This window comes from Phyllobates terribilis, unplaced genomic scaffold (genome assembly GCF_046119375.1).
Source record: "Phyllobates terribilis strain yellow unplaced genomic scaffold, ASM4611937v1 Scaffold_370__1_contigs__length_1879735, whole genome shotgun sequence".
Classification (NCBI taxonomy): Eukaryota; Metazoa; Chordata; class Amphibia; order Anura; family Dendrobatidae; genus Phyllobates; species Phyllobates terribilis.
This window is the reverse complement of record NW_027363130.1, coordinates 1,707,642-1,779,730: the sequence shown is the minus strand read 5'-3', so window position 1 is coordinate 1,779,730 and position 72,089 is coordinate 1,707,642. Positions and strand designations below refer to the sequence as shown.

General features: G+C 46.7%; 1 protein-coding gene across 2 annotated transcripts; it reads left to right on the top strand.

Moving 5' to 3' along the window:
- The first annotated feature begins 21,138 nt into the window (after window positions 1-21,138).
- On the top strand, window positions 21,139-37,025 carry LOC141223145 (uncharacterized). 2 transcript variants are annotated; one of them, XR_012290807.1, is made up of 2 exons: window positions 21,139-21,366; window positions 23,835-24,695. XR_012290807.1 is itself a non-coding variant. In XM_073666767.1 (2 exons), exons 1-2 carry the CDS (start codon window positions 21,300-21,302, stop codon window positions 32,996-32,998), a joined length of 1,356 nt encoding a protein of 451 aa, XP_073522868.1. In that variant the 5' UTR covers window positions 21,144-21,299; the 3' UTR covers window positions 32,999-37,025. The 2 variants fall into 2 exon arrangements, 1 of the variants encoding a protein (XP_073522868.1); XM_073666767.1 differs by lacking the exon at window positions 23,835-24,695 and adding an exon at window positions 31,710-37,025 and having other exon boundaries at window positions 21,144-21,366.
- Window positions 37,026-72,089: the final 35,064 nt, after the last annotated feature.

Sequence of the window (72,089 nt, the reverse complement as noted above, 5' to 3'; positions counted from 1 at the left end):
CACCGACCACGACCGATGGATCCTGTAACTAAGGCTCCGATCACATCTACAAGACGTCACCGACCACTAACGAAGGATCCTGTAACTAAGACTCCGATCACATCTACAAGACGTCACCAACCACGAGCGATGGATCCTGTAGCTAAGGCTCCGATCACATCTACAAGACGTCACCGACCACGACCGATGGATCCTGTAACTAAGGATCCGATCACATCTACAAGACGTCCATGACCGATTGATCCTGTAACTAAGGCTCCGATCACATCTACAAGACGTCACTGACCACGACCGATGGATCCTGTAACTAAGGCTCCGATCACATCTACAAGACGTCATCAACCACGAGCGATGGATCCTGTAACTAATGCTTCGATCACATCTACAAGACGTCATCAACCACGAGCGATGGATCCTGTAACTAAGGCTCCGATCACATCTACAAGACGTCACCGACCACGACCGATGGATCCTGTAACTAAGGCTCCGATAACATCTACAAGACGTAACCGACCACGACCGATGGATCCTGTAACTAAGGCTCCGATCACATCTACAAGACGTCACCGACCACGACCGATGGATCCTGTAACTAAGGCTCCGATCACATCTACAAGACGTCACCGACCACTACCGATGGATCCTGTAACTAAGGCTCCGATCACATCTACAAGACGTCCCCGACCATGACCGATGGATCCTGTAACTAACGCTCTGATCACATCTACAAGACGTCACCGACCACGACCGATGGATCCTGTAACTAAGGCTCTGATCCATCTACAAGACGTCACCGACCACGACCGATGGATCCAGTAACTAAGGCTCCGATCGCATCTACAAGACATCACCGACCACGACCGATGGATCCAGTAACTAAGGCTCCGATCACATCTACAAGACATCACCGACCACGACCGATGGATCCTGTAACTAAGGCTCCGATCACATCTACAAGACGTCACCGACCACTGATGGATCCGGTCTCTAGGCCTCTGGTCTCCCCCTGGAATCCCCTCAGTGCTGACGTCACACAGATCCTGTTCTGTCTCCAGGAATATAATCTGCGGGGAATGTTCTCTGCTCTGTATATAATGTCTCCTGGGCGCAGTTCTCTGTATAATGGCTGATAACAGAGAGAACAGAGATCCAAGAGAAGTATGAAGTGTCTGCTGCACTGAGGGGGAGGAGCTGTGGTGACGTCATCATTATCACAGGTCCTTCACTTCTCTCCTGAGCTCCGCCCCCTGATCACATGGCGGTGATGTCACCACAGGTCCTCTAGCTCTCAATGCAGATCTCCGTCCTGGTTGTGTGCAGCTCTTGCTCTCTGTTATCAGCCGGCAGGACGAGATCCCTCCAGGTGATCCAGTGCTCATCCCTCCTTCTCCTGAATGACCCCGAGGATGGACGAGGACGAGACCACCAGAAGATTATTACACTTCACCCTGGAGATCATCTCCCTGCTGAGCGGAGAGGTAACTCCTCTACATTTCTATCAGCTTTATTGTGTTATGTAACTACTCCAACATCTATCTGATATGAGAGCATCATGATGTGGGGGCAGAGACCCTGATTCCAGTGATCGGTCACTTACTGGGCTGTACTCTGCAGTTCTGATTAAATCCCTGTTTTTTCTGCTGTAGCTCTAGTAGTGCTCTGAGCTCTGTATAGCTCCACCCACAGCCCTGATTGGCCGCTCTCTGTACACTGTGCATAGGCAGAAAGCTGCCAGTCAGTGGCAATAACTTGGTGACAGATTCCATTTAACCTCTTGATGACATTCACCGTACATGCAGCACCTGATGCAAGCAATCCAGAGTATTAGATCAGCGATCCGGGCAGGAAAAGTTGATGTCCCGTCCAGAGACAAGGTAAACAACAACAAAGAAAGGAAAAAATAATTAATTAAATACACATATTTACATAAAAATAAATAAAGTACACTTTTGGTATCGCTGTGTCCGGAACGACCCGATCTATAAAACTGTCCCACTAGTTAACCCCTTCAGTGAACACGGTAAAAAAAAAAAAAAAAACCTAAGCAAAAAACAATGCTTTATCACCATAGCGCCAAACAAAAAAGGTAATAACACGCGATCAAAAAGGCGAATGTAAATAAAAATGGTATCGCTGAAAACACCATCTTTTCCCGCAAAAACACAAGCCGCGATACAGCTCCATCAGCCGAAAAATAAAAAAGTTATAGCTCTAAGAATAAAGCGATGCAAAAAAAAATTGTTTTCTATAAAATAGCTTTTATTGTGTAAAAGCGCCAAAACATAGAAAAATGCTATAAATGTGGTACCGCTGTAAACATACTGACCCGAAGAATAAAGCTGCCTTATCAATTTTACCACACGCGGAACAGAATAAAAAAAAAAACATAAATTTTTTTTTTGTAAGTTCTGTTTTTGTTTATTCTGCCTCCCAAAAATTGGAATAGAAAGTGATCAAAAAATGTCACGTGCCTGAAAATGGCACCAATAAAAACGTCAACTCATCCCGCAAAAAAACAAGCTGTCACATGACTGTCGGCCAAAATATGGATAAATTATAGCTCTTAAAATATGGCGATGCAAAAACTAGATTTTACAAAAATGCGTCTTTTAGTGTGTGACAGCTGTCAATCATAAAAACCCGGTATGATTCTGGTATCGCTGTAATCGCACCGACCCGAAGAATAAAGTCACTTAATCACTTATACCGCACGAGGAACGGCGTAAAAAATAAACTCTAGGGTTAGGATTAGGCTAGGGTTAGGCTAGGGTTAGGGCTGGGGTTAGGGTTGTGATGGGGTTGGGATTTTTTTCAAAATTAAAAAAAAAAAGATGACGATATGGCGACTAGTGTCGAGCGTCAGTGCTCGCTACTTGAGTTTGCATCGGGTGCTCGGGTATGCATTGAGTATCGCGGGTGCTCGAGTCTCCACCCCATATGCATTGTGGCCAAAAAAAACTCGCGGGGATTGCCTGTCATGCACGAGCGATCCCCGCATGTTTTTTTTTGGGTGTCTAATAACCATGAAACATGCGAGCGGGGACCCGAGCACCCGCGATACATGGTGCATACCCGAGTACCTGATGCAAAATCATGTAGCGAGCACTAATGACAACTTATTCAATATGATGACCTAATATTATCAAATTCTGTGTCGTACCTCTGGGTTCAAAATGTTCACTATACCCCTTAATAAAATCCTTGAGGGGTCTAGTTTCCAAAATGGTGTCACTTGTGGGGGGTTTCCACTGTTTAGGCACATCAGGGGCTCTCCAAACGCAACATGGCGTCATAGAATCATAGAATCATAGAATGGTAGAGTTGGAGGGGACCTCCTGGGTCATCTGGTCCAACCCCCTGCTCAAAGCAGGATTCACTAAATAATAATAATTAGCGTCCGCTAATTATTCAAGCAAATTTTACATTCAAAAAGTCAAATGGCGCTCCTTCCCTTCCGAGCCCTGCCGTGCGCCCAAACATTGGTTTTTCCTCACATATGGGGTATCGGTGTGCTCAGGGGAAATTGCACAACAAATTTTGGGGTCCATTTTTTCCTGTTACCCCTGCGAAAATAAAAAAAATTGGGTCTAAAGTAACATTTTTGTGAAAAAAGTTAAATGTTAATTTTTTTCTTCCACATTCCAAAAATTCCTGTGAAGCACCTGAAGGGTTAATAAACTTCTTGAATGTGGTTTTGAGCACCTTGAGGGGTGCAGTTTTTAGAATGGTGTCACTTTTGGGTATTTTCTGTCATAAAGGCCCCTCAAAGTGACTTCAAATGTGATGTGGTCCCTAAAAAAATGGTTTTGTAAATTTTGTTGTAAAAATGAGAAATCGCTGGTCAACTTTTAACCCTTATAGCTCCCTAATAAAAAAAAAAATTTGCTTCCAAAATTGTGCTGATGTAAAGTAGACATGTGGGAAATGTTATTTATTAACTCTTTTGTGTGACATATCGCTCTGATTTAAGGGCATAAAAATTCAAATTTTGAAAATTGCAAAATTTTCGCCAAATTTCCATTTTTTTCACAAATAAACGCAAGTGATATCGAAGAAATTTTACCACTATCATGAAGTACAATATGTCAGGAAAAAACAGTCTCAGAATCAGGGGGAGCTGTTGAAGCGTTCCAGAGTAATTACCTCATAAAGTGACAGTGGTCAGAATTGTAAAAATTGGCCCGGTCATTAACGTGCAAACCACCCTCGGGGGTAAAGGGGGTTAATATTAATGATATAACTTAATATTCAGAAGAATTAAAGGGGTATTCCCATCTCCAAGATCCTATCCCTATGGGATACCGGATATATAGTGTGTTTCATATAAATGCTGTGTTTTTTTGTGTAAACTGCATTTTATATAAATTGTGAGACCTGCTGACAGGCAGCACAAAAAGGGTTAATCTTCCTCTAACAGGCTTGATCATGTGACCCAGCTCTGTTTAATACGCAGAAGCTTCTGGAAAAACACCTCTGGGCAGTCAGCCAATGACTGCAGCTCTAACAGTCACATGGGAGTGGGAGGAGTTAAATCCTGTGAGGTAGTTAAGGATTGAAGAGGCAGTTGGTGGTCAGACATTTTGGGAAGAGGAAGCCATTTTGTAGGTGAAGGAGTTACCTACCTTCTCCCTGACTGCTGCGCTTAAAAAGGGGACAGACACAATAAGGGGAGCTGATAGTCTTCATATTAGGAAGAATTACCTCAGGGCAGAAACAGAGCACAGCGCTGAGGAAGAAATATTCAGATTTGATGAAACCAGGTTTCCAGGATCTGCCTGTCTGCAGGTGCACAACAATATTCAACCATGAGTGTCATCCTGTACCTCAGCTCCCTACCGCTTGTGAATAAGGCTATGTGCCCACGATGCAGAAATGAAGCAGAAATTTTCCTGACCATTTCTGCATCTCCTTGCCAGAAAAATGCATGCGGATTCTATGTGCGTTTTTGACGCTTTTTTATGCGTTTTTTAAGCATTTTTGAAGCCAAATAAAGTTAGTGGGAAAAAAAAGGCCAATAATGTAATTTCCTAGTCAAACCCCTATTCACCATTTTTGAAGTATTCAGGATGCCACAAGAACTGCAGCCCCTGTAATTAATATAAAAAATATATATATACACATACATACTCTATGCAGATATGTACGCGTCTGTATACATGGGCACACCCCTCACACACACACACACTCCTCACCCAGTATCCAATTACGGCTCTTTCACACGTCAGAATCTCCGGTACGAATGGTGATGACTTTTTCCACACATACCGGAAACACACACAGACCCATTTCAATGTATGCTTGGTCACGCATACGCTGTACAATAATCTTACATTTCAATGTATTTAAAAAAAAAAAATGGGTGGGTTCACGTGTATTTTTAATAACTGGCAGAGGGAAAGCTGACGGCTGATATAGTCTGTGAAGTAGCCAAGGATCATGGCCTCTTCCCTTGCTATTAATATCAGGCCGCAGCAGTTAGCTTAGCCTTTACTGTCCATTCTACAGGGGGACCCAAAAAAAAAAAAAATGACATAGTGTCCCCCTATAAATTGGAGCCAGCAAAGGCTAGGCAGACAGCTGCGACCTGATATTAATAGCCTAGAAAGGGGCCAAGGTTATAGGCCCCCTCCCAGGCTATAATATCAGCCCTCAGCTGATATTAGCAAATGCCTCTAATTAGAAATGTAGTATAGTATTTTTGATTCGCCACTTACCTCATGTGCAGAGCATCGCAGGACCTTAGGTATCCATGGTTACGTCCACTGATAAAATCACAGTTAGTTGGCTAGCTGCTAGTGGTCATAACCATGGATACCTGAGGTCCTGCTATGCCTGCACATGGGGTAAGAGAGCTAGCGAACCAAAAATACTATACTACATTTCTAATTGAAGGTATTTGCTAATATTATTATTATTATTACACCTACTACATATTGGGATAGGATCTTGGAGATGGGAGTACCCCTTTAACTGAAAAAAAAAACTAAAGAAATTAACTGGAATATAAATGAGTGTACATGCAGCATGCAAGAGCGTGTTCACACATGGCCCAAATAGGGTCACTGTGTAATTTTGATCAAAATTAAAGTCAAACTAATAAGAACTGAAAAAATTGGCCTAATCAGAAAGGTGAAAACAGTCTCGTGGGTGAAAGTGTTAATAGGAACCTGTAATTAGGTTTTGGGTTAGAAAGCCACAACTATTTCATTATCTCTCTGGGGTTTTGTGTTTTACCACTTTTCTCCATACACAGGATTACACAATAGTGAGGAAGACACCGGGGGAGGGTGTGACTCCCATCATCCATCTCCAGGAGTCAGGAGGGCGGAGCCCGGACCCCATCACAGAGCCTCCCCCGCACCCCCCGATACATGAGAGGAAGAAGAAGAAGATCCTAGAGCTCAGCAACAAGATGATTGAGCTGCTGAGCGGAGAGGTGACTGCTGGGACATTATACAGGACAGCACTGGAGGATTCTGGGTGATGAGCGGAGAGGTGACTGCTGGGACATTATACAGGACAGCACTGGAGGATTCTGGGTGACGACCGGAGAGGTGACTGCTGGGACATTAATGACTCGCCCCCTGGGCCGTGGGGCACTCGGATCCGGGCAATAGGAAACGATGGGGGTAGTAGTGGCAGCCCTGTTCCGTGGCTCAGGGTGGTCAGGCCAGTGGTAGTCTGCTATGCACTATTGATAATGTCCGACTACGCCACCCGTGGATTGCGGTTATTAGGAACCGCCGCTGCATGCAGACCGCTGGGGCTGATGAGGTGTGCAGCTAGGGATGGTGTGACTCCCCACGGGAAGAGTGCGGCCCCAGGGCAGTGTGGTGGATGGTGGGAGTGATGGTAGTGAGAGTTCCAGTGCCGGTAGTGCTGGAGGAGCAAGGAGCACACAGACAACAGGTTGCAGTCCAGGGTCTTTACTAAACAGGTAAACTGACCCACAAACAGTCCCAGCTAGGAGGGGACCTGGATGTCTGAGAGCAACGGGGAAATTGGCCCTGGTAAGGGTGAGGGTGTAGGCCTACCGTGCTTTCTGCGCTCCTTCTGGCTATCTCCTCCTTATAGGGTAACAGCCCACGTTTCCGAGCTTTCCGTGTTTTCTCGCCTGTATGGCCTGCGACGTGGGTTCCTTTCTGCTCCCAGCCTTGTACGGCTTTACTGGTCCCTTCGGTTGTGGCAGGGCCTCCAGGCTTCTTAGGCCAAGGAATGTACAGTCCCTTGCAGACTGGTTATCTGCTGGAGAATGTGGAATCCTCCCAGCCTCAGACACCAAAGTCTGGTAAAGTTAAGTCTTTTCTCTGCCAAGACAGGCTCTCATCGCCTCTTGTCTCTGGCTTGTGGCTCTCCTCCTGCCACACTTCCTCTTAGGTGCAATCAACTTTCTGTCCCTGCTCCACTCTGGGACACGTCTCAGTGCTGAGACAGGTCATCCAGTTCTCTCTAACCCTGCCCCCAGTACCAGCTTTTATAGGGGCAGCCAGCTCCCCCTACTGGCCTGAGACAGGAGGCATTGCATGCTAATGTTCCCCTGACCAGAGAACCTCCCCCTTGCTCTCAGACACAGCTTTAATACATTTTGTGGCATCCAGGCCAGGGTGACACATTCCCCCCTAGTGAAATTTAGTACTCCGGGACTAAACAGTAAACAAAGACAATATGCATAACTATAAAACATTAATAGACAGATGATGCACAAATTGAGTTCTTAAGGTCACAATGTGGTCTGTGACCGGGCGTCCATATCACCAACACAACGGGGAGCCTTAACCAGGTGGGGGTCTGTCCTACCCCAAGTCCTTTACAGTCTTAGTTCATTCCTGGGTTAGGCTCTGAACGCAGTCCATACAAAGTCCCGGTTATAAAAAGTCCATAACCTTTGAGTCCTTACGGTAACTGCAAGAAACTGAAACACGCTATTAATAATCACGCAGGTAACTTGGCAAACAATTCAACATTTGGTAACAGGGTTATTTACAATCTTAGTGCGCTCTATATTCTCCAGTGAGCGGGTATCTGCCCCTTTGTGCTCCTGGTTGACCTACGTAGCCCACTGTCTGGTGGTGGACCAACCTGGCTTTCCCTACTAGCATTAGGGGTACAGGTGCCAGCTGGGTGTACAGGTAGGGCAGGCAGCTGTCTGCGGATTCTTTGGCTTACCGCAGGCATGGCAGGCTCACTGTCAGCAGAGGGTTGACTCTCCTGGGCTGCTGGTACAGGCTCTTCTGCCTCTGGAACCGCTTGCTCCTCTTCACCTTCCGGCTCTGGTGTTGGTTGTTGCTGTGCCGGTTGCAGGAAATGCAGGACGGCTACCACTATGGCATCATTTATGCGAGTCCAGGACTGAGGGAACTCTCCGAGAACGGTGCTGATCATTTCTTCCTTGTCCTCTGCAGGTTCAAGGTCACTCTGATCTTCTTCTGCACTACAGAGTTGCTCGGGGCACCTTTTGAGGTGGTCTCTGGAGACGACACTAGTGGTTTCTCCTCCGTCCTTGGTGATTACGCACACCTTTGGGTTGTCGTGGTCAGACTGCAGTACAGTGTAGGGTTCCCTTTCCCACTGGTCGTCCAACTTATGTAGCCTTCTTTTTCGCTTTAGGACTTGCTCACCAGGTTCTAGGGGACCAGCAGGGGCGTGTTGATTGAAAAGTCTTTCTTGCCTCTCTCTCACCTGGGCCAGGCTCTTCTCCACACTCTCCTGTACCTTCTTGTACTGCAGTTGCCTTTCCGTATCCCAGTCCGCATCCGGGGCGGTGTCCTCAGGTATTAGGACTCCCATCTCCAGGTCTACGGGCAGCTTACCTGGTCTAGCTCGCATCAGGTAAGCCGGGGTGCAGTTTGTAGCATTCACCGGGATATTGTTGTACATGTCTATCAGGTCCGGCAGTTTTTCTGGCCACAGGCTGCGTTCCTCCAGGGGCAACGTCTTCAGGAGATCAATGACTATATTGTTCATTTTCTCACACATCGCGTTGGTTTGGGGGTGGTAAGGCGTTGTACGAATCTTCTTACAGCCATAGAGGTTGCAGAACTCCTGGAAGATTTCAGCTTCGAACGCTGGACCCTGATCTGGCCTCTGTTTGGGCTGTCAAGTCCTTTACCGGGACCACCACTAGAAAACGGGAATAGTGGTCCACGATTGTCAGGGCGTAGATGTATCCGGACCGGCTTGGAGCCAATTTGACATGGTCCAGAGCTACCAGCTCAAGAGGCTGCGTGGTGACGATGGGCCTCAAGGGTGTCTTCTGGCTGGCACGGTCCTTCCTCCTTAGGTGACAAGGGCCACAGTCTCTGCACCATTTTTCTACAGCTCCTCTCATGCCGATCCAAAAGAATCTTCCTCTTAGTAGGAACTCCAGTTTCTTCCAACCGAAGTGTCCCGCTCTGTCATGGTAAGCCCCCAGGACCATAGCTGCATCCCTCCTTGGGACCACGACTTGCCAGGTCAGCTCATGCGTCCGGTGGTTGACAATCCTTCTGCACAACTTGCCTTCGTAGAGGAACAGCTTGCTCTTCTCCTTCCATAGCTGCTTGACTTCCTCTGGGGCATCTGGATCTAAGCGGGCGTCTTCCCGGGTCAGCAGATCTTTCACCAGGCGGACTGCAGGGTCACTATCTTGGGTCTCGGCCCAGCTGTGGTGAGGTAGGGGATTCATCATCACAGTTGTTAGATCCTCCTCCTTCACGCGGTGAGAGTGTTGAGCGGCTCCATATCGGTGAAACGCGGGGAGTTCTACCTCCTCCAGCTCTTCTGGGTCTTCGTCACCTTCAGGTAAGTGAGGCATCCTCGACAGGGCGTCTGCGTTGGCATTGGTTTTGCCTGCCCGGTACTTGATCACGAAGTCATAGTTGGAGAGACGGGCCATCCACCGCTGTTCCAGGGCACCCAGTCTTGCATTGTCCAGGTGTGTCAACGGATTGTTGTCCGTGTACACGGTGAACTTTGCGGAGGCCAGGTAATGCTTGAAGCGTTCCGTCACGGACCACACCACTGCCAAGAATTCTAGCTTGAAGGAGCTGTAATTCTCCGGGTTCCTCTCAGTGGGTCTCAGCTTCCGGCAGGCGTACGCGATCACCCGTTCTCTGCCCCGTTGGTTTTGGGACAGTACGGCTCCCAGTCCCACATTACTGGCATCTGTGTGGAGAATGAAAGGCTGGCCATAATCAGGGTAGGCCAGGATCTCGTCCCCTGTGAGAGCCATCTTTAGCTGGCGGAAGGACTCCTCTTCCGGTTTATCCCACTTGAAGGGCGGCTTTTGGCTCCTGGACTTAGACTGTCCGATCAGGAGGTCCTGCATAGGAGCTGCCATCTTAGTGAACCCGGGGATGAACCTTCGGTAGTAGCCTACCAACCCGAGAAACTGTCTCACCCCTTTGATGTTCGAGGGGCTTGGCCAGCTCTTGATTGCCGTGACCTTGTCAGGGTCGGGGGCCACTCCTTCCGCGCTTACCACGTGCCCTAGGTACTGGACCTTTGGTTTCAGCAGGTGACACTTCGATGGTTTCACCTTCAGGCCATAGCCTGCCAGGGCTTCGAACACCTCGGCCAGGTGCTTTAGGTGGTCCTCGTAGGTCTTTGAATAGACGATCACGTCGTCCAGGTAAAGGAGGACCGTCTCGAAGTTTCGGTGCCCTAGACAGCATTCCATCAGCCTCTGGAAGGTCCCTGGTGCGTTGCAGAGTCCGAAGGGCATACAGTTGAACTCACTGAGTCCCATCGGGGTGGTGAAGGCGGTCTTCTCCTTGTCAGCCTCTGCCACAGGAACCTGCCAGTACCCGCTAGTAAGGTCCAAAGTAGAAAAGAAGTTAGCTGATTTTAGTGCGGCTAAAGACTCCTCTATTCTAGGCAGCGGATATGCGTCTTTGTGGGTGATACGGTTGATTTGTCTATAGTCGACGCACATTCTCATGGTGCCGTATTTCTTTTTGACCAGAACCAAGGGGGCTGCCCAGGGGCTACAGCTGTCTCTAATAACCCCAGCTTCTTTCATCTCTCTTAGCATGCCCTTGGCGTTCTGATAATGTGCAGGGGGTACAGGTCTGTGCCTCTCTTTTATTGGTGGGTGGCTCCCTGTGGGGATGTGGTGTTCTATCTCTTTTACTCTGCCGAAGTCTAGCAGGTGCTTACTAAAGACTCTCTCGTACTCCTGTACCACCCGGTAGACTCCTTGTTTTTGGTGCAGGGGAGTGGAGTCAGCACCCACATGGAGTTTCTGGCACCAGTCCTCCTTTTGTTTCTGGGAGCCATTACCCTCCGCCTGTGGAGATGGAGGCAAGGCTTCCACGGCCCTGATAGCTTGGTGTTCGACAACAAACAGTTTGGCGAGTGTAGCGTACCTGGGTAAGTGTACTTCCCTCTCCCCAATGTTGAGGATGCGAACGGGCACCCTCCCATGACGGACATCAACCACCCCCCGGGCTGTCAAAATGGTGGGCCTGCTGTCTGAGTACACGGGTTCTACCATTGCTTGGTAGTCTCTACCTCTCAACCCGATTGCAGTCCGACACCAGATCATCATTTCACTTTTGGGAGGCATGGAAATGGGGAATGGGTCACTCAGTCTTACGCTACCGATCTCACCACCAGACAGTTCTACCTGCTGCCGTCTCATCAGGGCTTTTATCTCCTTGTTGAGGACTCTCTGTTGGCTGGAACTAGCATTCACCGCCACCTGTTGTAGAATTACAATTACCTCTGAAAGACAATTTTCAATTACATTAGTACCCACAGTTATTTTAGGGTGACTTTCACGACGGTCAATGTCCACAATAATCACTCCCTGTGCCGGCAGTTCAACTTTAGCAATTTTAATGGTCATCTCCTTGAACCCCATCTGCGGCACGGGTAAGCCATTACTGGCGATGATGCTCAAGTTACTGTCTGGATACCGTGTGATATCAGCATCAGTCCAATACTGCTTAAAAAGTACATAAGGGATAGTGGTTACTTGCGACCCAGTATCCAGCAAGGCGCTCATGGGGATACCGTCCAGCACCACGGGTAAAACCGGGCGCCCCCCAACATACTTATCACGCCAATTATAAGGGCCTAGTGATCTTATGCCTGGGGGTTGGCCCTCTGCCCCAGGTTGGACCCGTTTAAATTACAGTACCTGGAAATGTGTCCGGGCTGGTTGCATCGACGGCAAATGGGCTGTCCATCCTCTGCGTAGCGGTCTGTGGGCCTCCCTCGGAACGACGGGATCCTCCTCTGTCGACGCCACGGGACATCCTCCGGACTTGAAGCCAGCTCGATGGGTCTTGACGGGTCCACTTGCAACGCCTGGACGGTCCTGGTCAACGCCGCGACGCTCCTGGTCAGCTCCTGGACTTGGTGGTGCAGGTCTTTCGACAGGGCTTGGTTCAGGGCCTGTGCATCAGCCCCCACGGGGTCCATAGAGGAGGGTGCCGCCTCCTGGTGGTAGGTGAGAGCAGGGCGCCGGGGGTTTATAGCGCCACTGGTTGCAGATTCACGGAGCACCCTTATGGCCCTGTCCTTAAATTGGGCAAAGGTCAGGTCGGGGTTCTGAAAGAACATGAGGCGCAGTTGGGCCCTGTGGGCACTAGACAGCAGTCCTTCTATGAATTGTTCTGTTAGCAGCTTATCCGTTTCCTGCACACTGCCAGGGTCAGTTTGTTGAATAGCCCTCAAGGCTTCCTGCAGATTTAGGGCATAGTCTCTGATGCTGTCCTGTGCCCGCTGCTTACATCCATAGAACCTCATTTTAATCTCAGCGGAGGTACGTGTGTCAAAGGTACCCCGCAGCCGGGCCAGAATACCCTTCACAGTCCTTTTCTCCTCAGTGGGCCATGATTTTACCTCCCTTTGGGCTGCGCCAGTTAACTGCCCTGTTAATATGCTGACCTTCTGTTCCTCTGTCAGGGGGTAAACGTGGAACAAACTGTATAGCTTTTCCTTGAAGTCAGTTAGGGCATGGGGCTCCCCTGAGTATTTGGGCAGCCAGGCCGCTCCAGGGATGTAGGGCAGGGAAAAGGGCATCACCGCTGCTGCAGCTGCGTTGGTGGTAGTGGGGGCCTCTGTGTCTGACATCTTCCTCCCCCCTAGTTAAGCGTGGCCTACCTTCCGACGATCCTCTTCTGTAGGCCACGGCTCCGCTGCTGCTGCTATGGACGAGGACCTGGCATCGCGTCCTGATGACGTCAGCGTCGCTCTCTCTCCCTTCCAGGACCTTGCGCAGCGTCGGTGCGTGGGGCGGAGCTTCGGATCTCGCGCGGTTTTGATGTCCACGCCCCTCTTCTTCCCGCGCGGCGTCCTGAAGATGGCGTCCGATGGCGGGAAGCAGCTGCGGATGGCGGGAAGACGGCAGAAGATGGCGGGAAACGGTCCAAGATGGCGTCTGATGGCGGGAATCGGCTCCGGATGGCGGGAAACGACTCCGGACGGCGGGAAACTTCGCCACAGGTAAGTTACAAAAGTCTTTTTCAGGCACGCAGTACCCGGTGGTTGCGGGCACGAAATCCTGCCGACTACGCGAAAGCTGACTCGCCCCCTGGGCCGTGGGGCACTCGGATCCGGGCAATAGGAAACGATGGTGGTAGTTGTGGCAACCCGGTTCCGTGGCTCAGGGTGGTCAGGCCAGTGGTAGTCTGCTATGCACTATTGATAATGTCCGACTACGCCACCCGTGGATTGCGGTTATTAGGAACCGCCGCTGCATGCAGACAGCTGGGGCTGATGAGGTGTGCAGCTAGGGATGGTGTGACTCCCCACGGGAAGAGTGCGGCCCCAGGGCAGTGTGGTGGATGGTGGGAGTGATGGTAGTGAGAGTTCCAGTGCCGGTAGTGCTGGAGGAGCAAGGAGCACACAGACAACAGGTTGCAGTCCAGGGTCTTTACTAAACAGGTAAACTGACCCACAAACAGTCCCAGCTAGGAGGGGACCTGGATGTCTGAGAGCAACGGGGAAATTGTCCCTGGTCAGGGTGAGGGTGTAGGCCTACCGTGCTTTCTGCGCTCCTTCTGGCTATCTCCTCCTTATAGGGTAACAGCCCACGTTTCCGAGCTTTCCGTGTTTTCTCGCCTGTATGGCCTGCGACGTGGGTTCCTTTCTGCTCCCAGCCTTGTACGGCTTTACTGGTCCCTTCGGTTGTGGCAGGGCCTCCAGGCTTCTTAGGCCAAGGAATGTACAGTCCCTTGCAGACTGGTTATCTGCTGGAGAATGTGGAATCCTCCCAGCCTCAGACACCAAAGTCTGGTAAAGTTAAGTCTTTTCTCTGCCAAGACAGGCTCTCATCGCCTCTTGTCTCTGGCTTGTGGCTCTCCTGCTGCCACACTTCCTCTTAGGTGCAATCAACTTTCTGTCCCTGCTCCACTCTGGGACACGTCTCAGTGCTGAGACAGGTCATCCAGTTCTCTCTAACCCTGCCCCCAGTACCAGCTTTTATAGGGGCAGCCAGCTCCCCCTACTGGCCTGAGACAGGAGGCATTGCATGCTAATGTTCCCCTGACGAGAGAACCTCCCCCTTGCTCTCAGACACAGCTTTAATACATTTTGTGGCATCCAGGCCAGGGTGACACATTATACAGAACAGCACTGGAGGATTCTGGGTGATGACCGGAGAGGTGACTGCTGGGACATTATACAGGACGGCACTGGAGGATTCTGGGTGATGACCGGAGAGGTGACTGCTGGGACATTATACAGGACAGCACTGGAGGATTCTGGGTGATGATCGGAGAGGTGACTGCTGGGACATTATACAGGACAGCACTGGAGGATTCTGGATGGTGACCGGAGAGGTGACTGCTGGGACATTATACTGGACGGCACTGGAGGATTCTGGGTGATGAGCGGAGAGGTGACTACTGGGACATTATACAGGACAGCACTGGAGGATTCTGGGGGTTGACCGGAGAGGTGACTGCTGGGACATTATACAGGACAGTACTGGAGGATTCTGGGTGATGAGCGGAGAGGTGACTGCTGGGACATTATACAGGACAGCACTGGAGGATTCTGGATGATGACTGGAGAGGTGACTGCTGGGACATTATACAGGACAGCACTGGAGGATTCTGGGTGATGAGCGGAGAGGTGACTGCTGGGACATTATACAGGACAGCACTGGAGGATTCTGGGTGATGACCGGAGAGGTGACTGCTGGGACATTATACAGGATGGCACTGGAGGATTCTGGGTGATGAGCAGAGAGGTGACTGCTGGGACATTATACAGGACAGCACTGGAGGATTCTGGGGGTTGACCGGAGAGGTGACTGCTGGGACATTATACAGGACAGCACTGGAGGATTCTGGGTGATGAGCGGAGAGGTGACTGCTGGGACATTATACAGGACGGCACTGGAGGATTCTGGGTGATGAGCGGAGAGGTGACTGCTGGGACATTATACAGGACGGCACTGGAGGATTCTGGGTGATGACCGGAGAGGTGACTGCTGGGACATTATACAGGATGGCACTGGAGGATTCTGGGTGATGAGCGGAGAGGTGACTGCTGGGACATTATACAGGACAGCCATGGAGGATTCTGGGTGATGAGCGGAGAGGTGACTGCTGGGACATTATACAGGACAGCACTGGAGGATTCTGGGTGATGACGGTGTCGTTGTTGTCAGGTTCCTATAAGGTGTCAGGACGTCGCTGTCTATCTCTCCATGGAGGAGTGGGAGTATCTAGAAGGACACCAGGATCGGTACCAGGAGGTGATGATGGAGGAGCTCCGGCCTCTGACATCACCAGGTGAGAGGAGACTCTTGTTGGCTCCGGGGGATGTGATGACGTCTCTCGGCCTCCTCCTATAATAGATGATTTTTCTCCAGACTTCCTCTGGTTTTCTCTACATTTTCTCACAGCTTTCATTCCCTGATTCTTCTCTTCTGATCTGTGAGTCGCGGTTTCTCCGCTGTCGTCTTCATCAGTCTTGAGTCTTCGTCCTCGGCGGCTTCTTTCAGAATCTTTCACCTTCCTTCACATTTTGTCTGCAGATTTCCCAATGGAATTTTTCATAAAGTCCCACATTCAATATAACAGCGGATCGTCCTTTGCTTTCCTTATGAGGAGGTCAGAGTTCTCGTTAAGTTCTTTCAGAGCTCGTTGCTCTGATATCATTAGATTATGATATTTCTGTCCTTGAAATTTTGTGTTCCTTTTTAATGTAAGTAGTTGATCTTCAATCATTTCCTAGAAAACATCCAAGACTGGTGGACGAGACTTGACCGGATAGTAATAGAGATTTTTTTTTTATAACAAACGATTGAAAGTAACTGTCTGTTGTGTTGAATCGCTGGAGTTTTATGATCAAGAAGTGAACTCTGTTCATCAAAAGTTCCAGTTCTATTGGGAACATCATCATGAGAAACTTCTTGTAACGAGTTCTCCATGTTCTCATTCTGTTCATTGACCATGAAATGACAACGCAAAGTGAAAGTTCTCACAAATTTATTCACATCTAATAAAGTTCTATGAACGTCAAACTCAATTGTCGGGGAGAAGGTTAAGCCTTTGGATAGAACTGTAACTTCAGCCTCTGTTAATTACTGTCACTAAAGAGATGAAGCGTTTTCTTCAAAGGCCTAAAAATATATCTTTATTATTAACAAATAAAAAAAACATATAGAGGAATACCATATGTATTCATATACAAATACAATATATACAAAAAGTGAGGTACAAGTTCAGGAAGAACAATAGTGGTATACCTGGATATAACGCTTGGTGTACTGCACTGCTACATCTAAGGCCCAGACCAAAGGTGAAATTATCCTATTAAGTAAATACGAAATATGGGTCCAATTATATGTTAGAGAGTATACTAATGCGTAAAGGTCCATAGCATACATCACATAAGTAATATATAATATCAGTTATTTATATCATTATAATGAAAAAGTTTCTGACTAGAGAAACACTATCACAAGTAAGCATTATACCTCATAGACATAAAGGATATAGTAATAAACATATAAAGTGATAGGTTCAGTCAGTATGCTGGGCAAAGGTGATACAAATAAGCATCAACAGACCAAGTGCAATAGGACACAATAGATAGACATAATGGTAATGTTACCAGCAGTGCAGGAAACCAGGGACCCAACCAGCAAAGGCTAAACAGACAGCTGCCGGCTGATATTAATAGCCTGGGAATTGGATATTGTCCCCCTCCCAGTGCAAGAACACCAGCACTCAGCTGCCCAAGAATTGGCGCATCCATAAGATGCACCATTTCTGGCGCCTAGCCTCGGCTCTTTCCACTTGCCCTGGTGCGGTGGCGAGTGGGGTAATACTATTGGGGTTGATGTTAGCTTTGTAATGTTTGCTGACTTCGAGCCCAGGGGTTAGTAATGGGGAGGCGTCTATAAGACACCCCCATTACTAACCCCGTAAGTTTAGTTAAAAAAGCACACACACAAAGCAAAGTCCTTTAATTAAAATGAACACTCCCAGACCCCCTTTTACCCTTTATAAAGATCAAATTAAAATACAAAATAATCCTCACCTGTCCGCAGATAATCCTTATGTGATGCTGTCCAACAACAATCCCCAGCCGTGCTACATCTGGATTGTTTGATGTGACTGCTCAGCAAGCCAGTAGCGTGAGAATGCTCCTGCAGTGTCTAGCGCTGCTCTGACTCAGGTCACCGGAGTTCATAGCCGATGAGCTCTGGTCACCTTACTGACGTCACTGCTCGCTGCACTGACCAGTGTGTCCTGGCTGGCGTGCTGAGCCATCGCTCAACACACCATACAGATGTAGCAGAGCTGGAGTTCGTCACGGGACATCATCAGTATGGATTATCTGCTGACAGTTGAGGATGACTTTGTTTTTTTATTATTTTTCTTTGGATATTATTAAATGGGTAAAAGGGTCGGGAAGTGTTTTGTTCAAATAAAGGACTTTGCTCTGTGTGTGTGTTTTTTACTTAAACTGATGGGGGTTAGTAATGTGGGTGTCTTGTAGACGCCTCTCCATTACTAACCTTGGGCTTGATTGAGATCAGCTGACATTACAAAGCTGACATCAACCCCAATATTATTACCCCATTTGCCACTGCACCAGGGAAAGTGGGAAGAGCCGAGGCTAATGGATGCGCCATTTTTTGGGCGGCTGCAGGCTGATGTTATTAGTTTGGGAGGGGGTACAATATGCATGGCCCCTTCCTAGGCTATTAATACCAGCCTGCAGCTGTCTGCCTAGCCTTTTCTGGTTATTAAAAATAGAAGGGGCCCCCCACATCATTTTTTTGGGAGGGGGTCACCCCTTGTTAATAACCAGTAAAGGCTACGCAGATGTTAATATTAATCCCCTGGGAAGATCTATGTATATTAATGTTTATTACCCGCTTCCCAGACTATAAGCATCAGCTGTCCGCTTTCCCCCTTTGCTTTTTTTACTTTAAATTCTTTAATTATTAGCTAAATCCATGTACAGCAGCTCCACACGCCCTGCACTGACGATATATCTCACTGACTCATTTCTATCTTTCTACATCTATAAAAAATGTTTTATTAGTTAGAAAATTAGCCTGAAATGTCAGAGAATGACCGTCTGTAAAAGCTGATGTTATAAACGCGTTTGATACGGATGTCATACAGATGCGAGACAGGTGAGAGAAGTCGCATCGTACTCACAAGACAATCATCCTACTGTTCAGGAAGATCCGACCAATTTTATTTCAGCCGATGAGTGCGATCCCTTAAATGCGACATGTTAGTAACGGCTGATTGACATCAAACTGGCCATAGATATAAGTATTGGGGAGCCAGACTGCAGACTTAAAATGCAAAAGGGGGAGAAAGGAGGAAACTTAAAATTGGTTTTGTAAATTTTGTTTGAAAAATAAGAAATTGCTGATTAAACTTTTACCAAAAAAAATAAATCTGATGTGAAGTAGACATGTGGTAAATGTTAGTTATACCATACAAAATAGTTAATACATATCTGGTTTAAAGGCATAAAAATTAAAAGTCCAACATTTTTTTTGTAAAATTTTCGATATTTTCATAAATAAACGCAAAAAAAATGCCAAATCCTAAATTTACCACTAACATGAAGCACAATGTGTCACGAAAAAACAGTTTCAGAATCAGCGGGATCCGATGAAGCTCCAGAGTTATTACCTCCATAAAGTGACAGTGCTCAGAATTGTAAAACATTGGCCCGGTCAGGAAGGTGAAAACAGACGCGAGAGTGACGGGGTTAAAGGGATGTTTGTTCAGAAGAATATGTATTATGGAGCTTTTCTGTGGAGTCAGACCAGACAATCTCTCCTTGGCTCCCCGTGTGCATCAGTAAGCGCCCATGACCCCGGTGCCGGCTCTCTAGTTGTCCTTTCTACACATTGATAGGTGCTAACCGCTGTGTACCGGGTGCTCCCCACAACACCGTCCTTCCGGGTTCTGTGACTTCATCCGTCAGGCGTACATGTGCCCTTTTTTCCTCCTTCAGAGACAAACGCAGATCTTTTTGCGCACTTGCTGCCTATTTTAGTGTTTATATCGAGGCGGATGTTGAGAGTTATCTCCATTTAAAGAAGAATAAGAAAGCGGTAACCCGTCTTTTAATAGAACGGAAGGTTCTCTCCTCTTAGTGATCCCAGAGGATCCTGTCCAGGAGGGAGGCCGTGTCCTCATGGTGACATCATGAGATCTCAAAATACAATCACTGGTAAATGGTAACCGTCCTTCCCCCAATCTCCATAACGGTGAATTAGGAGAGAAGAAACCAATGGATGGAAATGTGGAGCTTTCTCCAGCTCCTCTGTGGTTCCATCCCTGGAAACGAAACTTGGAGAAGTTGTGTTTCTTAGTACGGCTGCTCCATCTGACTGACGAGGGTCTTCTCTGTCCCTCTCCTCAGGGTCCTCATCCTCCGAGTGCAGAGCAGAGAGCATTAGGCTTTGGCCTCGCTGATTATCACTTCATACTTGAGGCCACAATGTGCTGGGACCTCTGTACCGGTGGTGAGGACCACAACAATGTAATTTATTCCCTGATACATAACCATAGAATTACTAGTTCTGAGAGACGAGTCTCATATATAGACAGATACACGGCAGGTCATGTATTCAGTCTGTGTGTCTCCACAGATGGATCCAGGAGGAGAAATCCACCAGAGAGATGTTCCCGTCCTCTGTATTCACAGGACTGTCCAGAGGAGAATCACAACATCCCGGAGGATCATCAGGTAGATGACACTGAAGTCCCCACAACATCGGACCATGAAGTGATGGGACCTGAGCTCATCTTACATTTTTATTTTTAGGGTGAAGATCTGGTTGATATTAAGGTTGAGGTTATACATGGAGCACAAGAGGCGATCGCAATATGGGCCGATCAGCAGGGTGAGGAGGGAGACTGTCATGTCTGTTCTGTGGTCACCTACTACTACTCCCATAATTTCATCATAACATGTGTGGTAGATCGCTCACACGGAGGTAGACACAGGTACACTGTTTCTTTAAAAACTTCTCGTTGGTTTATTGAAATGCAGCATAAACCAACACTGAGTCCATAAAAGAAATCACGGCCCTTTGGCCAAAAAGTTCTCGTTGGTTTATTAAAATGCAGCATAAACCAACACTGAGTCCATAAAAGAAATCACGGCCCTTTGGCCAAAACAGGAAACAAAGCAAAATGGTAACACAAAAGCACAGTCTTTGTGATAGCAGGGATCCACCTGCTGAGAGTTCAGCAACTCCACTTGGTTCAAGAAAAACAAACACAAGATCCTCTCTGGAGCTAGCTTCTCCAGACACTGAACACTGAATGCCTCAGTAGGACTTGTATTTAAATCAAAGACCACACTCTGAGATGGAGATATGGTGAATGACCTCCCACCCTTCACAATGATCATTCACAAAAAACACTCCCTTTTAACATGGAAGTTTAACCTCTTTAAGCAAATAGCATGTTGGAGCAAATTTCATGGTTTCAATTCACAGAAGCTAATAGCCTCCATGAAATATATCTTCCCTCTATCACTTTACCAGTGACTTTGCCACACATGACACAATCTATTCCGTCACTGTGTGTTTCCTACAGATGGATTCAGGAGGAGAAATCCACCAGAGAGATATCCACGTCCTCTGTATTCCCAGGACTGTCCAGAGGAGAATCACAATGTCACGGTGAGTCATCAGGTAGACTGTGCTGAGCCCTGTACCGGATCTGTATATAGGGGACATTTCTGATTGAGGTCATAGATGTCACAGATTTTCGTGGTTTCTTGTATTGTGCTGATTGTTACATCTGATATATCAGGAGGAAGATCCAACTAGGAATAAAGTGAAGGACGAGACAGAAGAAGAAGCGATGACGGGGGGGGATCAGCCGTGTGTGAGTGACGGGAAGGAGGAGATTCCAGTAGATGTTTCCACAGGTATGTAATAATGACCGGCGTGTGATCATGATGATGACCGGCGTGTGATGATGATGATGACCGGTGTGTGATATTGTATGAAGTCTCCGGTGCAGTGAAGCTTTATCTGCTGTCCTCATCACAGCAGAAGCGTCCGGTGATGGCGCGGCTGCTCCTGTAGAGTCCGGCTGTGCACTGATGAATAACGGGGCCGCCTTCACACCTCTTCTTTATGATTAGGAATCACGTATTAGTTTTCCTTCACCTTCTATAATATTCCTTCCATCCTTTACGTCCATATTTTCCTTACACAAGTCCCTGCTTCCATATAAATGACTGAGCCTGTGTTCCAGGTTATGAATCTCCCTGTCCTATGGATCTCGGTGATGTAGCAGCCACTGCCTGGTGCTGACGAGTGACGACACATGTCACATGTAGAGTCGTCCTACCTGTCGCCTCTGTTTGCCTCCCACTGCCTCCTACACTGAGGCCGGCGTTCTGGTCCCTCCTCATCCAGGCCGACCGCCCGGTGGCATGAAGACCCCTATGGTAAGTCAGTAAGTGCCATGCTATGGAGGTGTGGGTCAGACATACTGCTGTCGTCCCTCTGCCACTATGGAGGCCATCTTGGATGTCGGAGGACCAGAACACAGGTCTTAGTCAGAGACAAGCGGAGGACACCAGGTAGGTGACAGTACATGACAGTTGTTTAGTCCTCTGTGCCGGGTGGGGAATTGCTTCATCATAAAAGGGATTAGGAGCTCATATCTACAAACAGCTGCGATGGCCGCATCTAGAGTTGTCGTTATCTGACATCATGTTGGTTTTTGAGATCTAGTTCAACCAACGTATAAACATGGAGACTAAATACTACCCAGAGGGGGCGCCCTTTACCATGCACGGATTATATCCCCTGTCAGCGTCTCATTTATGGTGAATCTTGTAATATGGAGAGGTTCACTATATGGAGAATAGTATTGGGCCACACGCATTAATCACTGCAGTCTGGCTTCTCCTTCAGGCCCTGTTGTCCCCCCGGTGTATAACATCCAGCCCTGTCCCACCCCCCAGTATATAACATGTGGCTCCTCGGTATGTATTGGTTACAATTTCAACTACTGGGTGTATAGATCCTGGGGGGCATACTCAGGGGGTGATATGTGCAGGAGAGGCCAGATGTTATACAGGGGTTATATTCACAATAACCAGGGTGTACTTTATTATAAGAGCACATTGTGATTTTGGGAACGTCCCTTTAGAAGAATCTTCACTCTCGGTCTCTCCAGACAAACAAGATGTCGTCTAGGAATCGTCCCCCCATCTGAGCCTCTAACGTGAATAAATAATTCTCTTTCCAACAGTGAAATACATAAATTACCAAAAGAAGGTAAGAAGATGTCCTCATCCAGGTTCCGAAAGTTTTACGTTTTTTTGTTTTTGTTTTTTACCAATAAATTGGATGAAATTCTTTTTCCGACAAGAATTGTTACCAAAGAAAGAAACTGCTGCTCAGATTCCCGGCCGTTCCTCCGACATTTATGAATGACATGATAACTGGGTGTCACCGTTCTCCATACATGTGTCCCCACACTTCTCACACTCAGCGCTGATTGGACAATGTAGGGGAACAATGGTAACGCCCAGTTGTCAGTATTTCCTTACATTTATAGGGTGAATAGCAGGAGAACTGCGCAGCTTAGTGACCAATAACATTATGACTCCGGAAATGAGAGGAGGAAAAATAAAAAAATCAATAAAATAATGTATCTGTAAGGCCGATAATGGGGGAAATGATTTACAGATAAAATGACCAAACTGTTAGAACCTTGCTCTTAGGTTTTTTCCTTTGCTGGTCACATGACCTTGTTGGTCTATTTAATCCTGCTCCGCCCTTCTGGCTTTGCTGGACTTCATTGTATATCTACTTTCTAGCTAGCCTGTGCTCTGTGTCTTGCTCTGTTAGTTTGCTTGGTCTACGGACCTCTATGTTCTATATATTTTGTTTGTTTGTCTGTCTGCTACTATTTCTGTTAGGAGGTGTCCCATATTCCTCCCAGTCCTTAGTACTTGTAGGGATTCCTTCCCCACATCTATAGGTCTCCGTACAGACTAGCTTAGGACTTTAGCAGGTCTGATCGCAGGATCAGGTCCCCTGTTACATCGTAGGGATTAAGCTGAGTTCTATTGCAGGGACAGATCTCCTCTCTTTCCTTAGCTCTGGTAGCAGAACATATCACAAACAACTTACAATCCTAGAATGTTCTGGTTGGAGGGGATCACCTCCAGGGTCCCCGTATCCAGCCCCCTGCTCAATGCAGGACTCACCATCTCAGACAGATGTCTGTCCGGCCTCTGTTGGATTGTTTCTTCCATTCTTGATGGTTTATTTCTCATTACTGACCTCGCTGTATGAGGAGCTTTTTTGTGGGGGATGAGTTGTTTTTCTCATCTTGTTACTTTATCATCTTTATTCTGCTGTTATTTTTTAGAATTTTTCTCTCTTCATGAGCTGCACAAGTTGAGTGATAAAACGACCGTCCACCCTGAGACTGAGAAGCGACTATACGGTTATCATATATAGACTCCCTTCCTTGTGTCCTCCATCTGCCTCCTGTAACGGTGAACCGATGGAGGAAACCTGGCCGTTCCTAATAATAAGGCGCTTACACACAGTCTCCATACAGCCGGTCCCAGAGGTTTCCCGGCTTCCATCTTTTCACCACTGTACAGTGATCTGGACTTACAGCACAGACACCGGGGCTGCTCCACATAGTAGTGCTGGCTGGTAGAGCGAGCTGGCAGAAGAAGGTCGACATGTCAGATCTGACCCAAAGATGGCAGGTGCTAGACAATCAAGAAGCGGGACGAGGTCAGAATCAGGAAGACGAGTAACAATGGTCCTGTAGATGGAGGCCTAAGTCATCCCGGGGTATTATGGAAGCCAGACAAGGTTACCAAAAACAAACAGGAGCAATGAAAGCAGGTGCAGAATACATCTGTAACTGGTGACGCCCCGCAGACTGCTGGGAGATTAATAGGATGTGGCGCTGCCCCATAGGTCACAACACAGGAAGGCAGGGGAGGGTGGGGTAGACGTACTACTGCACTCCCCATACCACTGCACTGGCCGTCCTGGAAGCCGGGGGAAGAGACCACCGATCTGAGCTGAGGGGGCAGCGGAGGGCAGAGGACCCCATAGGGGACTGTACAGGGAAATGTGTAGTGTTCAGTCCCGGGGTGGAGGGTCGCTGTAACTGCGGTAATACAACTGATCCAAGCCAATAACAATATATTTATTTCATTTTCTTTTAGGACTTTTCTACAATAAATACTTTGTTTCTTTTCAGACATTTTTGTGTTGCCAAATCCTGGCGGCCATAAACCATAAGCGATGTATTGTTACATGGTGACAGTATTCCTCATTGTTCCCATATAATAGACACAACGTCCTGATCAGTCTTTATTACACAAGAATAAGAGGAATAAACTTCATGAATTGTAAGAATAGACGAGATGGAAATGGGAAACTTTGTCCCCGGAGTCTCCACAGAAATCTGCGTATTTCTTCTTCCGTCTCAGGATTCTCGGTTCCGGGGTAAAATCTCTATTCAGTTAGGAAACATTGTTCCATCACTGAGATCGGAGGTGACGGCCGCTCCTGATAAGATTCTGTGTAGGGGGAGGGGAGAGGAGGGCGGGGCTAGAGGCCGAGCTCCTCCCATCTACATGGACTCTGACCAGTAGTGACCGTCCTCTCCTATCTCAGTAATGGGACGCGTACACCCGGCGTCAGAGGCTCAATGCAGTGAGGAGGAGAAGCCGCGCGCATGCGGTAGGTTTGTCATGTTCTCAAGCCCCCAAAGCCGTGATGACATGCTAAGTGGGACGACTACTCTGGGGTCACGAGCGCCTCATCGACAAGTCAAAGGCCTCATTTACATATCATAAACTTTAGAAATACAATACTTTTTCTAAAGATCTGTTTGTGTGTTTAATGTAATAGAGATGTTAGACGGAGAGTTTATATCTGCAGACACAGCTGCTGCGGGTTCTGGGGGCACAGGGAACGGACAGTTTCCCTTTAAACATAATTTTTAAGGACATATATTTAGTGTTTTGGGCAGGGGCGGATGTATCACATGTGCAGTAGGTTCAGCTGCATATAGACCAAGTAATGTAGGGAGGCTCCAGGGGATATGGAGGCTCTGTGGTGTAGGGAGGCTCCAGGGGATAAGGAGGCTCTGTGGTGTAGGGAGGCTCCAGGGGATAAGGAGGATCCATGGTGTAGGGAGGCTCCAGGGCATAAGCAGGCTCTGTGGTGTAGGGAGGCTGCAGGGGATAAGGAGGATCCATGGTGTAGGGAGGCTCCAGGGGATGATAAGGATCCGTGGCGTAGGGAGGCTCCAGGGGATAAGGAGGATCCGTGGTGTACGGAGGCTCCAGGGGATAAGGAGGATCCGTGGTGTAGGGAGGCTCCAGGGGATAAGGAGGATCCGTGGTGTAGGGAGGCTCCAGGGGATAAGGATGATTCGTGGTGTAGGGAGGCTCCAGGGGATAAGGATGATTCGTGGTCTAGGGAGGCTCCAGGGGATAAGGAGGATGCATGGTGTAGGGAGGCTCCAGGGGATAAGGAGGATCCGCAGTGTAGGGAGGCTCCAGGGGATGATGAGGATCCTTGGTGTAGGCAGGCTCCAGGGGATGATGAGGATCCTTGGTGTAGGCAGGCTCCAGGGGATGATGAGGATCCGTGGTGTAGGGAGGCTCCAGGGGATGATGAGGATCCGTGGTGTAGGGAGGCTCCAGGGGATAAGGAGGATCCATGGTGTAGGGAGGCTCCAGGGGATAAGCAGGCTCTGTGGTGTAGGAAGGCTCCAGGGGATAAGCAGGCTCTGTGGTGTAGGGAGGCTCCAGGGGATAAGGAGGATCCGTGGTGTAGGGAGGCTCCAGGGAATGATGAGGATCCGTGGCGTAGGGAGGCTCCAGGGGATAAGGAGGATCCGTGGTGTAGGGAGGCTCCAGGGGATAAGGAGGATCCGTGGTGTAGGGAGGCTCCAGGGGATAAGGAGGATCCGTGGTGTAGGGAGGCTCCAGGGGATAAGCATGATTCGTGGTGTAGGGAGGCTCCAGGGGATAAGGATGATTCGTGGTCTAGGGAGGCTCCAGGGGATAAGGAGGATCCATGGTGTAGGGAGGCTCCAGGGGATAAGGAGGATCCGTGGTGTAGGGAGGCTCCAGGGGATGATGAGGATCCTTGGTGTAGGGAGGCTGCAGGGGATGATGAGGATCCGTGGTGTAGGGAGGCTCCAGGGGATAAGGAGGATCCGTGGTGTAGGGAGGCTCCAGGGGATAAGGAGGATCCGTGGTGTAGGGAGGCTCCAGGGGATAAGGATGATTCGTGGTGTAGGGAGGCTCCAGGGGATAAGGATGATTCGTGGTCTAGGGAGGCTCCAGGGGATAAGGAGGATCCATGGTGTAGGGAGGCTCCAGGGGATAAGGAGGATCCGTAGTGTAGGGAGGCTCCAGGGGATGATGAGGATCCTTGGTGTAGGGAGGCTCCAGGGGATGATGAGGATCCGTGGTGTAGGGAGGCTCCAGGGGATGATGAGGATCCGTGGTGTAGGGAGGCTCCAGGGGATAAGGAGGATCCGTGGTGTAGAGAGGCTCCAGGGGATAAGGAGGATCCATGGTGTGGGGAGGCTCCAGGGGATAAACAGGCTCTGTGGTGTAGGGAGGCTCCGGGGGATAAGCAGGCTCTGTGGTGTAGGGAGGCTCCAGGGGATAAGGAGGATCCGTGGTGTAGGGAGGCTCCAGGGGATAAGGAGGATCCGTGGTGTAGAGAGGCTCCAGGGGATAAGGAGGATCCATGGTGTAGGGAGGCTCCAGGGGATAAACAGGCTCTGTGGTGTAGGGAGGCTCCAGGGGATAAGGAGGATCTGTGGTGTAGGGAGGCTCCAGGGGATAAGGATGATCCGTGGTGTAGGGAGGCTCCAGGGGATAAATAGGCTCTGTGGTGTAGGGAGGCTCCAGGGGATAAGGAGGATCCGTGGGGTAGGGAGGCTCCAGGGGATAAGGAGGATCCGTGGTGTAGGGAGGCTCCAGGGGATAAACAGGCTCTGTGGTTTAGGGAGGCTCCAGGGGGTAAGGAGGATCCGTGGGGTAGGGAGGCTCCAGGGGATAAGGAGGATCCGTAGTGTAGGGAGGCTCCAGGGGATAAACAGGCTCTGTGGTGTAGGGAGGCTCCAGGGGGTAAGGAGGATCCATGGTGTAGGGAGGCTCCATGGGATAAGGAGGCTCTGTGGTGTAGGGAGGCTCCAGGGGATAAGGAGGATCCGTGGTGTAGGGAGGCTCCATGGGATAAGGAGGCTCTGTGGTGTAGGGAGGCTCCAGGGGATAAGGAGGCTCTGTAGTGTAGGGAGGCTCCAGGGGATAAGCAGGCTCTGTGGTGTAGGGAGGCTCCAGGGAATAAGCAGGCTCTATGGTGTAGGGAGGCTCCGGGGGATAAGCAGGCTCTGTGGTGTAGGGAGGCTCCAGGGGATAATCAGACTCCGTGGTGTAGGGAGGCTCCAGAGGATAAGGAGGATCCGTGGTGTAGGGAAGCTCCAGGGGATAAGGAGGATCCGTGGTGTAGGGAGGCTCCAGGGGATAAGCAGGCTCTGTGGTGTAGGGAGGCTCCAGGGGATAAGCAGGCTCTGTGGTGTAGGGAGGCTCCAGGGGATAAGCAGACTCCGTGGTGTAGGGAGGCTCCAGAGGATGAGGAGGATCCATGGTGTAGGGAGGCTCCAGGGGATAAGCAGGGTCCGTGGTGTAGTGAGGCTCCAGGGAATAAGCAGGCTCTGTGGTGTAGGGAGGCTCCAGGGGGTAAGGAGGATCCATGGTGTAGGGAGGCTTCAGGGGATGATGAGGATCCATGGTGTAGGGAGGCTCCAGGGGATGATGAGGATCCGTGGTGTAGGGAGGTTCCAGGGGATGATGAGGATCCATGGTGTAGGGATGCTCCAGGGGATGATGAGGATCCGTGGTGTAGGGAGGCTCCAGCGGATAAGGAGGATCCGTGGTGTAGGGAGGCTCCAGGGGATAAGGAGGCTCCGTGGTGTAGGGACGCTCCAGGGGATAAGGAGGATCTGTGGTGTAGGGAGGCTCCAGGGGATAAGCAGGCTCTGTGGTGTAAGGAGGCTCCAGGGGGTAAGGAGGATCCATGGTGTAGGGAGGCTCCAGGGGATGATGAGGATCCGTGGTGTAGGGAGGCTCCAGGGGATGATGAGGATCCGTGGTGTAGGGAGACTCCAGGGGATAAGGAGGATCCGTGGTGTAGGGAGGCTCCAGGGGATAAGGAGGATCCGTGGTGTAGGGAGGCTCCAGGGGACAAGGAGGGTCCGTGGTGTAGGGAGGCTCCAGGGGATAAGGAGGATCTGTGGTGTAGGGAGGCTCCAGGGGATAAGGAGGATCCGTGGGGTAGGGAGGCTCCAGGGGATAAGGAGGATCCGTTGTGTAGGGAGGCTCCAGGGGATAAACAGGCTCTGTGGTGTAGGGAGGCTCCAGGGGGTAAGGAGGATCCGTGGGGTAGGGAGGCTCCAGGGGATAAGGAGGATCCGTAGTGTAGGGAGGCTCCAGGGGATAAACAGGCTCTGTGGTGTAGGGAGGCTCCAGGGGGTAAGGAGGATCCATGGTGTAGGGAGGCTCCATGGGATAAGGAGGCTCTGTGGTGTAGGGAGGCTCCAGGGGATAAGGAGGATCCGTGGTGTAGGGAGGCTCCATGGGATAAGGAGGCTCTGTGGTGTAGGGAGGCTCCAGGGGATAAGGAGGCTCTGTAGTGTAGGGAGGCTCCAGGGGATAAGCAGGCTCTGTGGTGTAGGGAGGCTCCGGGGGATAAGCAGGCTCTGTGGTGTAGGGAGGCTCCAGGGGATAAGCAGACTCCGTGGTGTAGGGAGGCTCCAGAGGATAAGGAGGATCCGTGGTGTAGGGAAGCTCCAGGGGATAAGGAGGATCCGTGGTGTAGGGAGGCTCCAGGGGATAAGCAGGCTCTGTGGTGTAGGGAGGCTCCAGGGGATAAGCAGGCTCTGTGGTGTAGGGAGGCTCCAGGGGATAAGCAGACTCCGTGGTGTAGGGAGGCTCCAGAGGATAAGGAGGATCCATGGTGTAGGGAGGCTCCAGGGGATAAGCAGGGTCCGTGGTGTAGTGAGGCTCCAGGGAATAAGCAGGCTCTGTGGTGTAGGGAGGCTCCAGGGGGTAAGGAGGATCCATGGTGTAGGGAGGCTTCAGGGGATGATGAGGATCCATGGTGTAGGGAGGCTCCAGGGGATGATGAGGATCCGTGGTGTAGGGAGGCTCCAGGGGATGATGAGGATCCATGGTGTAGGGATGCTCCAGGGGATGATGAGGATCCGTGGTGTAGGGAGGCTCCAGCGGATAAGGAGGATCCGTGGTGTAGGGAGGCTCCAGGGGATAAAGAGGCTCCGTGGTGTAGGGACGCTCCAGGGGATAAAGAGGATCTGTGGTGTAGGGAGGCTCTAGGGGATAAGCAGGCTCTGTGGTGTAAGGAGGCTCCAGGGGGTAAGGAGGATCCATGGTGTAGGGAGGCTCCAGGGGATGATGAGGATCCGTGGTGTAGGGAGGCTCCAGGGGATGATGAGGATCCGTGGTGTAGGGAGACTCCAGGGGATAAGGAGGATCCGTGGTGTAGGGAGGCTCTAGGGGATAAGGAGGATCCGTGGTGTAGGGAGGCTCCAGGGGATAAGGAGGGTCCGTGGTGTAGGGAGGCTCCAGGGGATAAGGAGGATCTGTGGTGTAGGGAGGCTCCAGGGGATAAGCAGGCTCTGTGGTGTAGGGAGGCTCCAGGGGATAAGCAGGCTCTGTGGTGTAGGGAGGCTCCAGGGGATAAGCAGGCTCTGTGGTGTAGGGAGGCTCCAGGAGATAAGGAGGATCCGTAGTGTAGGGAGGCTCCAGGGGATGATGAGGATCCTTGGTGTAGGGAGGCTCCAGGGGATGATGAGGATCCGTGGTGTAGGGAGGCTCCAGGGGATGATGAGGATCCATGGTGTAGGGAGGCTCCAGCGGATAAGGAGGATCCGTGGTGTAGGGAGGTTCCAGGGGATAAGGAGGATCCGTGGTGTAGGGAGGCTCCAGGGGATGATGAGGATCCGTGGTGTAGGGAGGCTCCAGGGGATAAGCAGGCTCCGTGGTGTAGGGAGGCTCCAGGGGATGATGAGGATCCGTGGTGTAGGGAGGCTCCAGGGGATAAGGAGGATCCGTGGTGTAGGCAGGCTCCAGGGGATGATGAGGATCCATGGTGTAGGGAGGCTCCAGGGGGTAAGGAGGATCCGTGGTGTAGGGAGGCTCCAGGGGATAAGAAGGATCCGTGGTGTAGGGAGGCTCCAGGGGATAAGAAGGATCCGTGGTGTAGGGTGGTTAATGGAATAAGGAGGCTCCAGAGGGGACATGGAGGCCCATTTGCACTACAGGTTGCTCACATACTGGAATCGTTGCACTTTCTGCCACTGTAGATTTTTCTTCTCAGACATTGGGAGAAGGACTCCCCTGGGTCCGGTAATTAGGATTTAACCCTGTAATATGATTTTGGTGCTATTTCATTCTTCTAAGGGTTCGTATCATGTCCTTAGTAGGGTTCAGCGAGTATGTTCTGTCCGAGTATGGTCGGACCGAGCTCCAAGTATTTACAGCAGCTCGGTGATAAGGTTAGATCGCTCCCGTGTGTATGATTTGCAACTGTTTGACAGTTTTATTACATGGGAGGAATGTGTAAGAAATAGACATTCCTCACATGTAATAAAGCTGTCAAACAGTCGCAAATCAAGCGATTCAACCATATCACCGAGCAGCTATAAATACTCGGAGCTCGGCCCGAGCATATTCGCCAAAAGGGTTAATAGAACATACTCGCTCAACACTAGTCCTTAGGCATACTGTGGACATGATTACGGTGGCCACCTTTATGAAGCCCACCTTCGTGATTAGACAATCTCATTTGCATGCAGTAATAAAAGATTAAAACTCCATTGTTAATTGTGTGGACACTTTTCTACACTGAGGGCATGATAGGAAGCTTGAGAGAGTGAAATGGCACTGGTGGTACATTAAGGGGGTAAATCCTGATGACAGGTTCCCTTTAAGAACTGTCTATTTGCTGTCTAGTCTCTGCCACCCCTGACTTGTGCCAATGTCACCAGTTTATAAGTGTTATTCACTTTACCCGTCATTGTGTTAATGTTATGGCATGTAGTTGTCTTCCTTATTACCGGTACTTTCACTGACGAGGGTCTTCATTGTGAGATCCAGAAAATACATTCAGAAATCTCTTTTGTGTTGTAGATTAGATGTGATTTTTTTTCTATCTTTCATCCTGATAGGAAATCCTTGTGGGAATAAAGGTTTATCACTAAATTGTAAAAAAGAAGATATCAGGAAGCACTCTAATGGAGAAAACCTCATCACCCTTCCTGCACCTCCTGGACTTTACAGCACTTCACCTTCTTATAATCCTCCTGATCATGAGGAATCATCTCCTGAGCAATCTCACATTGTTACCACAATTCCAGGTGACACAGTGGATACAAGACTTCAGTGTGACAAGCAACTTACTAAAAGCTCAGCTCAGACACAAAGAAAACACAAAGGAGAAAAGCCATACTCCTGTTCAGAATGTGGGAAATGCTTTACAAAGAAATATAATCTTATTACACATCAGAGAAGTCACACAGGAGAGAAGCCATATTCATGTACAGAATGTGGGAAATGCTTTACAGATAAAGGGAATCTTATTACACATCAGAGAATTCACACAGGAGAGAAGCCGTATTCATGTTCAGAATGTGGGAAATGCTTTACATATAAATCAAGATTTATTACACATCAGAGAATTCACACAGGAGAAAAAACATTTTCATGTTCAGTATGTGGGAAATGCTTTACAGATAAAAGGACTCTTATTAGACATCAGAAAACTCACACAGGAGAGAAGCCATATTCCTGTTCAGAATGTGGGAAATGCTTTACATATAAATCAAATTGTGTTATACATGAGAGAATTCACACAGGAGAAAAGACATTTTTATGTTCAGTATGTGGGAAATGCTTTATTGATAAAAAGACTCTTATTAGACATCAGAAAACTCACACAGGAGAGAAGCCATATTCCTGTTCAGAATGTGGGAAATGCTTTACAGAGAAATCAAAATGTGTTAGACATGAGAGAATTCACACAGGAGAAAAGCCATTTTCATGTTTGGAATGTGGGAAGTTCTTCACGGAAAAAGGGAGTCTTATTATACATCAGAGAATTCACACAGGAGAGACTCCATATTCATGTTCAGAATGTGGGAAATGCTTTACAGATAAAGGGACTCTTATTAGACATCAGAAAACTCACACAGGAGAGAAGCCATATTCCTGTTCAGAATGTGGGAAATGCTTTACAGAGAAATCAAAATGTGTTAGACATGAGAGAATTCACACAGGAGAAAAGCCATTTTCATGTTTGGAATGTGGGAAGTCCTTCACAGATAAACGGAGTCTTGTGATGCACGAGAGAAGTCACACTGGGGAGAAGCCGTATTCATGTTCACTATGTGGGAAATCTTTTGTAAATAAATCGTATCTTGTTAGACATGAGGGAAGTCATACAGGAAAGAAACTGTAATCATGTACACTGTGTGTTTTAAAATTTTTTAAAAAATTGCTCAGAATAATGAGTACACTTCCTTTGATAAGTAAGATTGTCATTAATATCTCACTGAATACCAGAACAATTTCTAAAATTTTCCTTTCCCCCATGACCAGCGCCACACGAGAGAGGGAATTCACCCAATAAGGACAGGAAGCGTACTGAATAAGAGGGCTGCACCTCTACCCCGCATCATTTTGGTTTCCTGTCCATGAGGGAACCTGAAGCTGAAGAATCAGGAGAGGAAAGTTAAAGGAGAAACTTACCCAGGCCTTGCCTGGAAGAAAGGCTCCTTGTCTATAGTGCCGGTGTCGGGTCCTGGAAGCGCCACCGCTGGTCACTTGAGGGCTCATGTAGATGCGAGCGCTGAAGTTCTTTTGGATGCCTGCTGGCCCCAACAATGTCCCAGGCTTGCGCATGTGCAGGAGGCCCTGGTATTGGTGTGCCCTGATGAAGAGCATGCCGGAGACTTCTGACCTGAAGTGTTGGATTTCACTTCCAGGGGGTCTGGGGAAGGCATGTACAAGGGGGTGGGGGAGTTGCTGTGGCTGGTCCCTCTTTTAAAATCAAGCCTGACTGCCAAAAGAGTGGCTTTTCTCTGGCTCTCCTTCCCCATGTGATATGGAGGAACGGCAGTGCCAGGATCAGAGTTCACGCAGCAATGGCAGTCTCATGAGTTGCAGAAGTGACAGTACCACCAACCACGAATAATGGTGTGATTTGATCCAGCCTCTGAATCTGGTACATTATTAAATTCCAGAATGCTGACTGATCTTTGTGAAATTTCACCATGGTAATTAAGTCCCTTTTTCTTGTCTCTAATTACTAGGAACGACTTAAGAAATGTGGCACAAAAGAATAAGGAGTGAACCCTTTGTAGGGATAAGTTACCTGACTTGTGGCAGAAAAGACTCTGTGCAGATTGTATACAGAAAACCGCATGTGAAGAATCCACTAACTTCATGGATTTGAGATCCGTGATCAGGGCACAAGTTAAGAATTCCCTTGAGACCCTTATTCATAAAAAAAGGAATAGAAAGGGAAGGAAAGGGTCCAAAAAACTATCACCTGATTTAGATGAATCTATAAAGTCGGAAGGTGAATGTGGATTGGATTCTTGTTCCTTTTCATTCTTTAATGGCGATACAGGGGGTAGGCCATGCTATCCTATAAAAGTCGCAGATAGGTTGATTAAGGCTGTGAGAGCTACCATGGGCATCTCGGATGCTACGGCCCCCAAATCCATACAAGAGTTCATGTTTTGTAGATTAGAGAAAAAAAAAAGAGACGCATATTTCTAATTAATGAAAAGATTCAGGCTCTCATTAAGAGAAAAAACGAAGAGAAAGGGTTCACTACCATCATCTTCTAAGAGAAGATACCAAAACAAGACTCATGGAATAAGATCCCAAAGATAGACGTAGCAGTGGCCAATTCATCCAAAAAATCTACCTTGCCTTTTGAGGATGTGGATATTCTGAAAGACCATCTGGATAGAAAGGCCGATGGTTACTTAAGACACACCTGGGAGTCCTCGGTGGGTGCCCTGAAGCCAGCGGTCTCTACGACCTGTACAGCCAGATCTATGATTATCTGGTTGCAACAACTAGAAGGTCAACCGAAGGATAATGTCCCAAGGGAAAAGATCGTGGCTGATGCAGGGAGCATCAGCTTTTATTGCAGATGCCTCAACAGACTCAGTGAGGCTGGCAGCCAGGTTAGCGGGCCTCTTTATTGCCACTCATAGGGCGCTATGGGTAAAAAGTTGGCCTGGGGATGTCCAGTCAAAGACCAAACTGTGTTCAATCCCATGTGATGGGGGCTTTCTTTTTGGTCAAGTTCTGGATGACATCTTGGACAAAGCTGGAGATAAAAAGAAAGGATTCCCCAGTTTGTCTATCCCAGAATACAGGAGTACCTTTTGGAATAGAAGATACGGCCGGAAAAGACCTCCTAGGATCAGGGAAAATAGGAAGTCAGAAGACTAAAAAAAAGGTTTCTTGTTTGGGGGGCCGCCTTCAGGTGGAAGGAAGTCTTCCCAGTGATGTCATTCCCCCGGAAGGAGGAATGCTTTCCCTCTTCCTCCATGCGTACAAATAAAATTCATCCCATGTCTGGATTCTAGGGATAGTGGAAGCAGACCTAAAATTGGAATTCCAGACTATCCTTCCACCCCTGCAAACCTTCATGGTGACACCTCTCCGAAGATCTTCCAAGCAATAGTTAGTCCTGGAGGCAGAGTTTTTGGTCCTCTTGGAGGTACCCATAGAAGAATAAGGAAAGGGATTATATTCCCCCCTTTTCTTGATAAAGAAGCTGGATGGCACTTTCAGAGATATAGTAAATTTGAGAGGTCTGAACAGATTTCTGGTATATCAACCCTTCAAGATGAAGTCAAAACAATCGGCTGTAAAACTTCTGTTTCTAGGTTGCTACATCGTGAGGACCTGCGCCGCGGTCAGCTGACTGTGACACGGGTGCCACGTGATGCCGACGGCGCCCCGCCTATCATGACACGGTATGCATCATCAAAGGTCCTCAAACCTATCGATCAGACTATAGACATCCGGTTTTTTACACACGTGGTGATTGGCGTGGGCACATTTAAAAGGGATCACATTGACACTGACACATACCCCCTGACGAAGGTTCGCCGAAACACGCGTTGGGGTAGATGTACACGTGGTGATCACGCTTCAAAAGTTTGGAAATTTCAAGACTGCTGCATCCCTCTGCAAGACAGCTCACAATTTTGGACATTTCAGAGCCCGTCAAAACTCTCTTCTGACTCATTTTGCCAAAGGAAAGGACGTTGCCTAATAATTAAGCACACCTTATATAGGGTGTTGATGTCATTAGTCAACACCCCTCCTCATTACAGAGATGCACATCACCAGATTTACTTAATTGGTAGTTGGCTCTCAATAATATGCAGCTTGGAGTAGGACAACATGTATAAAAAGTATCATGTGATCAAAATACTCATTTGCCTAATAATTCTGAACACAGTGTATATTCAATAAAGATTTATATATTTTTTACATCTAAGTAATGTTTATGGGCTTTATGTCGCTATTTTTTCCTTGGTCATTTTTCTCAGTTGTTTTTGCGATGCCCTCTCGTTAATCATCCATGAGTCTCCCCGTTGTGGTGGTGTATTAGCTGCGTGATTATGCGGACTCTTCTGTGGTATGTCTTAATGAGAAAAGATGCATACTACCATGTTTCAATCCATGCAGAAGCTGAAAAATTCCCGAGAGTGGCCCTATCCATAAACTAGAGAATCAGACATTTTCAGTTCAGGGCCCCGGCCTTTTGGTCTGTCCATGGCTCCGAGAGTATTTACAAAGATCATAGTGGAGATGACAGCGAATCTTTGTGAACAGAACACCCTAATAATTCCATACTTAGACTATTTCCTGATGGTAGGCAGATCACTAGAACCCTGCATACAGGGATGGTGGATCGGCACTCCGTTAGCGTGGTGCACGTGGAGTAGAATATGCAGAAAGGAAGTAATTCCCGGCACTCACGTATTCAGTGAATAATTGCTCACTAGATCGCTCACTCAGCTGCACACGGAGGTAGACACAGGTACGCTTTCTTTATATCTCTGGTTGGTTTATTAGAATGTGGCATAAACCAACATTGAGTCAATGAAAATAAAACAGCCCTTTGGGCAAAACGGGAAAACAAAAAAATAAATTGGTCACGCAAAACACAGTCCTTGTGTTAGCAGGGGTCCACCTGCTCAGAGTCTAGCAACTCCACAAGGTTCAGGTCAGCTCAACACTAACATGTCTGGAGTTTGCCTCCCCAGACTTACTGAACAAGTAATGCCTCAGCAGACCTTGTATTTAGACCCCAGACCGCACCTTCAGGTGGAGATATGGAGAACAACCTCCCGCCCGCTCTATGGTTGTTCTTATAAAGACATACATTTTACAAGTGGTGACTTAACCCTTCTCAGCAAATGATATGCTGAAGGAAACTTAACGGCTTTATTTCACTAAAGCTAATGGCCTCAGGAAAACATATCTCCCCTCCAGCACTTTACCAGTGACTTTGTCACATCTTTTATTTCATTGCCAATTCCAGTGGACATTTCAGCCCGTCCCAGGCTTTTTTCAGCAATACAGTCATCATACAATCACTAGTTTATAAAGGATTACACCTCAGAAGTGACATCAGATGTAAAACAAAAAACCGCCTACCCGATATAATTCTTCATGCATGAATCCCGTATAACATAATTTATTTTTTATTTTATGTATTTTTTGAATTATTATATTATTCACGGCTACGTAGACATTGTTGCATTAAATATAATTAACCAAAGCTATATTGAGGAATCATATGCTATACAGAAGGTTTATTCCTTAGAATATTATAGTGTATCAAATCTATTCTATTAGTTATTTTTAAATTAATCCTCTATTAGATTTATTTCTATTCAATTTACTAATATGAAGTTGAAACATGATTATCTCATTATATTATTATTATTATTATATTATACGTAAATTATCTTATGAAAATAACTTCCACTTGGACTGTGTCGAGTATCATCATTGAAATTACATCAAGTAGGGATTCATCAATATTAAATCAGCGCAACAATGTTGTCTAAAACAAAGAAATACCGTATTTTTCAGACTATAAGATGCACCTAGGTTTTAGAGGAAGAAAGAAAATGTAAGCAAAAAATGTGGTCATGATGCCCTGTTAAGGGGGAGGGGGTCTGCTGCTGACACTGTTATAGGGGTAATGTCCCCCAATTCTGTTAATATTCCCCATCCTGGTCTGTATGGCCCCCTCCTTCCTCTTATACGTGGCCCTCATCACCATCCTGATATGCATGGCACCCCTCATCCCCATCCTGGTCTGCATGGCACCCAAATCCCCCATCTTTGTATACATGGCACCCCAATCTCCTATCCTGGTATGCATGGCACCCCTTGATCCCCATCCTGATATGCTAGGCACCCCTCATCCTGGTAGGCATGGCACCCCTCATCCTGGTATGCATGGTTCCCCTCATCTTGGTATGCATGGCACCCCTCATCCCTCTTCTTGGTATGCATGACACCCCTCATCCTGGTATGCATGGCACCCCTCATCCTGGTATGCATGGCACCCCTCATCCTATTTAATAGATTCCCCTTGTCCACTTTTACTCATCCCCAGTCCCTATCTATTTGCCTTATCCCCCACCATATTTAATTAACCCCTGTCCATAATTAATTGATTGATTCCCCAGACCACAATTAATTGTTTCCCCAGTCCATATTTATTGATATTATTGATACTTATTGATCCCCAGTCCTTAGTTAATTGACCCACCGTCCATACCTATTTATTTGCTTTACCCCCCATCCTATTTAATTAAACCCCCTGTCCATAATTAATTGATTGATTCCCTAGTCCACAATTAATTATTTCCCCAGTCCATACTTATTGATCCCAGTCCATAGTTAATTGACACACCATCCATACTTAATTAATCCACCTGACCCACTCAGCTGATCCCCCGTCCATACTTAATTGATACTTAATTGATCCCCCGTCCATACTTAACTGATCCCGCGCCGATATCTAATCGATACACTTGCACATCCCTAATTGATCCCCGTCCAAACACCTATATATAAATAATTGTGTTTTGTACTTGTACATATATACTGACTGTATCCCCATATTTAGAATGACGTCCATGTTGGCCGGAGCCGTGCAGTGTACATCTTGCGCAATGTATGCATTCCCTGAGCTACCGCTCAGGGATCCATACTGCTGCGAGAGATGTGAGCATATCGTGCACTTGGAAGCCCAAATCCTGGATCTAAGTGCTCAGATAGCGGTACTGAGGAGCATCGACAACATGGAACGGAGTTTGCTGCTCACCGAGCAGACACTCAATGGGTCAACACTGGGGGTGGAGCTTAGTGGGGAAGCGCAGGCTGAACAGGCAGGGAGCTGGGTAACAGTTAGAAGGGATAGAGGGAAGAAGTATAGGAAGGCTGGTTCAGAACCGGCATTATTGGAGCACGACAGATCCTCTGACCGCCGGGGGAGTGTATGCTCCAGTAATGAGGGGGAGGGGGGAAGTGTAGGGCAGGCTAGACAGGTCCTGGTAGTGGGTGACTCTATTATTAGGGGGACAGACAGGGCAATCTGTCACAAAGACCGGGATCGCCGAACGGTGTGCTGCCTCCCTGGCGCTCGAGTCTGGCACATCGCGGATCGGGTTGACAGGTTACTGGGTGGGGCTGGCGAAGACCCAGCGGTCATGGTCCACATTGGCACCAATGACAAAGTGAGTGGTAGATGGAGGGTCCTTAAAAATGATTTCAGGGATCTAGGTAGGAAGCTTAGGGCAAGGACCTCCAAGGTAGTTTTCTCAGAAATACTACCAATCCCGCGAGTCACACAGGAGCGCCAACGGGAGGTTAGGGAGGTGAATAAGTGGCTAAAGAGTTGGTGCAAGGCAGAAGGGTTTGGGTTCATGGAGAACTGGGCCGACTTCGCTGTCGGCTACAGGCTCTACCGTAGGGACGGGCTGCACCTCAATGGGGAGGGTGCAGCGGTGCTGGGGAAGAAGATGGCTAATAGGTTGGAGGAGTCTTTAAACTAGAGACGGGGGGGGGGGAAACCAAGGAAATAGGTGGGATGTGAGGCAAGCAAGGGGGAAGGGGAGAAGTGAATATAATGAGGGTGGAGAGGGGGGTGGGGATAGTACAGTTAGATCGTTAGAGAAGAATAGGATGCTAAATAACCCCAAAGTTTTATCTTGCATGCTGAACAACGCAAGAAGCCTGACCAATAAGGCGGATGAGCTGCGGGCGCTTATATCGGAGGAGAGGTATGACATCGTAGGTATAACAGAGACTTGGCTAGACGATAGCTACGACTGGGCGGTAAATTTAACAGATTATAGTTTATTTAGAAGGGACCGGAAACAGGGGAAGGGCAGAGGAGTCTGCTTATATGTAAAGTCACCTCTAAAGCCCAGACTAAGGGAAGATATAGGAGAGGGAGAAGAGGGGGTCGAGTCCATGTGGGTAGAGATAGAGGGGGCAAAAAATAATAATAAAATATTACTGGGGGTCTGCTATAAGCCACCCAATATAACAGAGGAGAATGAGAAACTGCTATTAGGACAAATAGACAAAGTAGCAAAACATAATGAGGTGATTGTAATGGGGGATTTCAACTACCCGGATATTGACTGGGAAACAGAAACCTGTAGATTGCAGAAAGGAAAAAGGTTCTTGACAAATATCAAGGATAATTATCTCTCCCAACTAGTGCAGGAACCAACGAGAGGGAAGGCCGTGTTGGACTTAATATTGACTAATAGGCCTGATAGAATAACTGAGGTACAGATAGTGGGGCACCTAGGTAATAGCGACCATAATATTATCGACTTCAAAATGCCCTTCAGTAGGGTTATCAATAAGGGAACAACTAAAACATTAAACTTTAGGAGGGCGAAGTTTGATCAGCTGAAAGAAAACCTTCAACTTATAGACTGGGACAAAGTTCTTAATCAAGGAAATACGAATAGTAAATGGGAAACCTTCAAAAGAATTCTGAATACTCAGTGCGAGAGGTATATACCGTATGGGAATAAAAGGGCCAGAAATAAGAGGAAACCAATATGGTTGAACAAGAACGTAAAAGGGGCGTTAAATAGCAAAAAAGAGGCATTCAAGAGATTAAAACAGGAAAACAGTAAGGAGGCACTAATGTGTTACAAGGAAAAAACGAGAACCTGTAAAAAACAAATAAAAATAGCGAAGGAGGAAACAGAGAGACGTATTGCTAGGGAAAGTAGATCAAATCCCAAACTGTTCTTTACGTATATAAATAGTAAAAGGATTAAATCGGATAATATTGGACCGATAAAAAGTGAGGAAGGGAAAATCATAGAGAAAGATGAGGATAAAGCTAATCTATTAAATAATTTTTTTTCGTCAACTTTCACAAAGGAAAAAGAACTAACAGGCGAAATGAGAAGTGACAAGCTTAATCCTCCACTAAGTATGACAAATCTAACCCAAGCTGGGGTACAGAAACGCCTCAGTAACATTAAAATAAACAAATCACCAGGACCTGATGGCATACACCCACGGGTACTAAGGGAACTAAGTAATGTGATAGACAGACCGTTATATCTTATATTTAAGGACTCTGTTGAGACTGGGTCTGTACCACTTGATTGGCGACAGGCTAATGTAGTGCCAATATTCAAAAAGGGAGCGAAAAGTGACGCCGGAAACTATCGGCCGGTGAGTCTGACGTCCGTTGTGGGCAAAATTTTTGAAGGCTTCATTAAAGAGGCAATCATGGAGCATCTTGATGCTAATAATCTATTAACCCCGAACCAACATGGATTCATGAGGAATCGCTCCTGCCAAACAAACCTGATTGACTTCTACGAGGAGGTTAGCTCTCGAGTAGATCAGGGGGAACCAGTGGATGTCGTGTATCTCGATTTCTCAAAAGCGTTCGATAGCGTGCCACATAATAGGTTGGTATACAAAATGAGAATGATGGGGCTGGGGGAAAATGTCTGCAAGTGGGTAGCTAACTGGCTAAGGGATAGAAGGCAGAGGGTGGTTATAAATGGAATATACTCAGATTGGGTAAGCGTCACTAGTGGGGTACCACAGGGGTCTGTACTAGGCCCAATGTTATTTAATATCTTTATTAACGACATAGTCAACGGAATAAATAGTAAAATATCAATATTTGCAGATGACACAAAGTTATGTAAAACAATTAATACAAAAGAGGACAGTGCAGACCTACAGAGGGATTTGGATAAGCTGGGTAGGTGGAGCATTAAATGGCAAATGAGGTTTAACGAGGAGAAATGTAAGGTCATACATATGGGAAGGAAAAATGGAAGTCACCAGTACTCACTGAATGGGAAATCATTGGGGCATTCAGAGATGGAGAAGGACTTGGGCATCTTGATTCATAGCAAACTAAATTGGAGTGCCCAAAGTCAGGCGGCTGCTGTAAGAGCAAACAGGGTAATGGGATGTATCAGAAGAGGTATAGCTGCAAAGGATGAGAACATTGTTCTTCCACTGTACAAAGCACTGGTCAGACCACACTTGGAATACTGTGCTCAGTTATGGGCCCCAATATATAGAAAGGATATAAATGAGCTTGAAAAGGTACAAAGGAGGGCAACAAAATTAATAAGGGGAATGGAGGGACTGCAATACCCAGAGAGGTTGGCAAAACTAGGACTATTCAGCCTGGAAAAGAGAAGGTTGAGGGGGGACATAATAAATGTGTACAAATATGTTAGGGGACAGTATAGAGACCTTGCCAGGGATTTGTTCAAAAGGAGGGATATTACGGTAACAAGAGGGCACTCACTAAGACTGGAAGAGAAAAGGTTTCAGCACCAGCATAGGAAGGGGTTCTTTACGGTAAGAGCAGTGAGAATATGGAATTCACTGAGTGAGGAGACGGTAATGTCGGATTCACTAAACCAGTTCAAGCGGGGACTGGATGCATTTCTAGATACCAGGCAGATTTCTGCATATACTTAAAAATAGAATAAAATAGTAGGTTGATACAGGGATTTATTCTGACTGCTGGTTTCAGAGTCGGGAGGGAATTTTTCCTCAGGTGAAGATTGGCTAAATCATTTGGGGTTTTTGCCCTCCTCTGGATCAACTTTAGCAATTACAGAACTAACAGGTCGAACTTGATGGACGCAAGTCTTTATTCGGCTTTACTAACTATATCATCGTAGTATATAAGGCCATCCCCTGATCCCCATCACGCTGCACACACAAAAACAAACAATTATAATCACCTCCTCTCTCCTCCAGCGCTACGTCCCACTCTGCTGTCGACACTCACTATGAAAGACGTGCATGACGTCCCTGCCATGCGCCCTCACACAGTGTGAGATGCTGTTCTGGAATAGTTACTGCTCCCTGCGCCAGAACTGTGTGTGTGGAGCAGTGACCATTAACTCACACAGTACCTGCAGCACAGCTCCTGCTGCGGACGGCGGTCTTTGTGCCCACTATTAAAGACCATGAATATTCACTACAACCCATGGGAGTGGATTGTAGTGAATATTCATGGTCTTTAATAGCGGGAACGTAAACCGGACAGCGGCAGCAGGAGCCGCACTGCGGCTACAGTGTGCGCGCTTTTGAGGAAAATTAATATTCATTGTTCTCCACGCCCATGGGCGTGTGGAGCAGTGAATATTCATTTTCTTTAGCAGCGGGCACAGTGTAGGCTGCAGCAGGCGGCTCCTGCCTCTTGTGCCCCGCCGCCGCTCCCCTCACCACCCACAGCCAAAGGTATATAGTACGGGGCACAGTTCGGACTATAAGACACCCCCACTTTCCTCCAAAATTTTGGAGGAAAAAAGGGCGTCTTATAGTCCGAAAAAATACGGTATATTTTTTAATCACAAACAAATTTAAGGTAAAAATAAAAGATAAAATTTCATATATTGCGACTCATTTCATAACCTTTATTAATACATTCGGGGATAACGTTTTTACATTATGTATCCAATACGCCTCACTTCGGAGGAGCATTGTCTTTATATTACCACCCCTCCTAGGAATTCTAGGAATTATCATCTGTTCCAGCACTTGGTATTTTAATTGTGCGATAGTATGTGTTTTTTTTCCCTGAAAATGTGCTGGAAGAGGTAATGGCAATACCAATAAAGGTAATATCTCCGCACCTTATTGTGGATTTGTGCTTATTAATATTTGTACCAACTGATTGCGTGGTTTCTCCACTATAAGTTAAACCACAGGGACATTTTATCATATAAATCACGTTATTGGAGAGGCAAGTAAAAAAAACTTTTCTTTTTCGTGGTTGTCCGGTTTGAGAGTCATAAAAAAAAATTCTCCTTTAGCAACATTATTACATTGGAAACATCCCAAACATGGATATGTACCGTTTTTTCCTACTAGAAATAAAGGTTTGTTTAGATTCTCTCTTTTCACTACCTAGGTCCGCACGCACTAATTTATCTTTAATATTAGTCAACTTTTTGTTACAAATCAATGGGAGATTCTCAAACTGTGATATCTGAGGATACGCATGATGTCAGATATGCCGATGTTTTTTAACAATATGATCAACTTTTAAATTGATTGGATGATAATCCCTGACAAAAGGTATCCTGTGTGATAATGCACTTCTAGATCTTTTATTAGACAGAGAATCCTCTTTAACTTTCTCTAACAGGTGGCGTGGATAACCTCTCGCCATAAAATCATGTCGCATTTCAGTAAGTCTCTGTTCACAAAGAGATGGTTCGGACACAATTCTGCGTATCCTTTGGAACTGTGATTTAGGGATAGCCCTCTTAAGAGAATAAGAGTGCGCACTTTCAAAGTATAAAACACAATTTTTGTCCGTTTTTTTTTTCTATATAAATCTGTATCCAGACTATTATCATTTTTAATAATTGATGTATCTTAAAAAATTTAATTCTGCGCAAATCGTTTGTCGTGGTAAATTTTAATTCATCCCAAATATTATTCAGATATTTTTCAAAATCTTGCATTGCCTCTAGTGTGGCCCCTCCCATATGCAAATGACATCGTCAATATATCTATACCATGTTTTCACGTGTGTTTGAAATAAAGTATGTTTGTATATAAATCGTTCTTCAAAGAATGCCATATATGCATTTGCATATGGGGGGGCCACATTAGCACCCATCGCCAAACCCCTCCGTTGACAATAGAAAGTGTCCTGAAAGAGAAAATAGTTCTCATTGAGGACTAGAGTCAAAAAAACGATAATGCAATCAATTTGGAAGTGTGTAAATTCATTTCAATTCAAAATCCAATGGATCGCCTCAAGTCCCTTGTGATGTCCTCTAGAAGGGTATAAATTAGCTCCATCAATGGTAACTAATATAGTATCATCTCCACTATCATCAATCATTTTAATTTTTTTCAAAAAAATCTTTAGTATCCAGAAGAAATGCTTTTGTTTTTATTATTTAATTGAGGAGGATCCTACCAACATGATTGATAACGGGGATAATACCGAGTTAGTTGATGCCACAATTGGCCTTGCCCGGAGGATCAATTAAGGTTGTATGCACCTTTGGCAGTTTATAAAATACAGATGTAAGGGGATCCGTCTTCACCAAAAACTCCGCTAATTTATCATCAATAATACCCAGGTTTTTATATTTATCAATCATGTTGGAAATTTTAATCTGAATTTTGGGCAAGGGATCATGGCTCAGTGGTACATAGGTCGTCTGATCTGACAATTGTCGCAAGATTTCTTTTTTTAATATTTGTAACGATCCATTACCACCACTGAACCACCCTTGGCTGCCGGTTTAATTTCGATCGAATCGTCATGCCTTAAAGAAGTCAATGCTTGTCTCTCTCTAAAACCCAAATTCATTCTTGGATAAGGACCACTTTGTCTATCTGCATACGTGAATTTTGGGTGGAGAGAAAAAGCTTCTTTGTCTTAATCCCAGTTCAGATGCAGTAAAGCATTTCACCTGTAATACAGGTAAAGTGCGCGCAGGTGTAATCACATTTGAAAAATACGTTTTAATCTGACATTACGGAGAAACTTAATGTCCAAATCAAGTTGAAATGTATTAAGTTTGGACATAACAACAAATGAAAGTCCTTTCTGCAATACTTGCATCTGAATTGCAAAAAAAGTTTTTGATGAAATGTTTATAACAAGGGACCTGAGATCTTGTTTGCATCGCAGGTGTAGCTGTGTCGGTGATGGCGACCTGCTCTCCTCCTCTTCTTGTGATGTTCTGCTTCTTTGTTCTCGCGGAAAAAGGACGTGGATTCCTTCAGGATCCTGAGAACTCGCTGCTAGAAGCAGATGAATAAAAATCATTCCTAAAACATTGTCTGGGATTTCTAATCCTATTGAAAGTTTGCTCTCGCCATCTATAAACTTTATTAGAAAGATAGTCTTCAGTGTCACGAGTAAATTTCCTTCTTTTTCTCTCTTGTAAATCCTTTCAATGAATATCCAGAACAGAATTACAAAGATTCCTTCATAATGGAAAGTTCATCAGATTTCAAACAGGAGGTTAATTGCTCTTCAATATTAGCACTCTGAACTTTAAGGTCAGCGATGGCTTTATGCAATCTGTCAATAGTTAGTAACATCAAATCCATAGAGCATTTATTAAGCACTTGCTCAAAATCATCGCAGAATATATTATCTTCTGAAAACAGCGTCGAGCGTAGGTTAAACCCTTAAGTCCTGCTGTATTTTCTTTTCTCGATAATATTCTACAAGTGTTTCAGCATGCAACTCATATGAAATCAACCTCTTAGTTTCCCCTCTCAAAGTCCCATCTTTTGAACTCACTTGTTGGGATTTTCAGGAAATCTGTTCATATTGTGGATTGCGCTATAATTCCAGCGGCTTCTTCCTAATTGAAAATCCGACTTGTTGCAGCGATGGTGAAAAATGTGTGCTCGTATCCCAATATGAATACAGGGATGGTGGATCGGTGGTGGTGGTGCACGTGGAGTAGAATATGCAGAAAGGAAGTAATTCCCAGCACTCACGTGTTCAGTGAATAATTGCTCTTTTATTTCATTGCCAATTCCAAAGGATGTTTCAGCCTGTCCCAGGCTTTTTTCAACAATGCAGTCATCATACAATCACTAGTTTATATTAAATTAGATTAGATTAGATAAGTCGCATTATTATTATTTGTTATTATAGCACCATTAATTTACATGTTTAAAAGGGGTATACATAGCAAACAACAAGTACAATAATTGGAACAAAAACAAGTCAGCGACTGGTACAGGAGGAGAGAGGACCCTGCACGCGAGGGCTCACAATCTACAAGGGATGGGTGAGGATACAGTAGGTGAGGGTAGAGCTGATCGTGCAGCAGTGTGGTGGAGCAAGGGTTACTGCAGATTGTAGTCTTTTCGGAACAGGTAGGTCTTCAGGCTCCTTTTGAAGATTTCCACGATGCGATTGTGGGAAGAGGACATAAGAGGGGAGTAGAGAAGGAGATCATGTGAGGATCAGAGGTTGCGTGCAGGTATGTACCGGGAGACTAGGTCAGAGATATATGGAGGAGACAGGTTGTGGATGGCTTTTTATGCCATGGTTAGGGTTTTGAACTGGAGTCTCTGGGCAATGGGGAGCCAGTGAAGGGATTGACAGAGAGGAGAGGCCGGGGAATAGCGAGGGGACAGGTGGATTAGTCGGGCAGCAGAGTTTAGGATAGATTAGAGTGGCAGAAGGGAGGCTACAGAGCAGGAGGTTGCAGTAGTCGAGGCGGGAGATGATGAGGGCATGCACTTGTGTTTTTGCAGATTCGTGGTTCAGGAATGTGCGGATCTGGGAAATATTTTTGAGTTGGAGTCAGTAGGAAGTGGAAAGGGCTTGGATATGAGGTTTGAAGGAGAGATCAGAGTCAAGGGTTACCCCGAGGCAGCGAGCTTGCGGGACTGGGGAGAGTGGGCAGCCATTGACTTTGATAGATGGGGGGTTGAGTGAGATGGTGGAAAGATGATGAATTCAGTTTTATCCATATTAAGTTTTAGAAATCTAGAGAAGAAAGATGAAATAGCAGACACACATTGGGGGATTCTGGTTAGTAAGTAGGTGATATCAGGTCCAGAAAGGTAGATCTGTGTGTCATCGGCATAGAGGTGATACTGAAAGCCGTGAGACTTTATGAGCTGTCCCAGGCTGAAGGTGTAGATGGAAAAGAGCAGGGGTCTTAGAACTGAGCCTTGGGGAACACTGACAGATAGGGGGCGAGGTGAGGAGGTGGTGTGGGAGTGGGAGACGCTGAATGTCCAGTCTGTTAGGTATAAGGAGATACAAGATAGGGCCAAGTTTGTGATGCCAAGAGATGAGAGAGTCTGTAGTAGGAGGCATAGGTGGATTATAATAAGGGCAATCTGGGCTACCACCCGGGGCCCGGGCCTCCAGGGGGCCCATGGCCAATTTGCCCTCATAATGTTTTCAGCAGCGGGGGACCGCACTGTGCCTTAGAAACCGGCCGCATCAGGGAGACAATGCCCCGTCTCATGCTGCGCATAACACATCTGCATCTCTGGCTGCTATGGGCATAAAAGGGGACAAACTTATGGTGTGGCACCCATGCTCCCCTGACCTCAACCCCATTGAGAACCTCTGGAGCATCATCAAAAGGAGTGTCTATGATGGCGGGAGGCAGTTCACATCTAAGCAACAGCTCTGGGAGGGTATTCTGTCCTCATGCAAAACAATTAAAGCAGAAACCATCCAAAACCTGACAAATTCAATGGGCGAGAGAGTTCAGAAGCTCCTTTCGAACAAGCGGTCCTATGTGCAAATGTAGCATCACCTAGAATAAAGTTTTGAGTTGAAAACTGTTTGATTTCAGTGTGTAATAACCTGCTAATGCTTATAATTTCAAAAATGACCATTTTTTTGTTTTTTATTAAAATGAAAAGGTTGAAAACTCTGCTGTACATAATAATTTGGAACATGCATTTTGAGTGCAGTTTGAGTTTTTTATTTTTTAAAAATATACTGTTCTCATAGGCAGTTTGTACAAAAACCTTTCAATTGTACTCTAATAGTTATTTGACTGGAAAATTACAATGACTACAATTCATATAGGTAATTTGGGAAAATCTGAGAAAATATTATTTGCATAATAATTTGGAACACAGTGTATACTACCCCATCCTGGTCTATGCCCCCCTCCCCATCCTGGTATATACTCCTTTATCCTGGTATATACTACCCCATCCTGGTCCATGGCCCCCCCCTTATCCTGGTTCCCCATCCTGGTATATGCTCCCCAAGCCTGCTCCCCCATCCTGGTATATACTCCTCCATTCTAGTGTATGCTTCCTCATCCTGGTATATGCTCCCCCATTCGGGTCCATGCCCCCCCCTTCATCCTGGTATATGCTCCCCCATCCTAGTCACCCATCCTGATATGTACTCCCCCATCCATAAATAAATGAAAAAAAAAAAAGGCTCCTACTTGCTTTTCCACCTCTCCACTGCAGCGCATCGCCTGCGTTATTTCAATAACAATTGCACCGGAATCGGCGCCCACGCATAGCGCGATATCCGTTTTAATTTTAATGAATACAATTGTGCAGAGTGTATTCAACAAAATGCCGCCAGACTACGCGCATGCGCATGCCACGCTGTCCATTTTGTTGAAGACACTGTGCATATTTGTCTTCACTAAAATGCCGCCAAAAATCGCGCTATGCGCAGGCGCCGATTTTGGCGCCACACTCTTCCCCCGGCCTCTCCAGAGATGACCGGACCGAACAAGTATGTGTTTATGGTGCTGGAGATCGCGGTATGCGCTCAGTGCTTATGCATACCGCGATCTCTGGCTCCGCACTCCTCATCCCTGTCTGGGATGTGGATGCGTCTTTCTGTCTGCGGCCGGACTGTGCAGGTATTGCACTTGCGCAGTCTATAGAGGCTTCTGACAGAAGGAAACTTCCCTGATTGTACTATAGATACCAGTCATGTATTGTCATATAGACTGTACAGGGCCATACCTAGGGGAATCGGGGGGGCACGTGACCTGGGTACATTCGTCAGGGGGGCGCCTTCGGGCCACCTCATGCGACGGTCAGAGGTGTCTCCCAGGCAGCTGCATTTTGCATTCGACCATTCTCTGAGCTGGCTGTGGAACTGACAGTCGATCAGAGTATGGAGCTATGTACGGGCTCATACTGTATATAGGGAGCTATGTGGGGGCTCATACTGTATAAAGGGAGCTATGTGCGGGCACTTATTGTATATAGGGAGCTATGTGCGGGCACTTATTGTATATAGGGAGCTATGTGCGGGCACTTATTGTATATAGGGAGCTATGTGCGGGCACTTATTGTATATAGGGAGCTATGTGCGGGCACTTATTGTATATAGGGAGCTATGTGGGGGCTCATACTGTATATAGGGAGCTATGTGCGGGCACTTATTGTATATAGGGAGCTATGTGCAGGTTCTTATTGTATATAGGGAGCTATGTGCGGGCACTTATTGTATATAGGGAGCTATGTGCGGGCACTTATTGTATATAGGGAGCTATGTGTGGGCACTTATTGTATATAGGGAGCTATGTGCGGGCTCTTACTGTATATAGGGAGCTATGTGCGGGCACTTATTGTATATAGGGAGCTATGTGCAGGTTCTTATTGTATATAGGGAGCTATGTGCGGGCACTTATTGTATATAGGGAGCTATGTGCGGGCACTTATTGTATATAGGGAGCTATGTGCGGGCACTTATTGTATATAGGGAGCTATGTGTGGGCACTTATTGTATATAGGGAGCTATGTGCGGGCTCTTACTGTATATAGGGAGCTATGTGCGGGCACTTATTGTATATAGGGAGCTATGTGCGGGCACTTATTGTATATAGGGAGCTATGTGCGGGCTCTTACTGTATATAGGGAGCTATGTATGGGCTCTTACTGTATATAGGGAGCTATGTGCGGGCTCTTACTGTATAAAGGGAGCTATGTGCGGGCACTTATTGTATATAGGGAGCTATGTGCAGGTTCTTATTGTATATAGGGAGCTATGTGCGGGCACTTATTGTATATAGGGAGCTATGTGCGGGCACTTATTGTATATAGGGAGCTATGTGCGGGCACTTATTGTATATAGGGAGCTATGTGTGGGCACTTATTGTATATAGGGAGCTATGTGCGGGCTCTTACTGTATATAGGGAGCTATGTGCGGGCACTTATTGTATATAGGGAGCTATGTGCGGGCACTTATTGTATATAGGGAGCTATGTGCGGGCTCTTACTGTATATAGGGAGCTATGTATGGGCTCTTACTGTATATAGGGAGCTATGTGCGGGCTCTTACTGTATATAGGGAGCTATGTATGGGCTCTTACTGTATATAGGGAGCTATGTGCGGGCTCTTACTGTATATAGGGAGCTATGTATGGGCTCTTACTGTATATAGGGAGCTATGTACGGGCTCATACTGTATATAGGGAGCTATGTGGGGGCTCATACTGTATAAAGGGAGCTATGTGCGGGCACTTATTGTATATAGGGAGCTATGTGCGGGCACTTATTGTATATAGGGAGCTATGTGCGGGCACTTATTGTATATAGGGAGCTATGTGCGGGCTCTTACTGTATATAGGGAGCTATGTATGGGCTCTTACTGTATATAGGGAGCTATGTACGGCCTCATACTGTATATAGGGAGCTATGTGGGGGCTCATACTGTATAAAGGGAGCTATGTGCGGGCACTTATTGTATATAGGGAGCTATGTGCGGGCACTTATTGTATATAGGGAGCTATGTGCGGGCACTTATTGTATATAGGGAGCTATGTGCGGGCTCTTATTGTATATAGGGAGCTATGTGTGGGCACTTATTGTATATAGGGAGCTATGTGCGGGCACTTATTGTATATAGGGAGCTATGTGCGGGCACTTATTGTATATAGGGAGCTATGTGCGGGCACTTATTGTATATAGGGAGCTATGTGCGGGCACTTATTGTATATAGGGAGCTATGTGTGGGCACTTATTGTATATAGGGAGCTATGTGCGGGCACTTATTGTATATAGGGAGCTATGTGCGGGCTCTTACTGTATATAGAGGGCTATGTGGGGGCTCATACTGTATAAAGGGAGCTATGTGCGGGCACTTATTGTATATAGGGAGCTATGTGCGGGCACTTATTGTATATAGGGAGCTATGTGCGGGCACTTATTGTATATAGGGAGCTATGTGCGGGCACTTATTGTATATAGGGAGCTATGTGCGGGCACTTATTGTATATAGGGAGCTATGTGCGGGCACTTATTGTATATAGGGAGCTATGTGCGGGCACTTATTGTATATAGGGAGCTATGTGCGGGCTCTTATTGTATATAGGGAGCTATGTGTGGGCACTTATTGTATATAGGGAGCTATGTGCGGGCACTTATTGTATATAGGGAGCTATGTGCGGGCACTTATTGTATATAGGGAGCTATGTGCGGGCACTTATTGTATATAGGGAGCTATGTGCGGGCACTTATTGTATATAGGGAGCTATGTGTGGGCACTTATTGTATATAGGGAGCTATGTGCGGGCACTTATTGTATATAGGGAGCTATGTGCGGGCTCTTACTGTATATAGAGGGCTATGTGGGGGCTCATACTGTATAAAGGGAGCTATGTGCGGGCACTTATTGTATATAGGGAGCTATGTGCGGGCACTTATTGTATATAGGGAGCTATGTGCGGGCACTTATTGTATATAGGGAGCTATGTGCGGGCACTTATTGTATATAGGGAGCTATGTGTGGGCAATTATTGTATATAGGGAGCTATGTGCGGGCACTTATTGTATATAGGGAGCTATGTGCGGGCTCTTACTGTATATAGAGGGCTATGTGGGGGCTCATACTGTATATAGGGAGCTATGTGCGGGCACTTACTGTATATAGGGAGCTATGTGTGGGCTCTTACTGTATATAGGGAGCTATGTACGGGCTCTTACTGTATATAGGGAGCTATGTGGGAGCTCATACTGTATAAAGGGAGCTATGTGCGGGCACTTATTGTATATAGGGAGCTATGTGCGGGCTCCTATTGTATATAGGGAACTATGTGCGGGCTCTTACTGTATATAGGGAGCTATGTGGGGGCTCATACTGTATAAAGGGAGCTATGTGCGGGCTCCTATTGTACATAGGGAGCTATGTGCGGGCTCTTACTGTATATAGAGGGCTATGTGGGGGCTCATACTGTATATAGGGAGCTATGTGCGGGCTCCTATTGTATATAGGGAGCTATGTGGGGGCTCATACTGTATAAAGGCAGCTATGTGCGGGCTCCTATTGTATATAGGGAGCTATGTGCGGGCTCTTACTGTATCTAGGAGGCTGTGTGGGGGCTCATACTGTATATAGGGAGCTATGTGCGGGCACTTATTGTATATAGGGAGCTATGTGCGGGCTCTTACTGTATATAGGGAGCTATGTGCGGGCTCTTACTGTATATAGGGAGCTATGTGGGGGCTCATACTGTATAAAGGGAGCTATGTGCGGGCTCCTATTGTATATAGGGAGCTATGTGCGGGCTCTTACTGTATATAGAGGGCTATGTGGGGGCTCATACTGTATCTAGGAGGCTATGTGGGGGCTCATACTGTATGTAGGTGGCAGTACGGGGGCTCATACTGTGTGTAGGGGGCTGTGTGTTGGCTCAAAATGTATGTATACGGCTGTGTAGGGGCTCATACTGTATCTAGGAAGCTATATGGGGGCTCATACAGTATATAGGGGGATGTCAGCATACTTAAAACTGCTCAATATTATGTCATACAATTAATATTATTTTTTATTATTTTATTAATATTATTAATATGGAGCAGAATTAATTTCAGCCTATTGGTTCGGCTTCCACAACAGTCATGGTCTCTCTTGTGGCCCCTTGGGAAAAATAATCTACCACCGCTGCTCTATTATGTATAGCGCTATGTTATGTATAGTGCTGTACATAATGAAAAAAATTCCGTAATTTTCCGTCTACAGATGTGATCAAAGCATCTGTGTGTTACTCACATGACCTATCACATGATCTATCAAAAGGGATCATGTGACATGTCACGTGATACATCAGGTGCCCAGGGGGGGCCCACGCCTTCTAAACTGCCCGGGGCCCTGACTACTCTTAATCCACCCCTGGTAGGAGGGAATGGTCTACTGTGTCAAAGGCAGATGACAGGTCCAGAAAGAGAAGGGCAGAGTAGTGTCGCTTGGATTTAGTGGTCAGTAGGTCGTTGGTGACTTTAGTCAGGGCAGTTTCAGTAGAATGGTGCTGTCGGAAGCCAGATTGGAGGCGGTGAAAGAGGGAGCAGGAGGAGAGGTGGGAGGACACCTCAAGATGGACGTGTTGTTCCAGTAGTTTTGAGGCATAGGGGAGAAGTGATATGGGGCGATAGCTAGACAGAGAGGATGGGTCAAGGGATGGATTTTTGAGGATGGGTGTGATCGAGGCATGTTTGGAGCATGAGGGGAAGACACCAGTTGCTAGTGACAGGTTGAAGAGGTGGGTTAGGGTTGGGATGAAGACTGCAGGTTTGGGATGAGGTGGAACGGGATTGGGTCAAGTTCACAGGTGGTGAGATGTTACTTGGAGAGGAAAGTTGATCTTCTGTGATGGCGGAGAAGCTGGTTTTGGAGGAAGAGAGTTGAGTAGATATGAAGAGGGACTGTGGGGACTTATGGCATTATATGAAATTTTATCTAATAGAGGAGGATTAATTTTTAAAAGAACTAATAGAATAGATTTGATGCACTATTATATTCTAAGGAAAAAAACTTTCTGTATAGTAGTATATGATTCATCAATATAGCTTTGATTAGTTGTATTTAATGCAATAATGTCTATGTAGCTGTGAATAATATAAAAAATATATAGTTTTGTTTTATGTATTTTTTAAATTATGTTATACGAGATTTATGCATAATGAATTTTATTGGGTAGGCGTTTTTTTGTTTTACATATGATGTCACTTCCGAGGTGTAATCCTTTATAAACTAGTGATTTTATGATGTCTAGTAGATGTGATCAGAGTCTTCGTTACAGGATCCATCGGTCGTGATTGGTGCCATCTTGTAGATGTGATCGGAGCCTTAGTTACAGGCCCATCGGTCGTGATCGGTGACGTCTTGTAGATGTGATCGGAGCCTTAGTTACAGGATCCATCGGTCGTGGTCGGTGACGTCTTGTAGATGTGATCGGAGCCTTAGTTACAGGATCCATCGGTCGTGGTCGGTGACGTCTTGTAGATGTGATCGGAGCCTTAGTTACAGGATCCATCGGTCGCGGCCTGTGACGTCTTGTAGATGTGATCAGAGCCTTAGTTACAGGATCCATCGGTCGTGGCCGGTGACGTCTTGTAGATGTGATCGGAGCCTTAGTTACAGGCCCATCGGTCGTGATCGGTGACGTCTTGTAGATGTGATCGGAGCCTTAGTTACAGGATCCATCGGTCGTGGTCGGTGACGTCTTGTAGATGTGATCGGAGCCTTAGTTACAGGATCCATCGGTCGTGGTCGGTGACGTCTTGTAGATGTGATTGGAGCCTTAGTTACAGGATCCATCGGTCGTGGCCGGTGACGTCTTGTAGATGTGATCAGAGCCTTAGTTACAGGATCCATCGGTCGTGGCCGGTGACGTCTTGTAGATGTGATCGGAGCCTTTGTTACAGGATCCATCGCTCGTGGTCGGTGACGTCTTGTAGATGTGATCGGAGCCTTAGTTACATGATCCATCGGTCGTGGTTGGTGATGTCTTGTAGATGTGATCGGAGCCTTAGTTACAGGATCCATCGGTCGTGGCCGGTGACGTCTTGTAGATGTGATCGGAGCCTTAGTTACAGGATCCATCGCTCGTGGTCGGTGACGTCTTGTAGATGTGATCGGAGCCTTAGTTACAGGATCCATCGCTCGTGGTCGGTGACGTCTTGTAGATGTGATCAGAGCCTTAGTTACAGGATCCATCGGTCGTGGTTGCTGATGTCTTGTAGATGTGATCGGAGCCTTAGTTACAGGATCCATCGGTCGTGGTTGGTGTCATTTTATCGATGTGATAAGAGCCTTAGTTAAAGAATCCATGTCACGACACAGCTGTCAGGTGACCAGGGATCAGGGGCTCCTATCCTAACCCTAACACTAGGGGGCGCCCTAGCTCACCCTATTCCCCGGGATACCTCTGAAGGTGAGGATGCCGAGGCCTCCATCCTCGCTCTAACTCCTGAGTTAGCCCTCCTCTTGTTCTCCCCCACTCAGGGAAGAGGGGTGCTACTGTGCACCGAAGTACACCCACCCGACAAACAGGGCAGCACAGACAGGGATAAACAGAAAACTTCAGGCACACAAAATATTCTCTCATGGGGAGCAGTGACTATTCTGGCACAGAGTGGGACACAGTGCTGGAGGAGAGAGGAGGTGAGTGTAATTGTTTTTTTTTTTTTTGTGAAGTGCTACGAGGATCAGGGGGTGCCAAGCATACCAGGATGAGGGGGGCCATACATACCAGGAGTCGCACTACAGGCATAGTGTGCCGGCTATTAAGGAAAATGAATGTTCACTGCTCCTGAATATTAATTTTCTTTAGTAGCGGGCACAGTGTAGGCTACTGCAGGCTGCTGCCTCCTGTTCCTCGCTACTCCGCCGCTGTTGCTTCCCCTACATACCCCACCACCCACAGCAACAGTATTTATGTATATCGGACTATAAGACGCACCCCCCACTTTCCTCCAAAATTCTGGAGGAAAAAAGTGCGTCTTATAGTCCGAAAAATATGGTAATTTATTTCAGTTCTTCAATACAAAAGTGAAACTCATATATTATATAGAGTCATTACACACAGAGGGATCTATTTCACGTGTTTATTTCTGTTAATGTTGATGATTATGAGTTGCAGCCAATGAAAACACAAAAGTCATTATCTCAGTAAATTAGAATACTTTATAACAACAGCTTGAAAAATGATTTTAAAATCCGAAATGTTGTCCTACTGAAATGTATGTTCAGCAAATGCCCTCAATACTTGGTCGGGGCTCCTTGTGCATCAATGCGGCAATGTGGCATGGAGGCGATCAGCCTGTGGCCCTGCTGAGGTGTTATGGAAGCCCAGGTGGCTTTGATAGCAGCCTTCAGCTCGTCTGCATTGTTTGCTCTGGTGTCTCTCATCTTCCTCTTGATAATACCCCATAGATTCTCTATGGGGTTAAGGTCAGGCGAGTTTGCTGCCAATCAAGCACAGTGATACTGTTGTGTGTAAACCAGATATTGGTACTTTTGGCCGTGTGGACAGGGGCCAAGTCCTGCTGGAGAATGAAATTTCCATCTCCATAAAGCTTGTCGGCAGAGGGAAGCATGAAGGGCTGTAAAATGTCCTGGTAGACGGCGGCGCTGACTTTGGTCTTGATAAAACACAGTGGACCTACACCAGCAGATGACATGGCCCCCAAACCATCACTGATTGTGGAGACTTCACACTAGACCTCCAGCAGCTTGGATTGTGGCCTCTCCACTCTTCCTCCAGACTCTGGGACATTGATTTCCAAATAAAATGCAAAATTTACTTTCATTAGAAAACAACACATTGGACCACTAAGCATGAGTCCAGGTCTTTTTCTCCTTGGCCCAGGTAAGACGCTTCTGGCGTTGTCTATTGGTCATGAGTGGCATGACACAAGGAATGCGACACTTGTAGCCCATGTCCTGGATACCTCTGTGTGTGGTGGCTCTTGAAGCAATGACTCCAGCAGCAGTCCACTCCTTGTGAATCTCCCCCACATTTTTGAATGGCCTTTTCTTAACAGTCATTTCAAGGCTGCGGTTATCCCGGTTGCTTGTGCACCTTTTCCTACCACACTTTTTCCTTCCACTCAACTTTCCATTAATATGCTTGGATACAGCACTCTATGAACATTGAACAGCCAGCTTCTTTAGCAATGACTTTTTGTGGCTTACCCTCCTCGAGTGTGTCAATGACTGCCTTCTGGACATCTGTCAAGTCAGCAGTCTTCCCCATGATTGTGGAGCCTACTGAAACAGACTAAGGGACATTTTATACGCTTAGGAAACCTTTGCAGGTGTTTTTTGTTAATTATTTTAATTTATTGAGATAATGACTTTTGTGTTTTCATTGGCTGTAAGCCATAATCATCAACATTAATAGAAATAAACACTTGAAATAGATCACTCTGTGTGTAATGACTCTATATAATATATGAGTTTTACTTTTTGTATTGAAGAACTGAAATAAATTTACTTTTTGATGATATTCTAATTTTGTGAGAAGCACCTGTAGATGCAACCACAACCCCTTTTTGAAGTATAGGAACCGGTTCACAATTATCTCCACCTCCAGGAAAACAGCGAGATAAGGCATCCGCCTTAATGCCCTTGTTCCCCAGCCTTTACGTGACAGTGACAAAAAAGTTAAACCTGGTAAAGAATAACACCCATCTTGCTTGTCTGGGCGTTAGACGTTTTGCAGACCCTAGATATACCAGATTCTTATGATCCGTGATTACCATAACCGGATGAAATGTCCCCTCCAAAAAATGACGCCACTCCTCAGAAGCCCACTTGATTGCCAACAGTTCTCTGTTACCAATGTCATAATTTCTCTCAGCGGGCGACGTCATTTACCAGGACACGCACCCTGCGACAAAACAGCCCCCACCACCACTTCAGACGCGTCAACTTCTACAATGAATGGCTGAGTGACGTCAGGCCGTAGGCGAATCGGCGCAGATGCAAAACACTCCTTTAGGGTATTAAATGCCTCCCTGGCTGGACTGGACCATTTAGAATAGTCTGTCCCTTTCCTGGTCATATCCGTCAGAAGTTTGGCTACTACAGAAAAGTTTTTGATGAACTTGTGGTAGTAGTTGGCGAAACCCAAAAACCTTTGTAACGCCTTTAAATCCTCAGGACGCTTCCAATCCAGTACCTCCTGAATTTTTGCCGGCTCCATGCGAAAACCGGTGGACGATAAAATATAACTCGACTTTGACTTCCGGTCAGGCCCTGGCTGAGAGGCGATAAGAAGAAATAGCTCCGCAGCCCCGGCAGATTTCACCCCCTCAAAGCAGTAAAAACTGTTAAGAAAACATAGGATCAAAAGCACAGAACAGTGAGAAGCAGATTAACCAGCCGATGGAACGTTATCTCCTCCGCAGCAGTAAAACCCCGGTGAGTGGTATGACGGGAGATTCAGGAGATATCCAAAATGGCCACCAATGAAGATTCTCAGTGTGCCTTGCCCTTATCACAGAAGCCAGCACAGAAGCCAAGAGGGGAGGAATTGTGTACAGACTCCCAGCAGGAGATGGGGGTGAGAGAAGATGGGAGAGGACAGAGAGAGTCTGGCCAGCTAATGGGAGAGATGCAGGCAGACTTCAGTAGTATAAACTACAAAGAACTTACTGAATCGGTAATCGAACACCTCACCCCACAGATAAGAGTTTCCCTTGAGAATGCAATGAAACAGAAGCTGATGGGTCTTAAAGAAGACATCTCACAACATGAAGTGAGAATAGAGGAGGCAGAAGGCAGAATTGGGCGCCTGGAGGATATAAATGAAAAGGCTGATAAAGACATCAGTTTACTGCAGAAGCAAGTTCATATTTTGGTAGATCGCATTGAAGATCTTGAAAACAGATCACGTAGGAATAATTTAAGGGTCGTTGGACTCCCGGAGACTATCAAGCCCAGACAACTTCAGAGAATATTTGAAGATGATTTACCAGAGGCTCTGGGAATAACCTCTCACAGGAGGGTAGAAAGGGCGCACCGAATAGGCCCTCAAAGACCGAACAGTACGCCAGAGACAAACCAGAGACCAAGGCAAGCAATAGCCAAGTACTTGGACTTTAACGATAAGGAAAACATTCTGCGAGCGTTTAGACGTCGAAGAGAGCCGTTAACTTTTCAAGGACACAAAATTATCATTTTCAATGACTATTCTGTGGAGGTTAATAAACGGCGCAGAATGTTCAGTGACTGTGGTTCTAGACTATTTAAAAATCATATACAGTTCCAATTACTGTACCCGGCCATATTGAAAGTAAGGCACACAGATGGCTCAACAAAAAGCCTTCAAAATCCGAAGGATGCAGAAGAGTACATATCGAAGCTGCTGAGGAAAAACGGACAAGATGAAACAGAGGTCGGAACATCGCCGAAGCAGGGGAGAAAAGCAGAACAAAGTACAGAGAGAGAAGAGGAATCCGAAAATTGGAGGTTGAGCCCACAGATCCAAAGGCAAAGAACACCCAGACACCACAAGATAATCCAGGAAGTGGATATTGAAGCAGATAAGTGTAGCACCCTGAGGATTCGGCTGCTACAGGGGTATTACACCTCAAGCCAGAGGTGTGGTATTCCACTCCCGGGTAAGGATGGAGTGTGGAACTGAGCTCAGTAGGCTGCATGCACTACACACATCCCATTTCCGGGGGACAGATCGATGGTACTCCCACTAGATATATGTGCAGGTACGACAGTGTCTGTCCCTGGCTGGAGTGGGAGGGGGGTGGAACATCCCAGTAGTGTAGGGGCAGATAGGGGGAGCAGTCTGGGTAACGCTAGGAGCTCATTGGGTGCTGGTCACCTGAGCTCACACATAGAGGGAGTATATAAGGTGGGCACCATCTAGAGACAGGGTCTTTTGTAGAGGGAAGGACAGTCAACAGTCAGCCAGCTCCAAGGCCAAGAGAGAGAGGAGAAAAGGAGGACCCAGAGGGGGAGAAGAAGGAACCCCAAGAGCCCAGAATAAAAGCAGAAGGGTGAAGGGTTGGCACGCAAGGGAACCGGATCCCAAATTAGTGGAGGAGAGAAACTACCCTCGACTAAGAACCGGAGGCTGCAACATTACCAGTGGAGCAGCCCCTCACTAAATCCACTCAGAAGGCAAACCGAGTATAGGGTCAGGGAACCCAGAGAAAAGGTTACCCAACAAGAGGCCCAAGGGAGCCGGATATAAGTGGATCCCTGGTGGGGAAGGCTGTAGTAAGGACAGTGAGAAAGGGAGCTCAGGACCACGCTCCAGACTTGCTTGGGGGTTGGCCGAGTCCAGGACCTGGTGGACGCAGCACGGCTCGGGCGGTCACTCAAGGCCGGAGTGACCAGCACAACAGCAGTAAGTAAAAACCCTGAACTGCACAGCCCGACTCTGAGTCTTCTTACCGTCCACATTGCACCACCACAACCACCATCCTCTACACCTGACCCCCTGAGGCTATACCCCTCCCGTTGGGGGTTATACTACCAGAGCTGCACAAACACCACCAGCCTCAGCGGACCCTTCTGCAGCGGCGGCCGTATTGACCGCAAATCAACGGGTGGCGTAGTCGACACTAAAGAACATCCAGCAACATCTGTAGGACTGCCACACACTGAGCTTGACACCCTGGGCACGGACCGGGTCACAGCCGCTCGGAGACTACAACCCCCATCTGATCCGGCTCCGGGTAATCCCCCAAACAGCACTGGCCCAGGGGGCGCGTTATAAGTAATACACTATGGAGGGGATGAAGCAGGGAGAAGGACACTTTAATAAGACTGGCGACCCAAGGACTCTCCTATTTGTAGTCACTTGAGGGGGTGACCACTTAAAGAACTTAGAGGTGGTTTAACGAAAGAAATATTGCCGGGGAGGAGCTTGTGGGGGAATAAGCCAGAAAAAGGAAGTCACAGAAAAATGCTATTGAGTGATTGTTTGTTGTTGGTTGTTAACTTGTTTTTTGTTCAAAGGGGAGACATGCAGGAACAGAATGTAAGTCAGAACAAAATTGTGATTATTTGGTGTGAGCAGCCAACATATAATCAAAAATGAAAATATCATAGTATGCACATTGTATCATGGAGTGTAAAGGGGCTTAGAGCCCCGACTAAAAGAATGATGGTTCTGCGACATGTAAAGAAACTAGAAGCAGATATTGCATTATTGCAGGAAACGCATTTGAGAAATGAAGATATGTTTAGGATGAAAATATTGTGGGTGGGAGAGGTGTATGGTTCAGAGGGGGTGGGAAGAAAGGCAGGTGTTCTAATATGGCTGCACAAAAATCTACCGTACAAAGTAACGCAGGTAGAACGGGATACAGATGGAAGGTACATAATGCTAAAGCTAGAAAGAAATGAGGAAGGAATTGGTGTAATCAATATATATGCGCCCAACACAGAGCAAAAAACTTTTTTTGAACAACTACGTTTTAAGATATTACAAAACACAACAAAGAACATGATAGTAGGAGGAGATTACAACAACACACAGTCTATAGAGGAAGATCAACTGAGTCACGTGAGGACAAGAGGGGAAAAGCTAGTGGGAAATCAACTCTATTGGCAGAGTTCATAGAGGACACAGATTTGTCGGATATTTGGAGGTTGGAATCACCCAATGAACGAGAATTTACACACTTTTCCCACCCACATCAAACTTGGTCTAGAATTGACTATATATTGGTGAGTAGAGGGCTACTAGACAGATGCAAAAAGTCAAAAATTGAGGAAATGGTGATTTCGGATCATGCGCCAATCTCTCTAAATTTAATTGAGCAATATCCAAGGGGAACGGACTACATATGGAGATTCCCATCGTTTCTTCTTGGAGACGAGCGGTTTAAAGTGATATTACAGCAATGGTGGGAGGAGTATTCTTACCACAATTCGGTGGATGGTCTGAAACCACAAACATACTGGGAAGCAGGAAAGGCGATCCTGAGAGGGAAACTAATAGCGTATGTGCATACATTAAAAAAAACCAACAAACACTAAATATGAGGAATTTAGTAGGAAATTAAGGGAGAAATGCTTGTACTTTCAACAACAAAAAACAGCTAAAAATAGGGATGAATGGAGGGAGGCCAAAAGGGATTTTGACATATGGGCGGAAAAAAAAGAATTATTTAGAAAGACGCAAATGGAAATAGAGTTGAGGAGATTTGGAGATAAAGCAGGAAAGCTATTAGCAAACTTGGCAAAGGGCAAGAAGGGAAAGAGTAATATCTTAAAGCTTAAGACAAGAGATGGTTTAATGGTGGATAACCCTAGGGAAATAAACTCAACCCTGCGGGAGTATTATGCTAACTTATATTTAGAAGAGGCCAAGGGCACAAGTAGGGTGAGGACTTTCTAAAAAAAATGAACATACCTTGTGTCTCAGAGCCACAGTTAAATATGCTAAATGCTCCCATTACAGAGGGGGGAGTGAAGAGTACCATTGGGGGATTGCCAGCTGGAAAAGCACCTGGGCCGGATGGGTTCACGGGCGATTTTTATAAGGTCATGTCCCAACAAATAACCCCTACTTTGACTGCATGGTATAACGAATTGTTACAGGGGGGGGATCTGTTGGTGGGCACTAATGTGGCTCATATTAGCTTAATACCAAAAGAAGGGAAAAATGTGGAGGACCCAGCATCTTATAGACCTATATCCTTGATAAATCAAGATGTTAAAATAATATCCAAACTCATGGCAAACAGATTAGCAGAGATACTCCCAACATTAGTAACACCCGCACAGGTGGGCTTTGTGAAAGGTAGGAGTGCAGTTACAAATGTAAGACGTACATTGTTAGCCATAGATGCAATAAATAAAGAAGAAAACAGTCGAGGTAAGCCGGCTCTGGTTACACTAGACGCAGAGAAGGCCTTTGATAAGGTGAAGTGGAGCTGGGTAGGTCAAGTTTTGGACAAATTGGGCTTGTGGGAAACTTCAGAAATGTTATAAAAGCCCTATATGCTAACCCCGCAGCAAGAATTCAAACCCCAGGTCATTTATCGGCAAATTTCCCTCTTGAAAAGGGAACACGTCAGGGATGTCCTTTGTCCCCGCTAATGTTTGATCTGGCATTAGAACCCCTTGCGCGATACCTAGAACAACATGAAGTTTATGAAGGGATACCAATAGGGGGCATGAAGCTTAAGGCCTCGTATTTCGCAGACGATATCATACTTTACATGGCTGAGGTGGCAAGAGATCTGCCAGGGGTCCTGGATCTTATGGAAAATTTTGGTAGGTATTCGGGATTCACTCTAAATAAAAGCAAATGCGAAATTCTCCACTTAACAAATAGAGGCAGAAGTAGTATGGTGGAAAAGGAAATGTGCAGTATTCCAATATCCAAAACACATATAACATATCTGGGTATCAAGCTGGGGAGAAAACCAGAGTCGATATATAACTTAAACTTTCCTCCAGTCATCTCCAAAATTCAACAGGAATTAGAACGGTGGCAAAATTTGCCTTTGAGTCTATTGGGCAGGATTCACCTTTTAAAAATGATGAGTTTTCCGAAACTCATGTATCCACTGCAGACCATTCCTGTTCTCCTAAAACATGTAGATGTGCAGAAAGTATACTCGGCTATTAGGAAATTTATATGGAGAGGTCGAAGACCTCGTATAAAACTGAATACACTGATGGCTTCCAGGGAAGAGGGAGGGGTAAACTTGCCAGACATAAGAGGATATAATCTAGCGTGTATTTCCCGTCACATAGTAGATTGGTTTAAAGACACTAGTGGGTTCTCTGATACGGTCCTGGAAAAATCGTATGCGTACCCGTGGAACTTAATCGCCTTATTACACACGCCACAAAGCCTAATGCCTAAAAAAATAAAAAACTCAATAGTGTTTCGGGATACAATAGCTACATGGAAGGAACTTAGGAGAAAACTTAAATTCTCATGGAGAATATCGAGAGATTTACCCATAGGGGGAAATCCTGTGTTCCAACAAATAGCAGAGAACAAACTATTTCAGGAATGGAGGGTGAGGGGGATCCATAAAATAGCTAATCTACTACATGAAGAAGAAAATAGGTGGCTGAGTAGGGAAGAGGTAATATTAAAATTCAAGCTAAGTGAACAACAATTCCTACAATTCGGACAAATAAAAGGGACAATTATGACGCATTTGCTAAATGTGAGTGAAGAGACGAGAAGGAATGCAATGGATAATCTATTATTTGACCGAACAGGTACATGCAATATATCCGCAATATACAGAAATCTGAAAGGCATCCTTGGAAAAATAGACATAGAGAAAACATTCAGATCCTGGGCCAAACAAATAGAGGGTGAGGAAATCAGGAAAAAAATGCTGGCGGGTTGGCAGGCAGTACGGAAAAACATCTTAAGTGAGGTCTGGAGAGACACACAATTTAGGATTTTGCACAGAGCTGTACTGGCCTTCAACATACCAGTATCTAGAACAATGAGGGATCGTCTGGTACATTGTCCAAAATGCAAACTCGGAAAATCTGATCTGTTATATGGACTCTGGGGATGCCCTAAAGTACAGGAATTCTGGGAAGATATAAAACATATGATGGAAAATATAGGTATTGGGAACATATCATTGCACCCATTACCGTTCCTCTTCCATTACTGGAAAGGAGAAGAAGCCCCACAACAAAAAGGAAAGGACACATTAACTCCAATGTTCCACTTAATTTGTATGATAGCCAAAAGAAGCCTATTAAAGGATTGGTTGAGCGATTCCTTTCCAAATCGGAAAGTTATAATGGCACAAATGAAAACTTTGTTTCACTTAGAATGGTTGGAAGCCGAGCGTAACAAGGAAAAGAGTATAAAATCGCTCATAATGAAATGGAAAAGCTTCTTACTTAGACATTACACAAACCAAGAACTTCAGGGAATTATGAAACCCTTTGAACAGACCAGTTGGTCCATACTGGAAGACTTGGGTGGAACATTGGGGAAGTGGAAAATAGTTGATCTGAATGTTGATGGAAAAGGTGGAAGGGATACAGGTTAAGATGTAGTATAAAATATGGATACAGACTAAATATTCAATAATGTTTAAGGGATTAAGAAGAAGACGAAAAGAAAGGAGAGGTGCACACAAGAAATATACAAGTGTTTCCTGCATGTTGGGGAAGAGGGACGGCAATGGGGAGGGGTTTTGTTTTTTTTCTTCAATGTTTACTTTGTACTTAGACCATACAATTAGTAAGGTGATAATCAAAACTGAAATGATGAATACTTAAGCTAAGAATAATGCATTGGAATGTACATTTACATACTTATGTTATATGTTAAAATCAATAAAAAATATTATTTTAAAAAAAAAATTCCGCCACTACTTCAGTCATAGGAATCTCATTCAAAAATTGTAATAAAACTAATAGAATTAAGAAGTATAAATAGAAATTAAATAAATTCATGAATATATTAAACAGAGGTACTCTAGAAATAACTTATTAAAGAATCAATTGAATCTTAATATGACATCATTTTATACTTACACTCCTTGATTTGATGAAATAACACATATCTTAGGGTATTTGACCCTCATTGCAAAACAGGAGTTCTAGTAGGCTAGGTAAAAAAGGCTTTATTCTGTAAGTATAAGAGAAGCTTTCCACAGAGCTTCACTATTGGGAGCACATGTCTTCCTGCTATATCATTTTGTGGTAGGTGAGACGGAAGCAGGGGCGGACTGGCCCACCGGAGGATCGGAAAAACCCCCAGTGGGCCCCGGGTCCAAATGGTCACGCCCCCAAGCCCCACCCCCTACCCCCCTGGGACCTGTACAGAGAACAGAGGGCCCCCCCGGTTCGCTAATCATATCGGCAGCACTGCTGATATGATTAGTGATGGGCCCTCTGCAGCGGCAAAGCAGGGAGAGCGATCTCCCTGCTCTGCCTGCTGCTGCAGTGCCCCTCTGCCTCCTCTGTGCAGCACGATACTGCCGGCGCGTGTGATGCGCCCCCTGGGCCTTGGGCACACCCGGAGCCGGGCCTTGTAGATGCTGGGGGTTGTAGTCACCATGGTGGTGACCCGGTCCGTGACCCAGGGCGGTCAAACCAGGGTAGTAGTCTATGTGCACTAATGTCAATGTCCGACTACGCCACCTGTGGATTGCGGTTATTGGTAGTCCGCTGAGGCTGGTGGTATGTGCAGCTAGGTGATGTGACTCCCCACAGGTGGAGTGTAGCTTCAGGGCAGCGTGTAGAGATGATGGTGGAGATAGTGCAGGGAATCAGTAGTGACAACGCGGAGTCTTTGCAATGCAGTCTCAGGGTCTTTACTCACAGTTCTTTCACTCCACGTTATCACTGCAGGTTTATAACTTCCCGCGTCGTCCTGTGTTCACCGAGTGAGGGGCTCAGTCGACTCCCAGGTAGCTCTGGAGCACTTAGCAGGACCCCCTTCTGTGTGTCCTCTCTGGCCTCTCTCCTTGAACCTCACACCTAGCGGCACCTCTGTCCAGTGTCCTCGGGCCTTGGCGGGCGACTTGTGTTCCATCCCCTGGCCCTATGTGGCTACTTTCCTGGTGGCTGGTGTGGGCGGCCTGCTGTACTTGAAGTGCTGCAGCCTCCGGTTCCCAGTTGAGCCTTGTTGTCTCTGCTGGTTGGGGGACCCGGTTCCACTTCTTTGGCCTGACCCCCCTACCTCCTGGCAGCAGCGGGCGTACGGGTGGCTTGCTTCATGGCCTGTACCCCTAGGGTCCCTTCTCTCCTCGTTCCTGGAGCCTTCCTGCTCCCCTTTCCTCTCTTCTCTCTTTCCAGGCTCAGGCCTCTTGGCAGGGCCTGCCTATGGAGCAGAGCTCATACAGAGGCTCTGCCCCCTGCCTGCACCTCAGTCTGACTGACTGGAGCTTCCCCACTGACTGACTGAACCAAGATGGTTCCTTCCTATTATACCTCCTACCACAGTGCTCCCAGGATCTACGTCCTCCACCCATCCACTACATAGTTCCCCCTCTCTAAGTGGTTCCTCCCCACTCCAGACAGGGATCAGGGACTGTGCTCTCCCGTAGGAGCAATCTCGCCCTGTCCCCCGTAAATGTGGTGTAGTGGATATAGTGTTAGGGTCCTGGGCTGTACTCCTTCCTTACCTGAGAGTGAGATACCACACCTCTGGTTGAGGTGCAATACCTCTGTGGCGACCGAACCCTCAGGGGCGCCACACGTGCGCAGGAGGTCAGTCTCAGGGTGATGGGGTCATCGCCCTGGGACTGCTTCCTCTGCGCACTGTGGAGGACGGACCCGGCGTCGCCCCAGGCAGCGCAGGCCTGCAGCTCATCTGGACGCGAATCCTAGCCCCCAGCTGCCTGGTTTTGCCTGGCTGGCGATCAAAACATGGCGGGAGCCCATGCATTTTTTTTAAATTATTTTTTTAAATAAAAAAAAAACCTTAGGGCTTTCCTGACTTTTGATCAGCAGCCACGGTAAAGCCAGGCAGCTGGAGGTGGCAGCCCGTAGCTGTCTGCTTTAGCTGCGCTGAGAATCAAAAATTCTGCGGAGCGCTATGTCATTTTTGTTTTATTATTTATTTATTTTCACACTTCTATATGTGTGACAGTCCCAACAGCCAATCACAGACGCTGACACAGAGAATGGGCGTCTGTGATTGGCTGCTTGAGTAACCTGAAAGCAGCCCATACATAGTAGCATACTAGAATATATGGGCTAATTGTACATTACTCGAACAGCCAATCACAGACGCTCATCCACTTTGACAGCATCTGCGATTGGCTGTTGGGTCTGTCACATATAGAAGTGTGAAAAGAAATGTTTAAAACGATGTAGCGCTCCACAGAATTTCTGATTCTCACCGCAGATAAAGCAGACAGCTACGGCCTGCCCCCCCCACTGCCTGGCTTTACCTTGGCTGGCGATCACAAGACAGAGAAGACGAATATTTGTTTTAAACTTATTTAACATTTATTTTTTTTTAAATGCGTGGGCTCCGGCCATATGCTGATCGCCAGCCTGATAAAACAAGGCAGCTGGGGGCTGGGATTCACAGCATGGTAAGGCCCAAGCGTTCTTGGCCCCCACGCTGAAGACTGCAGCCCGCAGCCACCCCTGAAAATGGCGCATTCAACATAGCACCATTTCCAGGTGCTTTACCCGGCTCTTCCAGCGGCCCTGGTAGTGAGTGGCACTCTGGGTAATAATAGGGTTAGTACCAGGCCAGCTTTGCATTATCAGCTGGTACTAAGCCCGAAATTCATGGTGTCACGCCAAATTACACATGGCCACCATGAATTTCTAGTAAACAGAAGAAAAAAAGACAGAATTTTTTTTTTTTATTAAAAATAAAACACATTTAGGGACTCCATCTTTAATAAAGAAAAATCCTCACTCCAACGTAATCCACGGATCTTCTGTCTTCAGCTCTGCTACATCTTCGCCATCAGACCAGTATGTCTGCTGACAGATGAGGCGGCACAGAATGACGCTGGAGCTCTGTTACTGTGGAGTGCCGCACTATGTTGCTTTTTTGTCATTTCATGTAGTGTAGAAATCTTGGGAAAAGTGTGGATTGTGCTCTGGAAGTGATCAGTTATAGCTAACTATGTTATTTCCTGCAGAGATAAGTCCTGCATAGAAGATGTGATATATCGCTCTGCGGCAGATAAAGAACTTGTGAGTATGTGTATTACCTATACACGCACACTGACACTATATACAGAGCTCCTGTGTATAATGTCACTGGTGATCACTGTATTACCTGTACACTATACACTATATACAGAGCTCCTGTGTATAATATCAATGGTGATCATTGCATTACCTGTACACTGACACTATATACAGAGCTCCTGTGTATAATGTCACTGGTGATCATTGTATTACCTGTACACTATACACTATATACAGAGCTCCTGTGTATAATGTCACTGGTGATCACTGTATTACCTGTACACTGACACTATATACAGAGCTCCTGTGTATAATGTCACTGGTGATCACTGTATTACCTGTACACTATACACTATATACAGAGCTCCTGTGTATAATGTCACTGGTGATCACTGTATTACCTGTACACTGACACTATATACAGAGCTTCTGTGTATAATGTCACTGGTGATCATTGCATTACCTGTACACTGACACTATACACAGAGCTTCTGTGTATAATGTCACTGGTGATCATTGCATTACCTGTACACTGACACTATATACAGAGCTCCTGTGTATAATATCAATGGTGATCACTGTATTAGCTGTACACTGACACTATATACAGAGCTTCTGTGTATAATGTCACTGGTGTTCACTGTATTACCTGTACACTCACACTATATACAGAGTTCCTGTGTATAATATCAATGGTGATCATTGCATTACCTGTACACTGACACTATATACAGAGCTCCTGTGTATAATGTCACTGGTGATCACTGTATAACCTGTACACTATATACAGAGCTCATGTGTATAATGTCACTGGTGATCACTGTATTACCTGTACACTGACACTATATACAGAGCTCCTGTGTATAATGTCACTGGTGATCACTGTATCACCTGTACACTATACACTATATACAGAGCTCCTGTGTATAATGTCACTGGTGATCACTGTATACTGACCCAATATACAGAGCTTTTTTTATTATTTTAGTATTATTTGTCATGTGGTGGCATTATGTGCTTTGGTCATGACATGACGATATTTGTCCCTTGTATGTGGTATTATTCGGTCACTATGTGGTGGTAATATGTGGTCTCATGGTGTGTCAATATTTATACCTTGTATTTGGTAGCATTTGATCACTATGTGGTGGTATTATGTGCTTTGGTCATGGTGTGGCGGTATTTGTGCCTTGTATGTGGCATTATTTGGGCACTATGTGGTGGTAATATGTGATCTGGTCACGGTGTGGTGGTATTTCTGCCTTCTATCTGGTAGTATTGGTCTTGGTAGAGTGGATTGTGGTTGGTCATTTGTTTTATCTGATATCAATAAGGGGAAACCTCTTTATTTCCAATAGATATTAAATACTTGGATGTTTAACCCCTCCCTGTCCTGTGACTATTACACAGCAGCAGAGATGCAGTTACAGTGGTTCACCAGAGAAAGCAAGTTGGCATTTGGTGAGATTTTCACCTCTGTATTTATAAGACAAAACCAGGAGTGGGTGAGAAATGCATAAAACATGACCTCGGATCGCTCCACTCCTGGATTTGTCTTATAAATACAGAGGTGAAAATCTCACCAAATACTCAAAGTGCCACAATCTCCTGACAGTGCAGATTCCACCAATAAATAAGTGATCCCCTTCCCAACCTGTGTATCGCTGAGAACTTCACCAATAAAAACCCTTTAATGCAAACTCCAGTAATTGTACATGGCATTTCTGGTGAGCGCACAGTGATGGGCAGGAGCCGCCAATATAATGGGGATAACGGCTAACAGGTATTTGCAAATAGCTGAAGGGTGGGTTGGCCCGGGTGGGTGGGCACCTGGAGCAGGGCCGGCGTCAGCACCCGGCGCACCCTGGCAAGTGCCGGGGCCCTGAGCAGGCAGGGGGGCCCACTGGCGGTCGCGCACCCCGCTGGGCTATGGGCGGAGGAGAGGGGTGTCAGCGCCCGCCCTTCTTCCCCGCTTGCTCAGGGCCCCGGCAGCCGGATACTTACCTCTCCCCGTGCCTCCGCAGATCCGCTGTCTTCCTGCTCTGCGCTCCCTGTGACATCTCAGGTCAGAGGGCGCGGTGACGTCTTTCCACCGCGCGCTCCCCTGAGCCATCACAGGGAGCGCATAGCGGGAAGACGCCGGCAACGCTGAAGTCTGGACCCAAGCAGCGGGCAGCAGGTGAGGAGGAGGGAGGTGAGTATTTGATTTTTTTTTATTTTTATTTTTTAATGTATGGAGCCTAGCATGGGGCATAATATGGGGGTGACATCCTGCATGGGGCATTATAAAGAGAGGGGGGGTGACATCCTGCATGGGGCATTATAGAGAGAGGGGGTGACATCCTGCATGGGGTATTATAGAGAGAGGGGGTGACATCCTGCATGGGGCATTATAGAGAGAGGGGGTGACATCCTGCATGGGGTATTATAGAGAGAGGGGGTGACAGCCTGCATGGGGCCTTATAAAGAGGGGGGGTACATCCTGCATGGGGCATTATAGAGAGAGGGGGGGTGACAGCCAGCATGGGGCCTTATAAAGAGGGGGGTACATCCTGCATGGGGCATTATAAAGATAGGGAGGTGTGACATCCTGCATGGAGCATTATAAAGAGAGGGGGGGTGACATCCTGCATGGGGCATTATAAAGAGAGGGGGGGTGACATCCTGCATGGGGCATTATAAAGAGGGGGGGTGACATCCTGCATGGGGCATTATAAAGAGAGGGGGGTGACATCCTGCATGGGGCATTATAAACAGAGGGGGTGACATCCTGCATGGGGCCTTATAAAGAGGGGGGGTACATCCTGCATGGGGCATTATGAAGAGGAGGGGTGACAGCCAGCATGGGGCATTATAAAGGGGGGAACAGCCTGCATGGGGCATTATAAGGGGGGGGGGCAGCCTGCATAGTGCATTATGTGGGGGGAACAGCCTGCATGGAGCATTATAAGGTGGGGGACAGCCTGTATGGGGCATTATGTGGGGGGTAACAGCCTGCATGCAGCATTATATGGGGGCCAGTATCCTGTATGGAGCATTATAAGGGGATCAGTATCCTGTATGGAGCGTTATATGGGGGCCAGTATTCCATATGGAGCCTTA

Excerpts from the sequence above, each read along its gene's own strand:
- LOC141223145 (XM_073666767.1), top strand. The coding sequence starts at position 21,300 with ATGACGGGGGGGGATCAGCCGTGTGTGAGTGACGGGAAGGAGGAGATT. Across the intron at positions 21,367-31,709 it reads TCCAGTAGATGTTTCCACAG|GAAATCCTTGTGGGAATAAA; the intron begins GTATGTAATAAT and ends TCATCCTGATAG.